This window comes from Ictidomys tridecemlineatus, chromosome 15, assembly GCF_052094955.1.
Source record: "Ictidomys tridecemlineatus isolate mIctTri1 chromosome 15, mIctTri1.hap1, whole genome shotgun sequence".
NCBI classification, from domain to species: Eukaryota; Metazoa; Chordata; class Mammalia; order Rodentia; family Sciuridae; genus Ictidomys; species Ictidomys tridecemlineatus.
In genome coordinates, this window is record NC_135491.1 from 3,030,721 (window position 1) to 3,087,726 (window position 57,006).

The window sequence follows — 57,006 nt, forward strand, 5'->3', positions numbered from 1 at the left end:
TACACAATTCTGGATCTCACTACCCCACTTTACCAAGCAAGTGATGATAACAACTCTGAGACATATCATGAGAGGAGTACGAGATCATACAAAGAGCCTCTAACCTCAAAAGAAAGAAAAAAGAACTGTATACAAATACAGAAGTCTAGCTAACAACATGCACAGTGGAGTGTTTAGGGTTAAGTGAACAGACACCTGAAATTTACTTTGAAACGCATCTAAAAAGTAAGAGAGATGAATGGAGGGTTAGAAATACAGACAGAGGAACAGATATAGGATAACACAAATCTAGCCAAGATGCCAATCGTTGACCCAAGTCCTGCACACATGAGCATTCACTACAAAACTTTTGACTTTCTCTTTGAGAAAAATTAAAATGTTGCACAGAAAATAAAGAGCTTTGTAAACTGTTAATTACTAAAATATCAGTGGTGGTTAAAAATACAGCTCTGGAGGCGACTGGCGTGCCTTTGATTCCCAGCTCTGCCTCTCACTACTTGTGTGGCCCTCAGCAAATGACTTCATTCCTCTGAGAGTTTGCTTCCCTATCTGTAAAATGGGGCTATTAATAGCACTCACCTCACAGGGTTGTTGTATCAGAACAGAGCAGGGCAGCTTATTAGCACCCAATACGCATCTGCTATGATTTGGCTCTCTAAGCAATACTGTGCAGTGGGCACGGTGCTAGCTTTGTTTCATGGAGAAGGAAAGTGGGGTTCAGAGGTTCTGCAACTCCTCCCAAGACGCACAGCAAGGAAATAGCTTTCTAAGTGGGAGAGGGGCCACTTGAAACAATTTCCCCAACTTACAAGTTCTTTCCTTCAGCTCACCTGACAGGATGAAGAAGATGCCAGAAACGAAGGCTAGGATGGTCCTCTGAGGGCGTATGTGACCGATGTTGCTGATGACGAAGGCCGTGAAAACGAGGAACAGACTGACCATGGGGAAGGGAGTGGCCGTGCGCACTGTCTCTGGGAGAGGCGGACAGTGAGAGGCAGGGTGAGGGGGACTCTCCAGTGGGACACCTCCCCACGCTCTCATCACCCTGGTCCCTCCGGCTCCTCCCCTTCCCCGTTGACTCCTCCCCTTCCTGATACTTCCCAGCTGACTCCACCCCTCTCCCTGTCACACCCCGGACTTGACCCCTCCCTGCCCAGGCCCCGCCCTTTCAACCTGCCCCTTCTCGCTCCACTGGGTTTTCCTCCAGCCTCTGCTCTTTCCCTTGGACCCCTCCCCTTCCCAACGTTGTCCCTCCTCCCGTGACCCCGCTAGTTTTCTGGGCACCTCCCCCCTCTTCCCCTCACTCAAAATATTCTCCGTGTTTTCCGTCACCAAGTTGATCTCTGGTTCAAGGAAGTATTCCGAGGCCACGCAGCGACCCTTCTCTCGACCTGGTGGGAAGACGAAGATGGCAGGATGACAGGGACGTTCCAGAGAGGTCCTTAGGGGCAGGACGGACAGTGCGTCCCCAGGACCCAGATGCCACACTTCCCCCGAGGGTTCTGGGCTGTTCTGTCATTAGGAGTGGGCATGGGGTAGGCGGGAAGATCAGGAGTTCTTGTGAGTTGCCCTGGGGACACCTGGTTGGAAGAGGGCAGGGCTGGACCTGGGGTCCTCAGAGAGTAGACTGTTCACCAAAGACTCCGGGACCCGATAGGAATAAGGACCGCAGGTCGGGATTCCTGAAAGGCCGGGGTCTCTGTGGTCAACCGGGAGGCTGGATTCTTTTATCCGGCCCATGTCACCCTGGAACTTTCCAGGGGACTCTGACTCTAGAATACTGAGTCTAGAGTTAAGAGGAGGGGGGGGGGCAGGGGTCTGAGACCTGAAGTCTGTCAGCATCAGGCTCCTGGTCTAGCGAATGAAGGGCTAGGCACGGGCTCCACATAGAAACCTGGGCTTCCAGAAGGGAAGCAGGGTCCGCTTCTGGATTTCGGGTACACGGGGACTATGGGGATAAGTACTCAGGGTCCTAGGCAAGGCTGGACGGGTGGGCAAAGAGCAGGTGAGCTGCTGCACCTGCAAAGAAGCAGACTCGCCAGAGGCCAGCGTGCAGCGCCATCTTGACCTCAGTGGTCTGGTTCTGCGGCAACACGGTGCCCTCCTCCATGTACAGCCAGTAGTCCGTGCTGACGGCGATGCCCACGAGGAGCAGGCCGCATGCACCGAACACGCTGCTCAACAGGGTCAGGGCGCGGCTGCTGCAGTGACTCATCCTCAGCGGCGGGGGGCGCCCTGCGGGGCCTGCGGAACCAAAATCTGAGGTGCAGAACCACGAGCGGATTCACCCAAGTCCCCAACCTGTGGGGCCAGTTGGTATACCGGGCCCTGGCCAGAAAGCTAACTCCACAACCAAACTCTCCAACACGAATTCTGTGTCCTGAGCCACCACCCGGCCCTGCATACTGACTGGAGCCACCAATGTTGACCCCCAACCTCAGGATGGGCCTTCTGGTGTCTGCTAACTGTGCCCTGGCTCTGACTCCAGGTTTCTAACCCCAGGTTTAGATTTCCAACCACAAGCCTCAAATCTACTCATCCCAGGCCCGAACCTGGTTCCAAATGTCATGGCTTTTATCATAAATTCTAATTCTAGATTTTCAATTCCATCACCAGACTCCCAGCCCTAACCTCCTGCCTTGAACTGAGAACCTGGTCTTAGAATCAGACCCCATCAGAGTCCCCAACCTTGAGCCTGCCTTGGTGACATAGAACTATTAGGCTGACTGGCAGCTTCAACCCTTATTCTGTCCTGACCTAAGCTCCCAGACCAGTACCCATCATCTCAACATTAAGCCAGGACTTGGGTGCCTGCACCTGGCGTAGTAGGCTTAGATTCTGGATGCTGTGTAACTTGACCCATTCAGGAACTAACCCATGCCCTGATCCAATGCCACGATATTTTTCCTTTGGACTCTGTCTCTGAACTGCAGACATCTCCTAAGTGGGTCACTAATCAAGAATTCCTAACCCCCATATCTTGGTTTCAGACCCTTGACTTCAGACTTACCTGAAACTTTGAGCAGAGGCCCCATCAAAGCTTAAACTCTCGGACTTGACCCTAACACCCCATTCTAACACCATGAACTTGACCCATGACCTTCTACAGCTGATCCTGTGCCTTGACCTCAATTTGGCACTCCAATCTAAGATCACTGTCACAATCCAGAGCCCAAATCCCAGAACCCTAATTTCACTCTCCCAGATCAGGCAGCCCCTGAACCTGGCATACTGGGTCTTGGTTACAGGCTTCTGGATCCCAGGACAGTGAGACCCAGAGACCTGGAACCATGATCTTGACTAGAGACTCCAGAATGCCTGAACAACAAGCTGGGATACTCTTGACCCAGCATCCCAACCAGAGCATCCCAGTAAAACTAGGATCCTCATCTGCTGGCTAGAAATCAGAAAACTAGGAATTTCAGGATCCCATCCCCCATCAAATGACCCAAAAATTCCTTACCAGAGATTCTGCCCCTGACTTCTCATGCTAGGACTTCTAATAACAGACACTCTTCAACATCAACCACGGAATGCAGATCCCAACACTGGACCCTCTGAACAGGAAATCCCCAGTTCATACCTGTGGTCTCCCAAAGTCCAACTGGCAACCCAGATATTCCAACCAGGAGGCCCCTAAACATGAAACGGAAGGATTTCCAGTTCCTCACCTGCAATCCTCATATCCCCCTTCCCCTAAACCACACAATGCCATGATATGGGGGCTCACCTGGGGATCCTCAGCCTATGGCAGCCAGAGACCTCAACATCCCCGAATACCAGCTCTATCCATCACCTTTTTGACAGAAAAGTTTGAGACCCCCTAAATACTCGCCAAACAATGTAACCAAGAAGTGAGAATCTACCTTCCTTAACTAGAATTCTTGAAACTTTGAAACTCTGTCCCACCCCAATAAGGACCCCGGGAGTCTAAGACCAGCCCCCACCCTCCTATTCACAGCATCAAGATCCCCCCAGGGATCGGGACTGGCAAAGCTCTAGCTAGCTTTTCTCCCAACCCCCATCGGCTGGCTCCAGGGCTTGACGGCCCGCTGCCTGCTCGGCTCCAGTCCTCTCAGTTGGAAAGCAAGCATCCTAAACCCCGTCGGTCGCCGACTCTTTTGTCCAGGTAGCTGACACTTTCTTCTGTCTGCCTCCACACCCAGCTGGGATCTTGCCGGTCTGCACCCCTCTGAACACGCGCCTCCCTTGCTCCAGTCTCCCCTCTACCTGGCCGGCCCAGAGCTCCTTATTCTGCAGCCCATCCTCCTATGGGACCCTCCCCCCAGGCCTGGAGCCTCCTTCTCGTCCTTTCCCCCAGGCATTTGAGTCCCTGGGATCCTACTCCTCAAACCCGCAGTCCGAACTCCTTCTCCCTTCAATCTCTTGGGGAGACGGTAACTCCCCCTTTCTGGGGACCCCTTTCCAGATTCATACCCTGCTTTTCCGGCCTGTGCCCTCCACCCTCACTCCAGGTACCGCCTCTCAAGGACTCTGCCTAGACCCTCCCCAGTGGCCACGGTCCGAGACACCGGCGCTAGGAGTATAGTTTCCCGGCTCCGGGACCCTCGGACCCGGTCCTTCGGGAATCGCCAGGCCCAATTTCTCCTACATCCCCCACAGCCTCCTGAATTCGGGCGTCCTGACCGCCGGAGTCCCACCCCAGCCGCCACTCAGGCCCCTTCGGTCCCAGCTGCGGCTTCCACTCTCCTCCAGGGGCGCCCCGGGCCTTCCAGGACCCTCCCCTCGCGCTCACCTCGCTCAGGACTGGGCGGACGCTCCGGGCCGCGGGCCCCGCAGCCGCATGACCGGCCTCGCGGCTTCCCCCGGCCGCCGCCGCCGCCACCGGGGTCGCCGGTGCCCGCGCCCCCCGCCCCCGCCCCGGAGCCCGGCGTCCCGGCCCCCTCCCGGCCTCCCACCCCCCACCCCCCGCGCCCGCGGCCTCACTCGGCGGACGGAGCCGGGAGCAGGGACCGGCGGCCGCTCATTGGCTACTGCGGAGGAGGGGAGGGGCGGGGAGGGAGGGGGAAAGATGCAGGGAGGGAGGGAGGGAGATGGGCCTTGAGGATGGGGGAGGCAGAGAGGGAGAGAGAATGGGAACAGAGGCAGAGCGCCCGGGAGGGACAGGCACAAAGAGAGACAGAGGAGAGAGAGAGAGAGAGACAGAGGAGAGAGAGAGAGAGAGAGAGAGAGAGAGAGAGAGAGAGAGAGAGAGAGAGAGAGAGAGACACGCAGAGACCTTGAGGCTGAGAAAGTCAGGGACCCACGGGTCCTAAGACCGTAGGAGACAGGGAAAGGGAGAGACAGAGGACTTTAAGACCCCTCACCCCCTCCACTACCGAGGCTCGGATTCTAAGGCCGAGGGAGTGGAGAGGTCAGAGACCCAGAGAGAAAGAAAGAGGCAGAGAGCGCTCAAAAGCCTGGGGCCGAGAGATGCTGAGATCCAGAGACCTTGAGCTTGCAGAAGAGAGAGACAGAGACAGAGAGAGGCAGAAGAGACAGAAAGAGACAGACCCTGAGAAGGAGAGAGAGCAGGGGCGAGCCGGGGGTGGTGGTGGGGTTCCCTGATAAAGACTGGAACTCTAGCCAGGCCAGGGGCTGCAGGAGGCGGGAGGGGGCGTCCCGGGCCGGGGTCCCCAGAGCAGCGGGCGGGCGCAGAGGAGCAGAGCCGGGTCCTGCAGCCGCCGCGGAGCTGGGAGCGGGGCCAACCCCCCCCCCCCGCCGTGATGTCAGCGGGGCCACTCTTAAAGGGGCAGGCCGCCCGCCGAGGGTCGAAGCGGGGGCTGGGGCCTGCGGGCATAGAATGGGGGGTACAGCGGCAATGATACGGGAGACAGAGGAAGCCTCAGCATCCAGTTGGACTGGGGCCCAGAAACCCAGGAACCTGCAGACCAGAAAGTATGCCAGGCCCTCAAGGGGGCCTGCGAAGCTCTGGGGCTCAATCCCCTCCAAATGCATAGACAGGCATACCACTCTGCCGGCCTGTCCCGTCCAGGGACTACATTCCCCATCAGCCCTGGCGGCCAGGGGCCGCACCTGAGGGAAGGGTCTGTCGCAGTGTCTGCTGGGAAGTGTAGTCCTTATGGATTGGCCCCTCTACTCCTCTCTTGCCCCCCAGTTACGAGTGGGTTGGGGGGGGGGACAGGCCAGAGGACACTTCTACCTTCCTTCTGACTTACTCGCCCACTGAGTTGCAGGGTTCTGGTTGTTTTGATTTCTCCATTGTGAGGTCTCTTCCTCTAATCAAGTCTTTAGGTCTCTGTTTAGGAGGCCAACCTTTCCTGTCTTTTCCCAGGACCTCCCAGGTTTGGATCTTGGTGTGTGGGTATGTGTGTGTGCGCAAGCATGTGTGTGCACGCACGCCCTTGCATGTTGCTCTGGATAGATATGTAGATGCCGTGTCTCCGTGCAAGGGATCTCTACTTTATACTTTGAATGGTCTAGGTATACATTTCTCATTGTGTTGAGTATCCACTTTGGTCCTCCCTAGAGCAGGCTCGCTCTCTTTCTGTGTATCCTATCTCTCGGGGATTTTTTCTCTTCCCTCTCTCATGCTGTGGGTATCTTCTCTTTTTGGCAGGGAGACTCTCTACTTTCCCTCTCTCTGTGTGCAACCCCCCTCCCTGCCTCTGTTTGTTTCTATGTACCGTCATTGTCCCACCTCCGCATTCCCTTCATTCTCCAAGCTTAAAAGAAAACATCCCAACACTTCAGCATCAGCATCCCAAATTTATTCTCCAGCAGCTGTGTCCGGGTGGGAGAGGCTAAGGGAAGAGGAGGGGGAGGTGGGGGAGGAGGGGAGAGAGTCCCAGAGAGTGGCAGGCACTGGGCAGGGGGTGAGAGGTTCCCAGTAAAACTGGAGCCATGCATGGGCAGGTGAGCAGTAGTGGGTTGGGGACAGGGGAGTCTAGAACAAAAGCTGAATCCTCCATAGATCCCAGGAATACCCGATGTGGTAGGGAGGTGGCCTGGAGAAGGGGAGCACAGCCTTCCTCTTAGTCTACAACTCAGGCCAAAGTGGGAGGGGCCTAGAGGATAGAGGTGGATCTAATCCGAGTCTGGACCAAGCAACCCCAAGAGACTACTGCCCCAGGGTGGGGTGAGAGAAAGAGGCATTGAACTACCAAGAGTTTAGAACCCCATGGAGTTGGGATGGTAGTGTGGTTCTGGAAGCCAGTGGAAGAGCATCCAGAACGCTGGGGGTGGGGGACAATATAGGGCTCAGCAGAATCTAGAACACAGGAAGGCTCTAGAGACTCCATGGAGTTTAGAATGTCAGGAATGCTTGAGAGGAGCATCTAGAACCCATGGGAGCAGAGGTCAGAATGCTGGGGGCAGGATCTAGAATGGGAAAGTGGGCAGAGAAGTGGGGGCTGCGACTGGCGAGCGGAGGGGGCATTGAGGACACCTAGCGGCAGCAGGTGAGATTACATGACGGGCACAGGCACCGGGCTGGTGGGGCTGCGGGCATCCGGGTGTACGAAGTCCGGGTTCACGTAGGTGAAGCCCTGGAAATCCGCCTGGTCGATGCTGGCCAGGACCAGGCGGTCCGGCGGGGTCAGTGCTGGCGCCGCCCGCGTGAAGAACTTATCGAAGTTCTCGCCACTGCGGCCACACTGAGGGAAAGTAGGAAGGGCAAGTCAAGCTCTGCCGGCTCCTGGAGGGCCTGTCCCGGAATGCCACTCCCGCCTCCTCCAGAGTCCGGACACTCCCTGCATCATCTCCGCACCCCCCTTCACGGTGTCTCGCAGAGGGGTCCACTCCCCGTAAAGGAAATGAAGCTCAGGAGTGCCCCTCCCCCACTCGGGAACCTAGGCTGGCGGTGAGGACGACTGACCGGGCGTGGCCTGAACGGAGGCGCAATCTCCAAGCGCTCCAGCCGCTCCCAGTCAATCCAGCGGAAAAAGCCGTGCGCCCGGATGGTGGGCTCCCCGTCCGGCCCGGAGCCTAGGCGCTTCCCTGGGTGCTTGGTCAGGAACTGTGGGAAGCAGAGAGAGACAGACAGACGGACAGATAGAGTCCAGGACAGGGAGACCACAGAGGAACAGACACAGGCACAGGATCCAGAGGGAGAAGAAGAGCAAGGGGAACGGAGATGGGGAGGAGGGGCAAGAAAGAAAGGGAGAGAGGAAGGGGAAGAGGGAAAACAAGTGGAATCCAGACCAGGAGACCAAAGGACAGTCCGAAAAACAGAAAAAAAAAAATCAAGGTGTGAGGGGCAGGGAACCCAAAAAGAGAGGAGTGGAGACATGGGGGGAATCCCAAAGGGGAAAGAGAACGGGGAGGGAGAGAAGTTTGGAGACCCAGAGAAAAGGAGGAATAGAGAGTCAGAGGGAGGGAGCATGGAGAGGCAGAGGGCAGAGACCCAGAGAAGGCAGAACAAGAGAGCTACAGTGTGCAGTTAAGAGTGGGGAAGAGGGCAGTGGAGACCCAGGGAGAGGGGGACAATGACAAAGTGTGGACAGAGATATAGGAGGAAACACCAAGAATCACCAGGGCCACACCCAGAAGGCCACCACATGCAGATGGAGGCAGAGGTATGAGACAGAGACCCAGTGCGAGTCAGAGGATGTGGAGACACCTGAGCAGGAGCGGCTGACACTTCTTGGAAACCCATGGTCAGAGAACCCTGTGGTTCTCCTGCATTAACTCCACGACCTTGGAGGAGAAGACTGAGGTCACGGTCTTGGTGACTCTTCTAAGAGTCCCCCTGAACACAAAAGCTGCAGGAGTTCAGTCTACCTGACTCACCAAGTTCTGGAGACACAAGCCCTGGCCTTTCAGTACTTCCTGCGGTGAGCCAGGGAGTGGGAGCCGAGGAGGGTAGGGTAAAGGAGGGCTGGGTGCAAGCAGAGCAGCACATGGTGATTCTAACAAAACCTGTGCATTCCACCAGTTTCCAAGAAGATGAGGGTAAAGACACTTGAGGAATGGGAACCTTTTTAAAGACAGACCACAAAGGGGCATGGATCATGAGTCTGAAGAAGCTGGGAGTGGGGATCCTCACCCCCTTGCAGATGGCCACAGCCTCCCGGGAAAGTGACTTGGGATAGGTGACTGTTTGCTCCATGATGGCCTGAAACAGCTCCTCCTCGTCTTCCCCATCAAAGGGTGGCTGTGGAAGTCGAGGAAATAAAGTCAGAGACCCTCCAAACTACTTTTTCCAAACCTTAATGCCCTCATCACCCACCATGAACACGACCAACGGAACCAACCACTGAACCCAACCACTCACTGCCACCAAACTCTCAAAGTTTAATTTCTCCGCAGTTTTTTTGTTTTTTGTTTTTTTGGGTTTTTTTTGTCTCACATGCCTCAGTTCAATGCAGCTCACTGTCTGGCTTTATTTATCTGATATGTCAATCAACAGGGTGTTAAATATGTAATATGTCATTTAAATAGAAGGGAGGAATGCTGCAGGACAGACCGTAAATGCACTCTCCGGCTGAATGCACAACTCTGGGACAGGAAAGGCAACACCAAGGTGAGGGGTCTTAGTTGAGAGTCTAGGTGGTCTGTGTAGACAACTGGGGGGAGCATGTTTTTGGGTAGGGAAAAAATGCCACTTTATCTTTTTAAGCTGCTAGGTCAGCATTAACATTTCCTCCAACTGTGAATGTAAGCAATAATCTCTGATAGCAGTACCTATATAACTTCATCACCAATAGAAACCACAATATCTTATCATGAGAGTTGCAGGTACTTCAGAATATCAGTTTTCAGTCATTCCTACCTCCAAATATGTAAGATCTTCCTAAAGCTGTGTATCACTGTTAGAGCTACTACTTAATGGATTGATTAAAAACAGCATATGTTCACATCCCAATTTTTAATATTTAGACAACTGTATATATTTAATTAAGTTAGATTCAATTAAATTATTAAAGTTTTGAAATCTATGTGATTGACTTTGTCATTCTATTATCTTATTTTGTGTACACGAGAACAATATTTTGAGAAGAAGCACACCGGCCTCCCCAGGCTAGTGGGGTCCCTGGCAACAAAAAAGGGAGGTGGTTACACAGTCCCGCCTACGGTGAGACAATATTTCAGGACCCTGGACAACGCTGCCTGGGCTCAACCTCTGCCTGGCTGGGCGCACCTCCTTAGACTTTTGACCTCCCTTCCACCTTGCTTTTCCTGAGACAAAGGCCACACAATGGGAGCACCCCACTGTGTTGCCTCTACAACGCCAGCATCTCCCCATCTTCCCCTTACCTGTCCCGCCAACATCTCATAGAGCAGAACTCCGAAGGACCACCAATCGACAGACTTCCCATACGGCTGGTAGGCAATGATCTGGAGGGAGGCCCAAAGGCAAGGAATCATGATTTTTCTTTAGGAAGCCCAGGATTCCCCTGGCCTCGCTCTCGGGATCCCTACCCACTTCAAGTGCTGAAAGCACTTGAATTCTTCCCACTCTGAATATTTTGGCGAGAGCTCCACCCTTTGGAAAATTCATGAAACAAATTCATCTATTTAAAACATTCCTTTGCTCTCAAACAGAAGGACCACCTAAGGGCCAAGGCACAAGTTCCAGCCATCTAGAACATTTGGGTAACTGAACCTTGCCTTTGAATATCAGGTATGGGGCTAAACCTTGGAGACTAGAGAACACAGTCATCTAAGGTATTATTTTAAAAATAGATGCTCCTGCCACTGAAGAATTCTGGCTTTGGTGAGACAGAGCGACCATCAGGAACATGTGTTTCTCTAATGTTCCACAGGTGATTCTGATACCAACCAGGTTTTGTAACCACTAATGTTATCTGGGCATTAGCATTCATCAGTTGAAAAGATCAAGGGACAACACCCCCAACACAAGCTTCTCCCCAGCCTAGAGAAGTTGGGGACACACAACGCCCATCTGCATGCACACCAGAAAACATGAACTCCAGCCCCTTCACAAAGCCGATTCTCTGCCCACTGAGAGGACTTGAGGAAGTGCAGCTGCTCTCCAGGACTCTTAGGGGTGTGACCCTTCCCTCTGAGAGTGGCAGAAGAGCAGCCCACTGAGATCAAAGAGCCACGGCCCCTAGGTTCAACCCCCAGCACCTCAGAAACAAAACAAAACAAATCCATGTGCAAAACGCACCCCAGAGCTTTCCTCCAATGAATACTCCAGCTGGAGTACACAGGAGAGGACAGCCTCAACGCATGCATAGTATTCTTAGGGGACAGGCCCCTGCCCACACAAAGTACCCTAGAAATAGTCTCCACTCCTTAGGATGATCCAGGCCCTACTCACTCAGCATTCCTACCAGCTGGTGCCACTGCCTTCCAACATCCACCCACCCGTGCGGCTCACGCTGCCTATTTAGAGACCCAGCTCCTCCACTTAGAGCTCAGCCAGCAGGCCTCCCCGTGCAGACCCTGGAGGGAGACCTCACCTGCTTCCAACACCCACAGGCCCCTGGGCACCACCCTCTGTGAATACTACACAGCCACACCCACCAAGGAGGTCTGAATGTGCCCAAAGCAGCACTTTAAACTCCAAGGTTACCTCAGGGGCTATGTAGTCCGGGGTCCCGCAGAAGGTGCGGGTTGTGGTCCCAGGGAAGACGTTCTCCTTACACATGCCAAAGTCAGTGATTTTGATGTGTCCTTCAGCATCCAGCATCACGTTGTCCAGCTTCAGGTCCCTGGAGGATGAGGGGAGGAGGAGGAATTGTGGGAAGGGCTCAGTTCAGCAGGCTGCAGCCCTAATCCCTTCCCCTCGAAGGCCAGACATCCCTCCAAGCAGAGTCCTGGGGCTGACCTGTAGATGATGCCCTGATTGTGAAGGAAGAAGAGGCCAATGGCGATTTCGGCGGCATAGAACCTGCAAAGTCAGCGTGAAGTTGGAAGGTCACTGGACCTAGCCCTACCACCCTCCCCTCCCTTCTTTCTTAGCTGAGACTCACGCTGCATGGGGCTCCTTAAACTTGCCCAACTGCTGAATGTGGTACATCAAGTCACCCCCGGTGACATACTCCATCACGAAATACAGGCGGTCCTGGGGAGGAGTGGGCAGGGCTTAGAGGCAGGGACACAAACATCTGGGATAGGAAAAGCCCTTTGCTCCCGACTCAGGGCAAACGTAGAGGGCTCTGGATCCACCCAGCCAGAAATCCAGAGCAAGTGGCCATCCCAACACGAAGGGCCCTAAATTTCTAATCCTGCCTCCTCATAATCTGCATGGCCCAGTCCTCCCTTCTTATACCTATCAGATGATCTGGTGCCAGCTGTCCCAGAATTGAATACTAAGGCTCACACACGGAACTGAAATTCAGGCACACCAAAACCTCTTTCCACATCCAGCCACCCACATGTGTAATTCTGGCTACCTATGACCAAAGGTGGTCAGGCTTCACCTGTACTTGTTTCTTAATCCAGGAAGCTGGTCACACCTCCCCAAACCCTGAAAGTCAAACCCCTTGCTCCATGCCGTAGTCTCAGGGAATTACCAGTTTCTGACCTATCCTTCATTTAGAACACACCTACTCCTGTGCTCAAAGATACAGAGAGCCGGCTACATGTGCTCAGAACCAAGCTTGCCAGGGGCACAGGCATCCTGGCTGCGCCCACTCTGGATCCTATCCCCTGGCCACCCTCCAAGCATGGCATCCATTCCAAGCATGCCCAGGAGTCCAGCGTCTGGCCGTGCCCACTCAAGAATGAGTAAGTTTCCTTTTCCTTGCCCTAAACTCAGAATCCCAAAGCAGACAGCAAATCCATCCAAAGGCGGGGAGAGGTAAGGTCTCTGGGCCAGACTCTGTCCCCTCCCTCCTCACCGGGGTCTGGAAGGTGGAGTGGAGCTGGGTGAGGAAGTGGGGCCGGCCGCCAGGACCTCGGCCCCCCAGTGCCAGCACGCGTTTCTCCACCAGAGTACAGTCCACGTCGTCGTCCTGCACGATCACGTCCTTTTTCAGGATCTTTATGGCATAGAGCTCGTCAGAGCCCCTGCGCTCGGCCAGCATCACCTACAGAAAGGGCAGTCCATCTGGGGAACTCAGGGGTGCGGGACCTTGCCCCATCTCCTAGCAGGGACACAGACAATGGGGTCCCAGGTACCTTCCCCTTTCCTAAGCCGTGGTCCCCTGACTTTGCTCCCATGCCCTTGAGGAAATGTCCACACCTTTGGATCTCTTCCCTCCAGGAACCCAGGCAACCCCACCAAAATCCATTTGGGAACATGGGAGCCCCATCTCTCCCCACCCCTGCTTCTCACCTAAGGATCAGAAATCCAGCCTCCCCACAGACATCCTCCCCTTCCCCCAGAACCCCAGAAATCCAACCTTCCCAAAACTGCCTTTTCCTAGGACCATGAGGAAGCTGAAGTCAGAGATGTGCAGACGTCCTTGGCCGGCCCCAAAGAAGCAGCGTTTGGGGTCTGTGGGACTAGGGGATGGGGATGGGATGGGAGAGGAAGAGGGGCCCATCCGCACTCTCTGCGAGAAAAGGGAGAATGAGGTCCGGAGGTGGTCAAACCCAGACAGAGAGGCCAGAATGAGAGGGTGGGGAGAGATAAAGACAGGAAAGGGGGCCACTCCTCCCACCCTGCGCTTGGCCCAGGAGCTTTCTCTGACTCCCCCACCTCCCGAGCGCTTGATTTATTGTTTAACGAACACCTGTGCCACCTCTGGGAAACCTTGCCGTCACCCCCATTTTACAGAAGAAGAAACCAGGGAGAAGAGGTTAAGCCATCTGCCCGGAGTCAGAGAGGGCAGGAACCTGCCAGCCAGCGGACCCACGCTGTTCATCTCCGTGGTCTTGCTGCTCTCAGCCTCTCAGCCTGAATCCCTTAGACCAGGGGCCCCACTCCTGAGAATCTGCATTTCTAACAGGTCCCAGGAGGCCCTGCATGCTGCTGGCCTGGAGACCACTGGGCTCTGAGCTGCCAGAGCTTCTGCACCTCCTCCTGCCCCTGCCTCCAGGAGGGTCCCCTGAGTGAATGGCTGCCTCGGCTTCTACACTGTCCCTGTCTGTCGTGCGGCTCTTTCTAATGCACTCTCTGCTCGGCAGGCAAAGGGACCAATTTAAAAATAAATAAACCAGGTCATGTCTCCCCTATGCTTCCAACCTTCTAACAGCTTCTCCCTGCATTAGGATTTCATTCCATGTGGCTTCACGGATCCCTCCTCCTTCATGTTCTGCCACCCCGGCCTCAGATGCACTGTCCTCCCTCCCGGCACAGGGAGGCCCCGCCCAGTCTTCCTTCCCCTTTCCTCCTAGCTCTCTCTCAAGCATCCTTTGGACCTTGGCTCAGGCCTTCGGAAGCTTCTGCAGATTGCTTTAACGGGGTCAGTCGCCTCTCATGGTCTCTGCTACTGTGGACAGCTCCTTCACAGCCCTGGTCATTTGCCTCTCTCTGCGTGCCTATCTGCTCACACCATGGGCCTACCCCCTGCGGCAGGGGTCTGTTTTGTTCTCCAAGACGCAGTGGCAGTTCCTGGGGCATAGCTGCAGCTGCACAAGGTGTAGTCTTGTGCAGAAGCGCTGTCTGACCTCCTGGATTCGGACTGTCACTGCTGAGAAATCTCCATAGCCTCCCTAGGATGCTGGGATAACAGGTGTGACCACCAGGGCGGCTACGAAGAGCAGGTGTATTCACATACGCAAAGCACCCAGAAAGTGCGTAAAGTGTGAGAAAGGCTGCTGTGTTTGCCATGGCCAGGATACCCACAGGACACCCCGCCTCGTTAGGGGCTGCCGCCTGTGGAAATGCATTGGTAATATTAATCCCTGCCCATCACTGAGTGGCAAAGGATACCACAGGCACATCTGCCTTATCAGTGATATTCATGGACTACAGAATTAATAAAACCCAAAGGTAGAATTCAAAGAAAATTGTACACACTATACCTGCATGCATTTTATTTTGTTTTGCTTCATGTCCCTAATCTCTAATTTTCCAAGGAAACTATTAACGCCCAAAAGGCTAAGAGAGCAAGATTAGATAACAGGTTCTAGACTTGGGTACTTCAGGACAAATCACCGCAAGCCACACCTCCCTCCACTGTCACTCATGACCTCTCTACTTCTGGCATATGCCATCTCCAACTTCCTGCCACCAGGCCTCTGCCCACTATCCACCAGGTATCTGCAGACCACACCTTCTCAGCTGAAGGCACAGGCAGGTGTTATGCATACCACCATGCAGCTGCTGAAGGACTCTGGGAAAAAGGCTCTGCCTCTCTGGGCATGGATTTCCTCCCTCTATCCTTCCTTCAATGCAGCCAGTGCTCAAATTTCACAACACAAAAGAGCCAGTGGAGGAATATGCTTAGTACACAGATAGTTTCACTTAGTGGGTCTGCAAAGAGGTGAGAAAAATGCTTTTTGAAGCAAATGCTCCTCTAATTCTGATGCAGGTGACCACAAACAACCAGAACCCTGGTGGGAGCTGCTCTAAGAGTCCGGGAAGGACTAGCTGTGTTGCTGCTGTTGAATCTCACCTGTCCTGCAGCTATCACCTAAGTGCCGCTTCTTCTGGGAAGCCCCTGGGCCAGGTGTTGGAGCTCCCACCACAGCCTGTGGCCACCCACTCCCACCCCCTGCTAACAACCCCTGACAGCCCCTCTGTCCTCGTGATTTGTGCAGCAGCGCGGGCAGTGCGAAGCTTCCCCAGCATTGCCCGTCCCCTTGCTTGGTTACAAGATCTGGCGAGAGGGTGCTGAGCGACGGAGGCCTTGGGAGCCAGAGGCCCAGTGCACTTCCTGATCCTCAGCTGCAGCCCAAGTCTAGCAGCCTTCTTCCTACTTCCACCTTGCCTTCTGCGGCCTGCATGCCAAACCAGGGCAGTCACCTGTTACAACCTCAGTGGGCTCAGCTCAGCCCTCTGCTGGGTGCTCCATGCCTTCCCCCTCACCCAGGGCCATCCTGGAGAGATGAGCAGGCATCCCTTCCCTCTCAGGTCCACCTCCTCCCCCCTTCCTCTGCTCAGGCTTCACTGTCCAGGCATCCTGACCTGCTCTGGCCTCAGGACCCTTACATGTGCCCATCCCTCAGCCTGGGAGACCCTTCTCCCTCACTTGCTCTTGGTCTTTGCCTGAGAGCCACTTTCCCGGGGAAGCCCTCTGCCTACTGAGAACCTCCCCAGCAGCATTCCCTGCCCTCCCTAACGCTCATATTCCTTCTTTTCACTTGTCACCTGTCACCTTTTACACATGACCATGTACTTGTTTATTTGGGTTCATGTCTTCCCCCCAGTGAAAGCCCCAGGAGGGGAGGACTGTTTCTGTCTTGTGCAGAACCAGGCTTTGCACACGGAGATGCTCCACAAAATGTTCTCTGGCAGAGGAGCTGGAGAGAGAGCCTGCCTGCCCCTCCAGGCTCTGGGGAGCTGCCCCCACTCTCCAGGCTGTGCCCCCTCCCCAGGGCCTGAGCCACCTCCATTTTCAAACACATATCCCCTTGTCCTGGCCAACTCAGGCTGCCTCCCTGTCAGAGAACCACCTGCTTCTAATTCAGGACAGGGCCTGGCGCATGCCATGCCTCAGGAACTACTGCTCTGGGACTGGGTGAGCAAAGGCAAAGGCGGAGGGCCCCAGCCACTGAAAGGTGGAAAACCCGAGGGCCAGGTCAGACCTCAGTGCCTCAGGAGAGCCCTCCTGGCCACCGACCCACAGGCTGGCTCATGGCCTCTTCCAGGCCTCTCCAGTACCCACAGCCATCTCTAATTTAGCACACCTTCCTTTATTTAAGTATCTGTGACAAGTCTCTGCCTGAGGACACTGGGATTATTCTGCAATCACTGCATGTACCTGGCACAAAGTATGTGCTCAACCCATGTGTGCAGAACTGAAGGTGGAGATCAGGGGAAGGAGGGGCAGGTAGAAAGAGGGAGAGGAAAAGCAGGTCTCATTCACAGCCCGGCTATACTCACCTCATACAACTCCAAGGGGTAGTTACAGGCCTAGGGGAGAAGAAAGCAGAGTCAGGGCCCCAAGAGAGCAGGTGATTGCCCAAGACTGGGGACCAGGGCCCCTGATACCCATAAGTTGTGGGGATGAAGAACTACAATTTCCATCAGGCCCTGGGGCTAGCGCCCCCAGAAGGGCAGAAGAAGGAGCCCCCAGTGTCTTCTGGGAATTGTAGTCCCAGGACCAGAGGGCAACCAGTGGGAAGAGGGCAAGGCCAGCTCTGAGCTGGGGGAGGCTGGGCTGTGCTCCCCTGGGGAAGCCGTCCAGGTACCTCGAACTTCTGGAGGAGGCTGCAGTTGTCAGCATCGGCCACCGGCACATTGTAATATTCGCCCTCCTCCTGGTTCAGTAACTTGTACCTGACATACAGACGGAGACCAGGGCCGGGCAGGGGTAGGGGAAGCAGGGCACCCATGGGAGAGGCAGAGACAACCAAAGGGAAGAAAGAGACACAGAGCGACAGACACAGAGATGGAGAGAAAGAGTGAGATAAGGAGGGGGGAGAGGGAGGGTAGGGGAGAGGGGAAAGAGAAGAGGAGGAGGAGGAAGGGGAGAGAGGAGGGAAAAGAGAGGAGGAGAAAAGAGAGGAGGAGGAGGAGGGAGAGTGCTTCGAGGTGGAGGGGATGAAGGTGGTCCGGAGGAGAGACCACACATGGATGGAGAAGGTGATCCTGAGTGTGCCCGGCCCTAGCCCTCCTCCTCACCAGCCATCCACGGGTGCCTTCAGCAGTTCGGAGACACCAAAGGACATGGCCCCCATGAAGTCGTTGCGGGAAGTCCGGTCCCAGTCCCACACTTCCACGCTGAGCCTGCGCTCCACATCCCCCGGCTTCAGGTTGCTGTGGCAGGAGAGGGGCAGGGTGAGGGGTGGCCATTTCCTACCCATGCAGCCACCTCCACCCTGGCTGGTGGGGCCCACATAAACCTCCAGGGCTCGAAGTGGCTGTCCCTCCCTGCTGAACCTCTAGGCCCTTTCCCATCCCTCTGTCTCCTGGTCTCTCCCTCTCTGAGTCTCTGTCCTGTCTTTATGGCTTCTCTGGGTGCCCTGCCACTCCCCCCACCCTCCCTCCCTGTCCTGTCTTTGGACTCACACCTCTTCTCCTGAGACCTCTTTGTCTCTCTGGGTCTGTGCCTCCCCTGGTCTTTTCTTCCTAGTGACCCCCTCTGACTGTTCCTCTCTCTCCTGAATCCTTTCCTCTTTGTCTCCTGTAGACTCTCTGGATCTCCTTTGTCTCTAGGTCTGCCTCTTTCTCTGGTCCCCTCCCCACCTGTCCCAACCACCTCTTGAGTATCTGTGAGTCTCTCTGTCTGTCCTCTAATCTGTCTCTTGATGGTGCTCTCTCTCCTCTGCTGGCTGTCTCCAAACTTGAGGGCTTTTCTCAGCTTCTGTATCTCCATTCCCCTCCCTCAATCATTCCATTCCTTTGTCCTACCACCTTCTTTTGCCCTTGCTTGGGAGAGTCTCTCTATCCTAATACTTCTCTCAGCTTCTCTCTGGGGTTTTCTGGCCACCAGTCATCATAGCCTCCCCAGCATCCCAGCTCACAATACAAAGGTCTCATTCCACACAGGGTTTAGCGTGGCTTTCACTGTCCGTGTCTTCTGTTTTGTCAGGTTCCGAGGGTCTGGGATGAGCTTCAGTTTCACATAAGGATCAGACAGACCGTTGGGGTCCATAGGAATGAGGTTACGGGCCTCACCGACTGAAGCACAAATGGGGGGAGGGGGTCACTTGAGTTAGAGGCCCGGGAAGAGGCTCCTAGCCCTCTTCAGTCCAATCAAGAACCCCAAGCTCCTGGGCTGTAGCCTAGCACACGTGAGACACTGGGTTCTATCCTCAGCACCACATAAAAACAAACAAATAAAATAAAGGCATGTTGTCCATCTACAACTACATTTAAAAAAAAGAACTCGGAGCCCCGACTTTTCTCACGTCCCTCACCTGCCAGAAGCCCAGGCAACCAGGCTCTTTCCTCAATCATGCATCCAGAATCGGACCCCAGGTCCTCCCACATCCAGCCCTTTCAAGGGTTCTGATCCCTAGAAGTTGCAAGAGCCAAGGCAGGAAGCAGGGGGCCAAGCTGGAAGGGAGTGGCTGAGCGGAGGCGCGCGGGTGGGCGTGGCCTCACGGTTGAGGGCGTGGCTTCAGTGCTGTGGACGAGGCCAGCCCGGTGGGGCTCGGTCACAGCCTCACAGCCTCACGTCTGGGAGGGAGTGGGGCCTCACCAGTCACGTGGATCTCGTCGGCTGTCGGGGCCCGGATTTCTAGCTGTAGGCGCCCACGGCGCTCAGTGTGGTCCACCCCACACAGCGAGGGCACGCTCCGCACACAGCGCCGGTGCACGTTCATCTCGCAGCCTGGCGGGATAAAACTGGGGGTAGCGCAAGCCCATCCCAGGTCCCACACCGCACCCGGCATTTCCCCGGCCCTGACCCTGGCTTTGAAGGGGCCTGGACGCGAGCAGTCAGCAGCGGGCACTCACAGGAGCACTTCATGCCCTGGTGCACCAGTCCGTAGAGCAGGGAGCCGCAGTGGTCGCAGAAGGTGGGACTGCTGTAGCTGTGCAGGCGGAACTTGTGCTTGTTCCGGGGGTCCTGGGCGGAGGAGAGTCGCTTAGGGGGGCTTAGGGGTGGGGAGGGCCCCCCAGCAAGAGGAGGATTTTTATCTCCTTTTGCCTTGCTCTCTGCCTGCCATCTACTCATTTCGGGCTACCGATATTCACCAGGCGCCTACTGTGCGCCAGGCACTGTTCTGGTTAACAGGACTCAGCATTGAAAGAAGGCAGAGTATAAACATGGTAAATAAAATACGTAGTGTGGTGGACAGTAATAGATGCTCTAGAAAAAACAAACAGCAGGGATGAAGACTGCCAGAATTTGGGGGGCCGAAACTTGAAGTGGAGTGGTCAAAATAACAAAATGGGCAGTTGGGTAGAACTTGAAGGTGGGGGCTTCTAACAATTTTGGAGAACTTGTGGGCTGCCCTGAACCCCAGCATCCTTTCCTGACAGCCTCAGTGTCTGCTCTCTGGGTGGTCTGTGTTCTCCCAGACTCAATGGTATAGGGGTGGTGACCCCTCAGTTATGGCAGGCATCCAGGAGACTGAATGAACTAGCATAGAACACCCAGCAGGACTCTGGATGTCAGGTGTGCTCAATGTCATGGATCTAGCCGTAGTTATCGGTGTGGTTATTACTAGTGACGTTGCTGCCAGTCCTGTGTAGTCCTGAGTTTAAATGAGAGCTTGTGACTGTGCAAAGCCATTCCCAGTCTTGAGCCTCAGCGTCCTCCTCTGTCTAAGGGAAATAAGCAATTCACAGCTTGAAGCAACGCTAACTTTTCAGAGTCATTTCCACAGGAATTTAGAACACCTACGCCACATCTCCTACCAGCCCCCCAAACTTCTACCCCTAGGACAATGTTTGGTTGTTAAATAACTTGATATTTTTCTTTTTCTAAGAATTCATTGAAAGAATTGTCATAGGGAAAAATTTACAACAGTCTTGGCCTTTATTTTAGCAAGGTTTCTATTTTGAATATATATATTTGGGTCGGGGGAGGGAGTTGGAAATGGCCATGATCTCCTTCAAGGTTCTGGGCCTCTAACTCCAAAGGTTCTAGCCACCCTAAATAAGATGCCTGTGCCAGGGTGCGTGCTGGGTGGGGTAGGGACAATTCTCAGCAGGGTGCCTGACACAAGCTATCCACTAACTAACGGAAGCTGTTAGTCTCACAGTGAAGGTCCTTGCTAAAAGAAGTCAGCACAGAGCCTCGGGTTAGGCAGATCCAGGTCTGAGTCTTGGTCTGAGTCATTACCTGGCCCTGGGCCTCCCCACGACCAGCCCTTTTAGGACCTTAGGTTCCCTACTGTAAAATGGGGGCCATGAGCCCTTCCTGAAAAGGATTCATGAGGACCAAGTGAAATCATGCTTCCAAGCCCTTGGCATTTCTAAAGCCTTGATCCGTTTACTTACAACAAGATCAAAAGCATTAAGAAGCAGAGAGAGAGAGAGAGAGAGAGAGAGAGAGAGAGAGAGAGAGGAGCAGAAGAAAGACTTCCTCCTCACTGTTCATCCTGTTTCCTCTCTGATGATAACACTTTCAGCAATGATAATAATAAATAATATTTTGGTTCTAAGTTCCAGATAGCATCCATGAGTATCTGACTTACTGAAACCTCAGAATTATTCCATAGGTATGGGCTGGGGATGTGGCTCAAGCGGTAGCGCGCTCGCCTGGCATGCGTGCGGCCCAGGTTCGATCCTCAGGACCACATACCAACAAAGATGTTGTGTCCACCGAGAACTAAAAAATAAATATTAAAAAAAATTCTCTCTTTCTCTCTCTCCTCTCTCACTCTCTTAAAAAAAAAAAGAAAAGAATTATTCCATAGGTGGACACAATTAATACCCCCACCTTACAGATCAGGAACTTGAGATCAAGTGGTAAGTTCTTTGAGGAACCAGAATGTGGCAGGGCTGTGATCCCCTGCTTGGACGGGGACACAACACTTCAGCTAACCTTACTGGCTGTGGAGATTCAGTTCTACTCCACGTCCAGAGACCAGGGTGTGTGCACAGGATGAGCACTGCACAGACCGAGCCAGGGCTGGTGGAGGTGGGCAGGTGGCCAGAACACACAGGCGTGTGGGCTGCGGCGTTCTATGAGGTCTCACCGCTATGTACTTCGACAGCCTGACCAGCTGGCTGACTGTCTCCCAGGCTTCTGTGGATCTTTCTCTCTTTGCCTATCGTCTAATCACAGAGCGGTCACCCACCTATGTCACACCCTGCACGTGTCAACCCACCGGCTTCAGGGAACTGTCAACACAAACCAGGGACATCTGTCTAGATTTGTGCTGTCCCACTCAGTAGCCACTAACCACATGTAGCTCTTTAAGTCAGTTGGAATGAGATGGAATGAAATGGAATGGAGACCCCTGCCCCTCAGTGGAAGCAGCCCTATTTTATGTGCTCACTAGTGCACCTGGCTGACGGCCACCTGATAGCAAACAGGACACTTCCGTCATTGAAGAGCTCTACTAGCCAAGGCTAGCTCATCAGCCCTGTTTTACAGAAGAGGAAACTGAGGCTCAGAGAGGAAGTGGAGGGGCTGGGAGGGGCATCCAGAGTTGACAGTTGTTGTCAGCCCTTGATAGGGAGAGGGGCAGGGTGGGAGGCTGTGTGCACGTGTGCAACTGCACTGGGCACGTGTGGGTGTGTGCCGCAGGGTCTCTGGGCCGCCCTCTCTCAGCATCACTAAAGGTCCAGGATCCACCATTTCCTATTTTAGCTTCTCTCAGTACCTTCGTGTCTGCCTCTGATTCTCGGCCTGTATCTCTGTGTCCAGAACTACCCAGCTCCCCTCTATTGCTTTCTCTGTTCCATTTCTCTTTCTCTTTCTGTATCAATCTCTTGTGTCTTTCTTTTCCTGTATCTCTGTCCCTTTTTCTATCTTATCTCAAGGTATCAAGGTCCAAATTGACCTCTCTGTTCCTCAGGCCTCATTTTCTTAAATCCCCCTACCTCTGGATTGTAGCCTACCCCCTCCAGTACTGGTCTTTGGTTCCTTCACCCCTGCCTCCTCTCTGTCCCCCACCTGTGTCCCTGGCCTGTCCCAGGCCCCCTCGCATTCCCCCTTTCCAGGCCAAGGGCAAAGAATCTGGGCCAGACTAGCTCCCCCTATCTCTTCAGCCCCCCTCCCCTACCAGCCTTAAAAATAGCAGGAGAAATTGGGACGGACGCCGAGGGGGTGAGGGCGGGGGTGCGGCTTGAGGAGGAAGAACCAGGTGTCCGGACACTCACATCCGTCTGGGGGCCCTTCCCAGCGCCTGGACACTCGAAGGTCACAAATTCGTGGCATCGTCGATGAACCACAAAGCTGCAGACTGAAGGTGAAAATCATAGAGACACAGAGGCAAGGAGAGATGGGAAGATCCAGAGAGACCCCCGACAGTCACAAAATTGGAAAGAGACTGAAAATTCTGACAGAGACAACCACACAGAGAAGATTCCAGCATACAGAGTCCAACAGATAGAAAATCAGAAGACAGACCCTGGGCCGGGGGAGGGGGAACCAAGAATGTTCTCAGAGATGCAGAGAATCAGACTCAGAGCACAGAGCCCCCAGTGTGCAACCACAGCCCAAGGGAGACAGGGAGAAAGAAAGCAGCCTTCCACGGACCAACAGACCCCAGCCCACAGATGGACACAAGAAAGCCAGGAGAGAGGCAGGCAGATTTAAGGAGAGAAAACACAGAAATATCCTCAGAAAACAGCAGAGTGGCAACTTGGGCAGAAGTGAGTCTGGGGGCGCTGCTCCGGCCCGCCCCCCACCCTGACTCACTCTGTTCTCAGCAGTGGCAGCTGGTGCTTTAGGACTCGCCCCCCTTTCCGCCCCCCAGAACTGCCGGCCGGCTGGGCCCCCACCCGCCCATCCTTGACCCCACCCGGCCTGCCCCTGCCTAGAATGGCGTTGTCATGGTGATGGCTGCCTGGGTGGGGGGGCTCTGACTTTGCATCTCCAGCCCCTTCCCCCTTCAGCTCCCCTTTTCCAAATCTCCCTGTTCCCATGGCAACAGATTCTCCAAATATCTGTCCCCACCTGGAGCCGGCCGAGGGAGGGGCCCCCAGCACCACCTCCGCGGTGGCCCTGCCATCAGAACTCCCTCCCCACCACAGGCTGTGTCTCTGCCACACCCCCCGCCCCGGGCTCCCCCGCGCCTCTCTGGGGACCAGAGAACACGTGTGTCAGCAGCCTCAGCTGAGAAACCCCAGCCTCCACCCTCGGGGGTCCCAGCAGTCCAGGTCCCGGCTCTTACCTTGGCACTGCAGGCCCTGTTTTCCAATTCCCCTGGAAGAGCAAGGACCTGAGGTCAGCGCAGGGAAGGGTGGACCCTCCCACCTCTGAGAGCCATTGGCAGTCTGAGGTCTTGGCCTCCGACCTGCAGTTCTGGGCCCAGGTAGCTAAGCCCCAGCCGCCTCCCCTTCTAGAAGCCAGAAATTCTGGTCCAGCCCCTCCTCCTTCAGACCCAGGATTCCAGCCCCCGCCCCTCCTCGCTCAGACCCAGGGGTCCGGACCCTAGGTTCCCACCCTCCTGGAACCCAGGAGTCGGGGCTGCAGCCCCTCTGTGCTCCTCCCTCGGAGGTCTGTGTGACACAAGTCTGCACCTCCAGTCCCCTCCTCTCGGCCCCCAGCCCCTTCCCTCACCAGATGAAGTCGGTACAGTGGCTGCAGAAGGTTGGCTGCTTGAAGAAGCGAGCGGTGAACTTGTGGCTCTTGACTTCGTGGACAACCTTCTGCCTCAGGGCCCCCTTTCTGCAAAACAGGGGTCGGGGTCCCCCCTCTGAATCGCCTCCGCCGGGGCCCAGACCCGCCATGGCCCCAGGAATGCAGCAGCGACCAGGACCCTGCCTTTCTGGGGAAACAGGTGTACTGGAGAGGAGCGGGGACTCGGGAGATCCCGAGGTGGGCAGGAGAGGGGCGAGGCACCGCCAGGTGCGCAGCGCGGGCAGGAGCGGCACCCCCGCCGGCCCCGCCTGGGGCAGCGGGCGGGTGCGGGAGAGCAGAGCCCCGGCGCCGAGGAGCCGGAGGCACGGGCGGCGGCGGGAGCTTGGGCTCGGCACCTGCTGAAATGTGGGAGCCCCGGGTGGGGGGAGGCGTTGCCATGGCGACCGAGGGGCGGGGTTTCTGCTTAAAGGCGCCCCCCTCCCTGAAACATGGGTCGAATGCCCTGCCTCTCCCCTACACGTGCACACACCCACTCCGAGAATTGGCTGCGGGGAGAGGGCATTCTCTAAGCCTTGTCCCCGACAATCTGTTACACTGATCGGCTCCCTTTTTCTTCCCCACCCAGTTGCCTTGGTGTGTCCCGTTCGCCCCCTGCATCTCCCCTCGGGTCTCCGTCTTTCTGACGGTGTCACTCTGTGTCAGTCAACAAACTTTCTGCTTAGTGCTGAGAATCCAATGGTGGACAGAGATTTGGTGTATTACTTTCCCTGATGCTACTGGAGTCTCTTTTCCCACGATCTGTGAATTTTTTTTCTATACGTCTCTCTCTGGAAGGTCTCTTCCTCTTGACTTTGTCTCTTTCCTTCTATTTGTGAAGATTCTTATTCTCAATTTTCTCTCACTTTCTCCCCCTCCCCCCCCCTCTCTCTCTCTCTCTCTCTCTCTCTCTCCCCCTTTCTCCCTAGATCTGTTTTCCTTTCCCTGTCCGAGAACGTCTGTTTCCATTTCTCTCTTTCTTGGGCTGTGTGTCTCCATCAATGCCTGTCACCTCTCTGGGTCTTAGTGTTAGGAGGATCAATCTCTGCCCCTCTCTCTGACTGTTCCTGCCTCTCTTCTCTCTCCCACATCCCTGTCTTTATACCTGCTTGTCTGTTTCTCTTTATGGCTAATCTGTTGGGCTTGCCTCTTTCTCCTCAATCTGTGGTTTAATGTTTCTCTTTGCCTGTCCTTCTCTGGTTCTGTCAATCTCTCTGTCGCTAGGGAAAAGCTCTGAATATTTGCCTCTGTCTCTCCTCCCTGTATCTCTTTGTGATTCAGCGTCTCTCCGTTTTCTCTTCTCTGTCCCTTTCCCTCTGATCCACTATTTGTCCCTCTGGCCCTGTGACTGTTCCTGGGGCTCACTCCTCTGTAGCTCCCTGGGAATCAATGTCCTGGAGGTTGCTTCTCCATGTCTCTGGCTCTGGTCATCTTGATCTCTGGGGTTGGTTCCTCTCCACCTGTGTCTCCCCGAGTGATTCCATCTCTGGGGTTCCCCCCGTTGTCTCCCTAGGACTATTCATCTCTGGGGGTCGCCCCCGGCCCCAGTACTCTGTCTCTGGGGGTCGGCCCGCCCACCACTCCCGAGCGTCCAGCCCCAGGACTCTCCGTCTCTGGGGTCGCTCCCCGAGTCTCCCTGGGAGTGCGTGCACCCCGGTTGCCGGCTGCGTGCATCCTCCCCGCTACCCGTCCGCTGGGCGGTGTCCTCCACTCGCGCGCGCTTCCGGGGTCGGGGCACGCGGAGGCCGCACTGTTGCCAGGACAACCAAGGCCCGCCCCGAGCTGCGGGCGCAGTGCACCCTGGGACCTGCAGTCCGCGTCGCGCTCAGGCAGAGCCCGGGCGCGGCCCGGACCTTCCTTTCCCGGCGAGCCGCGCGCGGTGGGCGGGGCCGCGCGGTGGGCGGGGCCGCGAGGTAGGCGGGGTCCCGCAGGCGCGGCCGCCGGGTGCTGAGCGCTCCCTCTGGAGGCGTGGGTCCTCTGCCCTCGCCCCAGCTCCAGGATTTCGGCTGGCAGACCCTGGAGACTGGACTAGGAGCCCCTCCGCCCTCTAGGCCAGCGGCCTCGGCCCTTTCCCGAGTGCCCAACGCTTTCTCCGCCCCCGTGGTGATGGTGATAGGTATTCTTTCTGGTGCCTTCCGGAGGCCGGGGCAGGGGAGGGGAAGGAGAAGCCCTCTGAGAAGGCGGCTGGGGTGCAGGTCGGACTCCCGCAGAGATGAAGCAGCTTTGCTTTACCCAAAAGGAATGTGCCCTACTTGGCCCTACCCCGCCTTCTTCCAAACTTTTCAGTATCTCTTCCTAATTGCTTTTGCAGGTGTAAGGGCACAAAGGAGGTTGCGTGATTTTGGAGTTTTCCTAGATATTGTCCTCAGTTTGGGGAACCAGGACCTGTGGGACAGAGGTTCACGGCAGGAGTACTACACTCAATCAGGGTGTGTGGTCAGGCGCACCCAGCAGATAAGACCATGGAGCTGATGATAGCAGGAATGTTGGCAGGCTCAGAACCTGAAGGCCTTGAATGCCACTGAGGGTTTTTGATAGCACCTGTAGGCACGTGGGGTGAGATGTGGAAGGATTTCAACAGGACAGGGCAGGATCAGCTATGGATGTTGGGAAATTCTCTGAGGCTAGGGAAGGCCAGAGGTAAGATGGTCAAGGAGGCTGGGGCAGTAGCTCAGGTGGGGAACAGATGTAAATGGTACTTAGAAGGAATAGAGAGTGTTTTAGACCAGGTGCTTGGGTTCTCAGCTCTGAGAGTCTGTGGCTGGGCAGGGAACCTGGGAGGAAGAGTTGATGTTGGAGAAAAGATGCTGCACTCAGTGGGACACTGTGTTTCTGAGGTGCTCAAGGGACACCAAGGAAGGGAAAATCTTGTTCATTTTTAATCCCATCCAGCCCTAATGGCTTGGGGAGGAATCCAGAAGACCCAGATTCTGCTATGTTAGCTTTGGTTTTTTTTTGGCAGGGGAGAGGGTGCTGGGGGTTGAACCCAGAAGTGCCTTACCACTGAGCCACATCCCCAGCCCTTTTTATTTTTTGAGACAGGGTCTCACTAACTTGCTTAGGGCCTTGCTAAGTTGCCCAGGCTGGCCTTGAACTTGTGATCCTCCTGCATTTAGTTGCTGGGATTAAAACACCCTGCACAGCTAGGTTTTTCGGATGTGGCCAGGATCATCTTGGTTCCAACCTCCTCCTCCATCAGACTGAGAAATCTGTCTGGACATCACCACTCTCCTGGAGTCCTCCCCAGAAATAAAGAAAGCACAAGTTCTCCTTTTATCTTTATATTGAGATTTTTATAAAGAACATTATGGATGTGGGAGTGGGGAAGGGACAAGGCTTTGATGACTGACAGCACAAGCTATTGGAACCAAAAGCTCCAGGGAATTAAAAAAAATAAAATATATATTTATACATTTATATATCACATTATGCATGTGAGTCCCAGAGAAGCAGGAAGCAGCAGCAAGAAGCATCTAGCACACAGAAACACACGTGCACATGCACCACACTCAAGCAATGCCATCCCTCTGGCTATGGCAGCAGCAATCCCCATTCCCCACCCACCCATAAAGAAAAGAAAGCTGAAAAGAAACTTTGCTCTGGAAGAATAGGGCTACCAGTAATTTCTGCCCTCATGACCAGGAAAAATTTAAAAAAAAAGAAAAGAAAAACCCAGGCATATGTTGCCTTTAAGGCTGGCAGTGGCCATTTTATTCCCATCCCTGCCAAGGCAGGACATGTTATTTTTAACACTGAGGACCACGTCACTGCCCCTCACAAATATGTCAGATGGTCATCTTCAAGACCATGTGGTTCTTGCCAGTTTTTTTCTTTTTAATAGTCCAGAATAATTAGGATAAAAGGCATCTGCACCTCTTGCTGCCTTTAAGACGGCCTTGGGGCAGTGGGATTTTAGTAAGCCTGGCAACAATTCTGCAGTCAACCTTGGCAAGACTGAGTGCCAGGCAGGGCCTAGGGACCCATGGTCTGTGCTTAAAGCCTCCCGCCCACTAGGAATTATTTACCTCCAGAGATTTCTTTTTTTTTTTTTTTACTTTAAAGGGGAGGTGCACTGTACACCCTCCTCCACTGGGAGAATGGGGGGCTGGTGCCTACCTACCTACCCTCACCCCCCCACCAACACACAAATACACAAGAACTAAGGCACAGCTAGGGCGGGCAGGCATGCTTTGGCAATGAGGCCCCTCAGGAGGCCAGGCATGAACAGCTGAAGTGAAGGGTGTGGGGTGTGTGGAGCTCAGCACCTTTGGGGGTGGGGTGGAGGGAGACAGAAAGGTCTCAGGGCTCCCGAAGGAGGAGGAAGAGGTAACTAGGAAACAGGCTACAGGAAAAACCAGAGGTGAGAAGAGGCAGAGGGGGACTGGGGAGAAACAGTTGGGCGCAAAACACAATGTGGGCAAGCAAACAAAACAGGAAGGAAAGGAAGGGAGACAGCAAGAGGAAAGGGAAGAAAAGTTGGAGAAGCATAAAGAAAAGAGAGAGGGAAGAAGGACTCAGAGGAAAAAGAACCAACTGCAGACGCTGATGGGAAGAATGAAGAGGTTGGAAGGAGACCGGGAGCCCTTTGTGAGTCTCAGACCTTGACAAACACCAGGCGGGCAGAGTACACCAGGTCAGCCACATACGCCAACAGGTTGATGGCTGTCAAGATGGCCACAGCCAGTCGGCGGTCCCAGTCACACACAAAGTGGGGGTGACGGACAGCACAGGCCCCATCCCTCGCCCGCTGGGAACGGCCACCATACCTCTCGTCGAACTGGTACAGAGGCCAGAGGACCAGGGCAGTGGCATACAGGATGACAGACAGCAGGGCCAGACCTGACAGGAAGCTGGGGAAGGGGATGGGCAGCATATTGGTACAGTCCCCCAGGTTCAGCAAGATGGCTATGGCTGCCAGGATGAAGCAGATGGCATATACTGCCACACACCACTCCAGGGCCGGCTTCTGCTGGTACAGGGAGGGGTTGCTGATGAAGGCGAAGATGATGCAGGCTACAAAGGTCTCTAGCACCTTGAGCAGCCCTGGCACAGTGGCCATGTATCCCGTGATCTCACCAGGCCTTGCCCGGGTCCAGGCTACTTCAGTGGCATAAGCCACACACGCGATGCAGGAGAAAGCGGTGGCTGCGATGGCGTGGTCCCGGGTACGACCGTGAGACAGGAACTGCACGTAGGTGGTGGGGTAGATGATGGAGGACGACAGGCAGAAGAGGGCTGCGTAGCAGGCGTAGGTGATCGGGAAGTTACGCCAAGACAGGGGGAAGCGGGCCTGAAGCCCACCTAACTCCACGATGAGGATGATGAGGGTCACGGAGAAGCAGAAGCACCAGGTGAACATGGACCAGTTACCCATGGGGCCCATCCAGGCACCCACACTGGCCACCAGTGAGAAGGCCACACAGGTGGACAACAGCTGCAACAGGCGCAGGAGGCCCAGGGGCTGGGTCAGTGCGCGAGGGGACCCCACAATCGTTGAAGACCCCAGGCCTGAGGACGTTGTTGTGGTTGTGATGGTCGTGCGGGTCACCGTCACCGCCATGGCTGCAAAAGGCAAAAGACAATGTCTCAGTGAAGTCCCACACAAAGAAATCCCGTGGCCCAGCCCTCATTTGTCCTAGGACAAATTATTCTAGGACATGGGGCTTTCAGTGTGCAAAACAGGACAGTCCCAGGCATATAAGAATGAATTGGTCACCCTGGTTCTTGGCTCAGACTACCTCACCCAAGTCAGATCCCAGAATTCTGGGTCTCTGTATTTCTCCTGCCCCCTCCAGACACTCAAAACTCCTTTCCTCCTTACAGATGGGACTCGGCGACCAGCAACCCAGCCACTTAACATTTTGAATTCTTCTAGATTCAAATAGGAAGACAAGAGGCCTATCTTGCAGGCTCCAAAATCCCCTCTGAAGTTCCTCCTTATGGAGACTGAAGGCTCTACACTCTAGCCCCTATAAACAAGCTTCCTTCTTTTATGAACTAATAGCCACTCAGACATTTCCGGGTCCTACTTATCCAAGAGTTCAACTTCCACGTGCTGTGTTCTCACATGTCTGATCAGAGCTCCAACCTCCCACCTTGATGGTCTTACAAGCTTCTGGAAGGGGCTGTAAACTGCTGCTCCCACCTCTCTCTGCAGAGGTCAGGAATCAGATTTAGATCTAGAGTACCAAAAACCAAGGAAGGCCAAGTTTTCTCCTTTGTCTGTTCCCTCACACTGAGTGTCCCCTCCCCCAGGAGCCCCCAAGTTCTGGGAAACTCAGCTGCTCCCATTCCCAACTCACCCCACCCCAGCTCCTCGCACTGGAGTCCCTGGCCTCCACCGGTCAATCACTCAGCCCTCAGTCTCAGGTGAGTCACATTCTAGAGACACCTTTCTCCCCACTTCCAAATTATACATCTCCCATGCCTCATCCTAAAGGCCCTCAGGTATCAGGACCAGAGGCTCAGACCCTTCCTCAGGATGCAAAAATGTCTAATCTCAGCTGACATCCCTAAAAATATCTGGACGTGGCTCTCAGCCAAAAACCTTTCCTCTCTCCAGTGTCAGGCTCACAGCAGAACAAGAGCCAGGCCTTACCTCTCCAGAGGCCTGTCCCAAACAGCTCCCAGAGGACACAGAACACCCTACTTCCCCCACGGATGCCTGAGGCCCATTCCTTGGGAGCCGAGCTTCAGGTCTCTCTTCCCTCAGGTGGAGGTCTGGACTCCAACCTTCCTCCCTCAGGCCCCAGGCTCTTCCCTCAGACCCAGGTGTTAGGACCTCAGGGCACTCACCTGCGGTCTTAGCTGAGCCGGCCAAAGAGAAAGATCGGGCAATGAAGGCGACTCAGTGGTACACCTGGAGAAGACTGGTCAGCGCCCCTGGAGCGGAGAGAGGCCCTGTGTCAGCTCACAGCTGGCTGACCTGGCTCCTCCCCCCAGGGCCCAAGCGGCCAGCGCCGGCCATGGACTCCTCAGCCTCCGCGCGCCTCCGGGTCGGGGCCAGGACTTGGCTCCAAGCCCAGACGCGAAGAGGAGTTGACCCTAGAGAAACACCGCCCCTTCTTCCTCCCCAGATACAAACTGCGGGCGGGAGTGAAGAGAAACAGGCGAAGGAGCACGGCCCGCGGCCAGCGAGGGGCGTGTGCGATCTTAACCCAGCCCTGGCCAGGGAAGTGCGCGGCGCGAGGCGGGAGGCACTGGGCGGTGGCTGCGGGGGCGGGCTGCCCAGCCGCGCGCGACGTCTCCGCGCCTTATAAGGGCTTCAAGTCGGTGCAGCCATCTGGAATGTGGCGCGGACCGAGAGGCGGTGCCGGGACCCCAGACCCGCACTGGCCAGCGCTTTGCCCACCCCTCGCCCGCTGTCAGGGGAGGGGCGCCCCGACCCCCAGGTCCTAGCAGGGATGGCAGGCCGAATTTCTGAGTTCCAAAAGTGTGAGCTCTGTAATTACGGGCCGGGGACCTAGACCTCCATGAAGGAGTACTAAGCTGGGATCCCAGACGCCCAGCTTCACCTTGCGGAGGCCCTCTGGCTCCAGGCCGGAAATCTGGCACAGGATGCCCGGAGATCAGTAGCCACACATTCATGAACGCAGGTCCCCGGCGAGGGCTCGCCTAGCGGGCACCTGGGAGGTGCCACGTGGATGGAGTCAGCCACCTCCAGCTCCCCAGACCCAGCCAGGACCTGTTAGCAGGAAGTCGGGACTAGCCGCACCCCCCTAGCTCCTGAAGGCGGGTACTGCCCAGCCGCCCACCGGAGGGGGAAGGAGGAGTGACTTCCACTCACTCCTAGTGGAAGGTGGGTCTGCAGGGCGGCGGGGAGGGGGATCCTGCGGAGAGGTGGGGGTCCACCCCGCCCAGAAGGCCTCCAGCAGCTGCCTGAGGTCAGAGCTCGGGAATGCAAAGCCGCAGACTCAAAGCTGGGAGAGGAAACGCCCCTTCGGGCTTCCACGCGGAGGACTCCCCAGCCACACCCAGCACCTCGGCGCCCTCCCCTCCATTCCAGGCGCCACACCCATCTCTCCCTAGACACCGAGGCCGCCCCGAACCCCGAATCGGCTTTCCTCCACACCATGAGCTAGACAGCCTGTGCTTTCCTGGCCTCCCTGGCCGGACGGCAGACCCCGCCTTGCAGGGAAGCACAAAGTTCCACCCCGGGAGGGAGAGGATCAGAAATTTTGAAGTACAGCCACTTTCCAAACCCAGGAGTCCCAGTCCCAAGTCCCTCCCCTCTTCCTCTCCAGAGCACCTCGCACACCAGATTCCAGCCCAGCCAGACACCTGGGAGGCCCATCTTGTGTCCACGCCCTCAGGCCCAGGGGTCCCGGCACCACTCCTCCTCCAGTCCACAGCCCTCCTCCCTCAGACCCAGGGTCCAGGCCCCAGCTCTGCTCTTTCAGTCCAGGTTCTCAACCCTCTACTCCGCAGAATCCTGGAATCTTGGTCCAGCCCTAGTCTTTCTAGGGACGTAGACATTGCGAATCACAGCCCACTCCTCCCTCTGGACCCAAGGACATTGAACCGCTGCTCCCGCCCTCTGGGGGGTCCGTCAGCCTCACCTCTTCGGTCAGCGGCGGTTGCGGCTGAAGCAAGCGCGACAGCTGCAGACCAGAAGGGTCTGCGAGCTGGGGAGGGTTGGCGGGCTGGGGAGGGAGCGCGGGCGGGGCGGGGGGCGGGCCGCGGGCAGCGGCCAGGCTAGCGGCCGGGGCAGTAGGAAGGGACTTCCCCAAGCTGGGGCTATCCCCTGCCCGCCCTGAGGGCGGGGCATGATTACACCACGCCCCTCCTGAGCTGAAGCTTGTAGCGGAGCCTGGGCTCCACCAGTAAGCCCGGTGGAGAACTGAGGTCACCGTTGCCATGGTGACAAAACAGGAAGACACAACAGCTGGCGGAGTGGGGGCTCCTGGGGGATGCCTTCCCGACACGGCCTAGAGAAGTCTCAGGATAGGCCGGGAAAGGCTGTTTCCATAGAAACCCACATGTTTGTGGTTTGTTTAGAACAGAGCCCCCCAACTCAGGTCCCCACTCCAGCCTCATCTCACTCAATTGGGCCTCTCCCTTCATGTCTCCCCCGCCCCCCGCCCTCCTTGTCTGCTCCAGTCCGCCGCTCGGCTAATACAGACGAAACCTTAGCTACCTGGGCTGCAACGGATTGGGGAACCAGACCCCGGGGTTGAATAGGATCTGCGTGCTAGGGTCTCTGTCTCCCCAAAAAGAAGATGGAGTTGAGGGTGCCAATCCTAGGCTCTACATGAAGTCCTGGCTGGCTAGAATCCCTGACTCTTGGGTTCCTATGAAGGAGTGGAGGCTAGATTCCTGTATTTAAGGATCTTGGGAAGAGGTCCCTTAAACCACATTTACACTGGTATCTGCGGTGTAAGGACAGGGTGGGAGGGGGGTCAGACTCCTGGGTCTCAGATATCACAGTCAATAGGGGTGGAAGGGTGTTGTAGCAAAATTCCTGGACCCCATGCAGTAGGAGTTTGGGGTACGGATTACTGGGTTCCACATGCTGCCTAAGCTGGCGGGCCAGGATTCTGAATTCAGACTCCCAGGGTTTTAGGAGCAGAAGGGGTTAAAAGCGAGCCTTCAGGGCCTGGAAAGATATTTTTGGCCTGCATTCCCGGCTCCTGGACAGGCAGGGACTCGAGTCTTAATGAGGACACGGCTGGGTCTGGGGGCTCTGGATTCCGGGTTCTGCCAGAGGAAGGGATGCAGTGGATCAATGTCCAAAGCAGAGAAGGGCTGCAGGGTTCATTTTTTTAGGGGCGGCTCTGCGGCCCTGAAACGGACTGAAGCCCAGAAAGAAAAGGGAGCTGAAGGTCGGGGTGCCCCGAGGAGGGGCTGGGCCCCCGGGGAGGGGCTGGGCGAGGACCCAGACGCCCGGTTCCCTCCCTCCTGGCCGCGCTCACTCACCGCGCTCTGCAGCGGTCCCGGGCGCGGCCCAGTTCGGCTGCAGCTGGGCGGGGCCTGATGGCGACTGCGGAGGCTTCCCGACGCTCAGTTAACCGCAGCTTCCTCCGCTGCTGCCGCTGGACCCCTTCCGGGGGACGACGCGCGCGTGGCGGAGGGAGGGGTCCAAAGGGCGTGGGAGCTAGGTGTACCCGCCTGCCTGCCCTACGGAGGAGGGAGGGGCTGGTGGGGGACCAGGCTGCTAGCTCTGCAGGGGTGGGGGCAGAGATGAGGAGGAAAGGAGAGCCTGTAAGCTCGGTTTTGTGCCCCCCGCAGAGTGAGGGGGGTACAGACCCTTCGTCATTCTGTGTCCTGCGTCGGGGAGGGGTTTGCTTGTTTGTTTGTTTGGCTGCACTGGGCATTGATACAGGGCTTCCCTGCTTGCTAAGTGCTCTGCCTCTGAGCTATATCTTCCACCTCTCTTCATTTTGAGACAGGGTCCTGCTAAATTGCCCTGGCATGGGCTACAGCAACCAGCAGGGGAAGGCTTTTACTTTGGGGGTGAGGTGACCGGGAGGGGTTTTTACCGCTCCCAGTATCTGGCCTTGTCTAAAAAGGGTGGGCCTGTGTATTGATAGAAGTCAGTCATTAGTGGAAAGCTCCCTGGAACCTCCCCAGGTTGTTGACATACCTCCTTGGCCCCACCTCTGCCCCCCTCCTGCCTAGTCACCCCCTTTGCCTGACCCCATTGTGGCAGACTTGAGGTTCAGAAGGACCTCTGCTTACAGGGGTACTATGCTGTGCCCTGTGGTGGAAGCATGTCCTCTCTAGGCACTCAAACCCCTCCATCGCAGGGTTCAGGGTAGCAGGAAAAGCACGCAAACATTTGGCTTTTTCTTTTTGTTTCCCCCTAGAGCTGGAGATGGAACGCAGGTCTCATGCTACACCCCCAGCCCAGGGTGCAAACATTTGAAGAGTGAGTCACTGGGTGTGATTTTCAGAAATGGCCCTCTTAGGTTCCCAAGTCTGTGTAATCTGGCATCACATATGTGTCCTTGGTTCAGTGTTTACCCGTCCTGTAGGACAGCACCCCAACCCCAAGAGGTTATCCCCAACCTGGAACTGCCACCACGTCTCCCACAGGCTGTGCCTCTGTTCCACAAGGCTAGCTGCATTGGGGTGATGGGGTACATGGACAGCACCCCCACACACACGCTGACCTCTTCGTAAATTGAGTTCCCTGATCAGAAGCAATATTGCGTGTGTGTTAACTTCGTGGTGAATAGAGCCATTCATTGCACACAGAAAGGCTGCTTTTGGCAGAAGTGCAAAGGGCAAGGAAAGCAAATAGCAAGGCCAGAGTTATTTATTCCAGGGAGGAAAAACTCATTGCCCAATCTTTGATGGAAGGGGTCCAGTGTAATCCTCCACTGACCAGGCCTTGACGACCTTGCTAGGAATCTGTGCCTTGGTGGGGGCTCAGCCGTGGCTGCTGCCAACAAGGTGGGCACTCCTCAGTGACAGAGCTGGCTAAGGTTGGTGGCCCACCCTGGCCATGGGCTCAGGAGTCTACTGAGCAAGCACTGGGGAGGCTAGTGGAAGTCTGACTGGGAGCCACAGAGCAGCCTGTGACCTACCAGATGACATAATAGCATTCCCTGTGACACTCTCTGTTTGGGGGAGAGTTCGCCTGGGATACAGATTTTACTCCACTTTTCACTTCTAGAGCTTCTAACACTAAACATGTGGGTTTTATTTCATACACCAAAAGTCAAGTTTCTGTTAAATTTTATACACCGGCAGGCACCAACTGGGCGACCAGTGTTGTAATTCCCTCCCAGCGCTGCCCTACGGCTGATATGGCCCTGTCCTACCAGGCTTCCCCCACTAGACGCACAAGTGGGGCCTGGGCCTCCCATGGCTCCCAACACTGCTGCATCAGGAACCCCAGGACCTCCTTCTTGGGTTTGATGATTTGCTAGAAGGGCACACAGAATTTGGGAAGGCACTGGTATATTTTAAAGGACATATTTAGTGTATCACAGTCTCATACAGATGTACCATACTTTGGGCCCTTTTGACATTTGTTCAGCCACCCATGAATATTTACGAGACTCTCCTGTGTTGGAACAAAGCAGGCTAAGAAGTGCCCACTGCCCTGGAGGACATCTTCCCTTTTCACCAGTGACACAGGGGTCAAGATGGAATCTCGTCTTTATCAGGAGAGAACGTTCTTACTGGCCTCCGGCTCTAGGGTTCCCAGTGTCTTCCCTGAGGTGCACACTGGCAGTCTCCTGGGACTGATCACCTCCCCTGTATCTGTTCCTTCCTGGTTTGGGGGTCTTATCAGCACAGTATCATCAGAGCAGCGGACCAGAAAGCTGTCCAGAAGGTCTTGAAATACCTGTTCTCCTGGGGAGTCCATTTGGAAGTGACTTGAAGAAAGAATTTCACCTTTAGAACTGCCATCCGTCCCAGTTAGCTTCCTAGGGCACCGGCACACATGATCACAATCTTTTCCTCTTCTTGTCTTCTTTTTTCATGCTACTGGGGATCGAATTCACACTTACTGACTAAACACTCAGGGTCACTCCAGGTGAACTGGGCTGCACAAAATAATCACTCTGAGACAAAGAAATACCTTTCTCTCTGGGTCCTGTGATGGCTCCTCTGATCTTAGGGGTCCATGGAACGAGAGAGAGGAGCACATGCTGAACCCTTTTACGGGAAAGAAGCCATTCAAATGAGGCAAGGGGTCAGGTTTCAGGGGGTTGAGTGTAGCTTCCTGATGTCTGCATCTAGGGAGGCCATGCCCATCTCAGGAGCTATGTGGGGATCCTGGTAGAGCGAGGCCCATCCAAACAGAGGGCAACGTGGATTCAGTCCACTTTGTGTGCTTAATGCCCATAGTTCACACACACACAGCCCAGGGCTGGCTTGCCCCATCTCCACATTCCCATCACTCAGGGCTAGGGGACGCTTGGTTCCTGCTATGTGGCAGCTCCCGACACTGGGCAAGCACTCTACCACTGAACTACAGTCCCAGCTCTCTTTTAAAATCTTACTTTGAACAAGGCAGGGGTGGCACACACCTATAATCCCAGCCACACAGGAGGCTGAAGCAGGAGGATTGTAAATTCAAAGCCATCCACAGCAACTTAAGACCCTCAGCAATTAGCAAGTTACTATCTCGGCTGGGTGTGGTGCACACGCCTGTGATCTCTGTCTCAAATAAAAAATAAAAAGGGCTGAGGATGTGGCTCGGTGGTTAATCACCCTTGTGTTCAATACACACACACACACACACAAATTTCTTTGACTTTGAGACAAGGTGATGCTAAGTTGACCAAGAGGACCTCCAACTTGAGACCCTCCTCCTTCAGCCTCCTGAGTAGCTGAGATTGCAGTTGTGTGCTACTGTACCTGGCAAATTATCAGAATCTGTGTAGTTTAAAACAATAGAAAACATTAATCTCTCCAAGTTCTGCCCGTGAACAAGGGCTCCCACCCTCTTCTGGCTTCTGCAGGCCTCCCTGCCTCCATCTCCACACTGCTCTCTCCTGGGTGTCTGATCAAATCTCCCTCTCTCTCCCATCATGATAGCTATCACTGTGTTATGCTTAGCTCTTCAGTGAGCCCTAAAGACCCTGTTGTTGAAGGCTTGGTCCTCAGCTGACGATGCTGTTGGGTGGTGGAACCTGTGGGACCCTGGGCCCGCCTCTCTTATCTTGCTCCCTGGCCTCCACCAGATGAGCATCTGTCCTCTATTGCATGCTCCCTGGTGTGATGTTCTGCCTCACCGTGGGCCCAAAGCCATGGAGTCAATGAGCCAAAATAAATGTTTCCTCCTTGTTAAACTGATTGCCTCGGCAAGATGGCAGCCAGCACAGGCTTGGACAATTTATGAAAACCAGATATATAGCCTTAAAATAGAACATGGACCTAAATACCTAGAAGCACCCCCTTTGTAAGAGTTGTAATGAAAATTAAAATGAATGGAGTAAAGAGTTCCAATGGATTGGAGGACCCAAGAGCCATATCAGTGCTAGCAAAATGGCAGCATTCACATAGCATCAAAGTTGTTCTGTAAGAGCTGTGGCACTTGATGATGTCATAAAAAGAAAGTATGGAACTCCCTCAGCCACTGGAAGGACAGTGTTACTTCAATTAATTTAAATAAATAAATAAATGGGGGCTGGGGATGTGGCTCAAGTGGTAGCGTGCTCGCCTAGCATGCATGAGGCACTGGGTTTGATTCTCAGCACCACATGAAAAATAAAATAAAAGATATTGTGTCCACTTAAAACTAAAAAATAAATATTTGGGCTGGGGAATGTGGCTCAAGCGGTAGTGCGCTCGCCTAGCATGCGCGGGGCGCTGGGTTCCATCCTCAGCACCACATACAAATAAAGATGTTGTGTCCACCGAAAACTAAAAAAATAAATAGTAAATTTTCTAGATTCGTCTTGTAGACCTCAAAGTACTGGAAAGGAAGCTCCCAGAGCCCAGGATGTGGACATATCTTTGGGGTCGCCATTCGGCTCCTTCATCCACCATCCTGCGGGCAGGCAAACTGCTCCTCAGTTTCCCGCGTGCTGTGGTAGAGCGGCCCTGTTAGATGCCAAGGGCTGAGTGGCTTCCATTCCATAAGGTGATCACGCCTGGAAGAGCAGCTACATTTGGAGCTGCCCTGATGGTGTCCTGGGCCCTGTGAAGGGGGACCCTCTCTGTCCACATTTCAGCTTTTCCCAGGGAGGCTGGGTTTCTCGGGATGGGGGAGCCTCTGCACCCAGAGCCAGGCAGAAGGAGGAAGACTCCTGCTAGAGCTGACCGTCAGTCTCCATCACCACCGGCTCCAATTCCTCTTGCTCTCTGGCCTCTGGACCTTTTCCAGGCAAACTCCCCTATGAGAGCGCCCCCCACCCCACCCGGTGCCATGGATGGAACCCAGCCTTGCAGGCACTTTCCATGAGCCCCACTCCTCCCCCACACTTGGGCTTTCGCTCCCTCCTCCCCTTGCCTTTATTGAGAGGTAGCCCCTAAGCTGTTTTCTGGCGATAATACCTTTCCGCCGTCTGTGGGCCTCCTGGCCACTTGGCGTCACGGGCTTCCCACTTGCTGTGCCCTGGATCCGTCCTGCAGGTGGCCATGAGGTTTGGAATCCCTCTGTCTTCCGAGTGGACTGCTGGCCTTGACCATGGCAGCCTCGTCTGTGGAGCCACGTGCTGTAGGAAGAGCTTCCTGTTTCTTTTTGCCCCACGATGTGAAAATATTTAAAGCCACTGACTCGAAGACCTGCAGCACTGACTGCACTCCCTGAGGCAGACACACCCCCCCCTCCGTTATCCACGGCTCTCCTGCCCACGGCTTCCCCTTCAGCTCGGAACTCCCACTAGGCCTTTCCTTCCCCAGGAGAAACCCAGTTCTCCAGCCTTTCTCCTTTCGTCCTTGTTTAGATGTGACTGCACATCCAATTTCAGTCGCACTGTGGCCACCTCAGGTACCCAACACTCCTGTGCCCCCTGTGTTGGTACTGCCCCAGTCCTGGAGAAGAAAAGGCAGTGCTGTGCTGACCTCAGCTGTTCATCATGGCTGCAGAAAGGCCCAAGGCGGAGGCAAGTCGTTCCGCCACACATCACCAAACGCTGTTCTCCCAACTCCTGGGCTCCAGTGATTCCCCACCTCCTCCCCCTACGTGCTGGGTCTATAGGCTTGGGACATCAAGACTGCCTTTGATGACCAAGTTCAAACAGGCCCTCATCACCACCCACAGCCGCATCGCAGTCCTCTTGAAGATCTCTCTACTCCTCCGCTTCCTGTATGGCAAGAACAGGTGGAGGCTGCAGGTATTTGTTTGTTTGCTTCGTGCTGGGGATGGAACCCAGGGCCTTGCTCACTCCAAGCAAGTGCCTCACCAGTAAGCCACGCCGCAGGCCAGCTGGAGCATCCTTGGCCCAAATCAGAAATCCCCTCCAAATACAAAAACTTTTCGAGTACTGAAATGACACCACGGGTAGAAAATTTCATACCGTGAAATTTTGTTTCATGCACAAAGTTATTGAAAGTGTTGTAGAAGGGCTGGGGCCGGGGCTCAGTGGTGGGGGGCTTACCTAGCACGTGTGAGGCACTGGGTGCGAGCCCCATAACCACATAAAAATAAATAAATAAATAAAGGCATCGTGTGCAGGTACAACTAAAAATATATTTTTAAACAGTATTATGTAAAATTACCTTCAGGCTCCGTGTACAAAAATTCCATGTTTAGCCTTGGGTCACGTCGTCAAGACAGTCTGGTGTACTTGACTATTCCAAAATCTGAAAAAAATCTGGTTCTCCAAACACATCTGGTCCCAAGCATTCTGGATAAGGGACACTCAGTTTGCACCCTATTTCCACTCTCCTCAACCTTTGGCACTCTCTTCCCCCTCTGCTCCCTCTAGGTCTTTAAATAGAAAATAGAAGCTCTTTCGGGGAAGCTCTTCACTTCCCCATTCTGAAACCACAGACCTCCGTGCCCAGCCAGGACTCTTCTCTAACAATAAAGAAACTCTTTGCATCTCATGCCAACCTTCTCTTCAACTTTTGACTCCTCCTTTTGAGGATGCTTAGTTTCAAACTCAGGGCTGCACCGCAGCCCCACCCCATTGTGTGTGTGTGTGAGTGTGTGTGTGAGTGTGTGTGTGTGAGTGTGTGTGTATGTGTGGGTGTGTGTGTGTGTGTGTGAGTGTGTGTGTGTGTGAGTGTGTGTGTGTGTGTGAACGTGTGTGTGGGTGTGTGAGAGTGTGTGTGTGAACGTGGGTGTGGGTGTGTGTGGGTGTGTGTGTGAGTGTGTGTGTATGTGTGTGTGTGTGTGGGTGTGGGTGTGTGTGGGTGTGGGTGTGTGTGAGTGTGTGTGTGTGAGTGTGTGTGAGTGTGTGTGTGGGTGTGTGGGGGTGTGAGTGTGTGTGTGGGTGTGTGTGTGAGTGTGTGTGTGGGGTGTGTGTGTGTGTGTGAGTGTGTGGGGGTGTGTGTGTGTGTGTGAGTGGGTGTGTGAGTGTGTGTGTGTGTGTGAGTGTGTGGGTGTGGGTGTGGGTGTGTGTAGGGGTGCTCTACCATTGAGCCACATCCCCAGCTCCGTATTTTTATTTTGAGCCTGGGTCTCCCTGAGCTGCTCAGGCTGGCGTCCGACTGGCGATCCTCCTGCCTCACCCCTCAGTCACTTGGGGTCACAGGCCTGGGCGCCCCCCCAGCAGACCCTACCTCATTCTTTTTATGGCCACATCCTGGTCCCTCTTAACACACTCCCTGCCTAGCAGAGAGCATCAATGATCTATTGCTCTGTAAACAACACAAGCCACACTAGTGGCTTAAAACCACACAGAATGCCTTGCCTCACCGTTTTCTTATCTCACCATTTCTGCATTTCACCGTTTTGGAGCTGGGCTCTCTGCAAGACAGGAATCAGGGCTTGGTCTGGGAGTGGGTTTCCATCCGGAGGCTGAACTGGGCCAGGATCTGCTTCCACACTTGCTCATGTGCTGGTAGGATTTACTTCCCTGTGGCTTTAGAGCTCAGGCGATGTTAGGTCGGTGGTGGCAACTTAGAACAAAGCAGCCTGAGCCGGGGAAAGGAACATCTATCAGGTGCCCAGCTGCCGGTGGAAATGCCTGTCAATCAGCGAGATCTCCTGACTCATGCCTGTCAATCAGCAGGACCCCCTGGCCAATCCTGGAGTTCAGCCAACTCCCCTGACCAACTCCAATGGGACTAGGGACCCTAAAAACACCTTTTCCTGTCCCCAAGCCCTTCCTTTCCTGCTGTAAGCCTCATAAAAGTCAGTCCAGTCGAGCTTCCACACGGTTTCTCCTCAGACCCTTCCCCTGTCCCCTCTGGGTCTGATGGAGTTCCACCCGGGAGTGATATCTCAATAAAGCCCCGTGTGGCAGCCTTTTAAAATCTGCCTCCTTTGGTGGCTGCCCGGCTCCCCTGATCTGACAGGAGACTTTCTCCTTCAGCCAGCAATGAGAGGCTGGGCGAGGGGCTAGTGAGGAATCCTAGGTAGTGCTCCCCCCTTTCTGGGGGAGGCTGAAGCTACAGACAATCAAACCCTGTGTGGTCTGTGTTTTCCCTATATACACACCTATGGTAAAGTTTATGTATAGATCAGGCCTAGTAAGAGATTAACAGTAATAAGTAATAATAAAATAAAACAATCCTGACAATGTACTGAGGCAAAAGGCACGTGACTGTGGTCTCTCGGTGCGTCTTCTGTGTATAGGTGCAGTGCTGAGGATTGAACCCAGGGTGCTCTGCCACTGAGCTACATCCCTCGGAACTTTCTATTTTTTATTTTGAAACAGGTCTGGCCAAGTTGCTGAGGCTGGCCTGTGACTGGTAATCCTCCTGCCTCAGCCTCTTGGGTAGCTGGGATGGCAGACGCGTGCCCCCACACCTGTCTCTCCCTCTCAGTATGTTTTACGTACGTCCTGGCCTTTGTTGTAATGATGTGAAGTGATAAAGGAAGCACTTTGAGGCTTCGCTTTGGTGTATCCAGACTGCCAGCAAGATGACTCTGGGACTTTAGTCCATTATTAAGCAAAATAATTGTGTTCAAAATACTTGAACACAATCCCTCTGATACCTTGACAGTCAATCTGATTGCTATCAGCGACTAAGACGAGGGTAGTGTAGACAGCACGGACAACCTGGACAAAGGGATGGTTCACTTCTCAGGCTGGGAAGACTGAAACAGTGGGATCTCACCATGCTTCCCAGAATTAAACCTATCAATCACTTATTTCTAGAATTTTCCATTTAATATTTTCAGACTGCAGCTGGGGACCATGGTGCACACTATAAACCCAATGACTTGGGAGGCTCAGGCAGGAGGATCACATGTTTGGGACCAGCCTCAGTAACTTAGTAAGACCCCGTCTCGAAATAAAAAATAAAAAGGCTGGGGATGTAACTGAGTGGTGGATGCCCCTTGCTTCAACCCTCATTTCCTCAGGGTGCGTGCAGATATATAGATATTTATAGTTTATTTGCTTCAGGAAACTGAAGCCTCAGAAACCTCAGGGTAAGGGACCACTGTGTTCATTTGTCTTGGCAAGGCCCCTTCTCTGGCTGCATGTTTTGAGGTGGTATGTGTTTACGGGTGAAAATAAAGTCCCTCATCTATCCCTGTTCTCAAGGTGCCCAGTTCCTCTCCCCTTCTGCTTTGACTGATTTATTTTGCATCTATCCAGAAATATCCATTGCATAATATCATGCTTTTGTATCTCTCCAGAAATATCCATGCACATCTATGCATACCTACACAATGTGTACACTCATGTCAGCTAATACTCATAAGATATAAGGCAGTGCTTACTGAGCCATGTAACAAACACTCAGATATTATTTTAAACAAATAATACAGCAGTAAGTTTAAGATACAAAAATGCATGCATACGCACAAGGAAGTCCCATCCCCCACTAAACAATGATCTCAATCTTGCTCTCAGACCTAACCCCTCCCATTAGCTTCTCCTATGTTCTTCCAGTGTTTATATGAACATAATGAAATAGAAATATACACTTATTTTTATACACACACACACACACACACACACACACACACAACATCCTGACTCCCTGTCCTGCATCCTGCCCTGTTCTAGGACTGTATCCTGAAGGTCTCTCGGTTGCATGGACGCTGTCCCCTAATCCTCTCTCAACATGGCTGCACTAGCTGAACATACTGTCATTCATCCCGTTTGCTCTAGATGGAGGCTTTTGGTTTATTTCCAATCTGATAAGTACATTCAACAGGAGTTTTAGAAATCAAATAGATTTCCTTCCTCATCCCCCGAAGTGCAGCCTACGTCTTCAAAACAGAAGCCTTCAGAAGCCTATTCTGCTTAGGAACAGCAGAGACACCATCTGTGAATCCAATCTGCAGCTGAGGCCAAGGAACTTCAATTCATAGATGCAAAAGCCCCTCGGCGCTGCAGAAAGGGGGATTCCTGAGGGCCCCCTGCAGGGCTGCCATAAAAGCTTTTGCCTATCAAGGTTCTTGTCTGCAGGCCACAGATGTTGCCTCTGGTCCTGTGAAGCAGAGGAGCAGCATGTGGAAGGACATTGAGGTCCCAGGAGACTTGGGACGCTTACAGAATCAGGCTCAGGAATTTGGCAAAAAGCCAAGGCTAGATAACAGAGGGAATGTTCCTAAAGTCACAAGCAGCCACAGCCAGGCTGGGAGCTGCCCTGCCGTCTGCAGCTCTGTACACACCATGCCTCTCCGGACCTGCAACACCATCACACCTCCTGACATGGCCGCCTCTTTCCTGTCTAATTGCTATGTCTGAGTGCGTCACCCACACTCACATCACAGGGTGCCGTGCAGGACTCTTGGTCTCCAGTGTAGCAGTGTGGGGAGGTGGTGCCACATTTAAGAAGTGGGGCCTAGGGCTGGGTGCAGCAGCTCACACCTGTAATCCCAGAGACTCGAGAGGCTGAGGCAGGAGGATCACAAGTTGGAGGCCAGCCCCCAAAATAGGGATTGGATATGGCTCAGTGTTCAAGTGCCCCTGAGTTCAATCCCAGATACTATCTCCCCCAAAACAGAAGTGGGGCCCAGTGGGCCATGATAAGGAGAACTGCCCTCAGAAGGAATGAATACAGTCTTGTAGAACACTAGTTAATTATCAAAAATGAAAGCCCAAGCTCCAAATCTCTCTGGCAGCATAAACTCTTCCTTTCTTGTGGATTCCCACCAGGTTGTCATATTGTGATGTAGTTTGAAGGCTCTTGTCAGACCTGAGCTGAGCTATTTCCATGCATCTCCAGAACTGTGAACTACATAAATTTCTTTATAAAGTACTCAGCCTCAGGGATTTTGTTATAGCCACAGAAAGCGGGCTGACACTAGTCCAAATCTTCCCAAGAAGAAGCAGCCAATTGTCTACACCAGGGAGCTGGGGAGAAGGTTTCAGCATTTTAATAAGCCAGACATCAACTCCCATGAGTATGTCTACAGTGAGGAATCACCTACCCACTCAAATAAGTCAGGATTTACATGCTGGGAAGTCCCCCAAATATCAAACAAGGTGTATAGATTTCACATACGCTGAGGACCCACAAGAGTGTTCTGAGAAGCAGGGACTTTAGACACCCTGACAGTAGAGACCAGAGAACCCATTCACAGCCCAGGAGCCCAGGAGCCCAGGAGGGCCATAGGTACCAATGACTGTGGAACTACAAACTCCTATTTATTCAGTGTTTAAAAAATATCTTTAGATACCAAATTTGGTCAAGCCCCCTTTTAGGAAGTGTGGGAGGATCACAGGGACTGTCCCACCTAGCTCTGTTATGACAGATCTCACAATGGTTTTTGATATCAGCCATCCTTGCATTCCTAAGAGAATCCTCACTTGACTACTGTGTACCTAGCTCTGTTATGATAGATCTCACAATGGTTTTTGATATCAGCCATCCTTGCATTCCTAAGAGAATCCTCACTTGACTACCGTGTACTGTTTGTTAAAACACTGCTAGAATCTGAGCACTGATGCAGACTGACGCACTCCCAAAAAGAGTTCCATTCTGCTTCTACAGCGGTCACTTCCCTTATCACCATCACCATCACCACCATCACTTTGAGATGAAGGTCTTGCATATTGCCCACACCAGCCCCAAACTCCAGACTCCAGCTGGGACTAGAGGGGCGTGCCAGCCACCACCCCTGGCTTCAAGTCAATATTATTTTAAACTGACAAAGCATGATCCTTTACCATTACAGAGAACAATGTGGTATTTCAATATGCGTATACAGTGTAGAATGATTCAATGAAACTAAAGAGCATATCCCTCCAGCCCCTCACTTACCATTTGTGGTGGTGAGACATTTGCAATTTGTTCTTTTTTTAAAAATTATTTTTTTAGGTGGATACAATATCTTTGTTTTATTTTTATGTGGTGCTGAGGATCGAACCCAGTGCCTCACAGGTGCTAGGCGAGCGCTCTACCACTGAGCCACACCCCCAGCTCTGGCATTTGTTCTTATTGTACTGTATTTTATGTATGTATGTATGTATGTATTTTAGTGCTAGGGATTGAACCCAGGATGCTATTCCACTGAGCGATACCCCAGTCCTTTTTATTTTTTATTTTGAGACAGGGTTTTGCTAGGTTGTGCAGGCTGGCCTTGAATTTGTTGTCCCGCCTCAGCCCCCCAGGTGGCTGGATTACGGGTATGTGCTACTACCACATCTGGCTTCCAAGTAGCTGGGACTCCACCTTTGACCCTGTTGGTGTGGGGGTTTCTCTTTGTGGTTGTCTTTCTGTGGTGCTGGGGATGGGAAGGCCCAGGGCCTTGGGCATGCTAGGCAGGTGCTCCGCCGCTGGGCCACCTTCTGCCTGGCCACTGGGCTTTCCGGACTGTTGAAGGCTCCTGGGCTGAGGTCTCCCTCTAAGGGGCTGTGGTGGGGAAGCCACATTCATCCTGTGTGATGATGAAGACGATTAGATTCTTCCAATCTTTCTGTTTATGACTATGCCCTGTTCTAGGGAGAGAGGCAGACAACCAAATAAGAAGAGCCATGAATAAGAGGCTTTCCAGTATGGAAAGTTCAAGAAGTGAAAGACTCAGGCACCTGCTGTGAGCCATGCAGGGGAGGGTGGGTTGAGGTGGTGACTTTGTTTATTTGTTTGAGATAGTAAGTCTTGCCTACCAAATCAGAAGTGATTTATTCTATTTTATTTTATTTATTTATTTATTTATTTTTTTGGTACTAGGGGATTGAACTCAGGGGCTCTGTACCTCTGAGCGACATCCTCAGCCCTTTTCATTTTTTATTTTGAGACAAGATCTTGCTAAATTGTTGAGGCTCGCCTCGAACTTTCCATCCTCCTGCCTCAGCCCCCTAATGGCTGGGATGATAGGCATGGGCCACTGTGGCTGACAAGCAGTGATTTTGTTTTTCATGGACAAATCAAAACTGTGTATATTTATGGAGTGACACATGGTGGATACATACATACACTGTGGAATGGCTAAATCGAGCTTCTTAACATGCACACTGCCCACATACTTATCATTTTTGGTGATCTGTATGCTTAGAATTTCCTGGGAGGTTTTTAATACTGTGATACATTGTTATCAATTATAGCTGCCATGTTGTACCATCAGCTCCCTGAGCTTCTTCCTCCTTCTAACAGAAACTCCTGGTCCTCTGGGCAGGATACTAGAATCCTGGTCCTCCTGGACTCAGCAGGTGGTGACCATCCTCTCTGCTTCCACAGGGTCCACAGTTTTCTAGTCCACGTGGGTGAGAGGATGAGCCTTTTTCTCTCTGTTGCCCGGTCTCTTTCATTTGGTGTAAGTCTTCAGGTTTGTCCACGTTGTGGCAAATGACAGGGCTCGTTCCTTATTCCTTTTTCTTTATTTTGTAATACTGGGGATGGAACTCAGGGCACATGATAGGCAGGTGCTCTACCCCTAGGTTATTTTGAGACAGGATCTAGCTAAGTGGCTGGGGCTGGCCTTGAACTTGTGATCCTCCTGCCCCAGGCTTCTGAATAGCTGGGATTACAGGCATGTGCCTCTGCACCCAACTCTTTCTTTCTTTTTTATGGTGCTGAGGAATGAACCCAGGGCTTTGCACAGGCTAGGCAAGCACTCTGCCACTGAGCTACATCCTCTGCCCGTTTTTTTTTTTTTTTTTTAAGGCTGAATGATATTTCACCGTGAATGTATGCCACATTTTCCTGATGTGTGCTTAGGTTGCTTCCCTACCTTGGTGACTGAGAATTCTGCCACAAACAAGGTGCAGACGTCTCTTCCACATCCTGACTTCCTTTCCTTGGGATCCAAGAGAACGATCCTGGGTCATCTGGTCATTCTATTTTTAATTTTTCAAGGATCCTGAGATGGCAACATTGAAGCTGAGAGCTGAAGGATGAGGAAGAGCCGTCACCCAAAGATCCCAACCAAGGCTGGACGTCTCAAGCACGGGCGGAGCTAGCATAAGTGCCTACAGAAGGGAATCTATTTAGTGCATGACAAGGCCCAACTGCTAATGTAGTTGGGGAGAGAGAGGGAGGGAAATGACGGATGATGTAATGGGAGGTAAGAAACGCAGCAGCGGAGCTGGATCGTGAAGGCATTTTAGGACATGGTAGAGGATCTGGCTTTTGTTCTAAGTGGAAAGGAAAGCAATTAGAGGCCTTTAAGCTGGAAATGACATAATCTGATTTTGAAAGGATCTTGCTGGATGGATAGAGGAAAGAGCAAAGAAGTAAGATAAAGACAGGAAGTGTGAGCCCCGCTCAGGGCTGCACACCTGTAATCCCAGCTACTTGGCAGGCTCAGGAAGAAGGATGCCAAATTCAAGTCCAGCCTGGGCAATTTAGTGAGACCCGGTAAAGAATAAAAAATAAATCAGGCGTGGTAGTGCACATCTGTATGCCCAGCAGCTCAGCATGCTGAGGAAGGAGGATCACAAATTCCAGACCAGCCTCAGCAACTTAGCAAGGCCCTCAGCAACTTTGAGAGAACTCGTCTCAAAATAAAAATGAAAAGGGGTCCGGGATATAGCTCAGTTGGTAGAGCGCTTGTCTAGCATGCACAAGGCCCTGGGTTCAATCCCCAGCAACACAAAAATATAAAATAAAAAGGGCTGGGGATGTGGCTCAGTGGTTCAGCACCCTGGGTTCCATCCCCAGTGCACTACTACTAATAAAAATAATCTACAGGCACTTTGTGTCCTTTTGCAGGTGCTGCAGAGAGGGGCCTGCTAGGCTGTGAGGACAGATTGACGATGCCCGTGCTGTGTGGCATAATGTCAGACGTGGTGTGAGCAATGAGGAAGGAGGTCAGGCGGGAGAACCAGAGCGTCCGATGCACTTCCAGGTAAGGTGGGTGGGAGAGGCCCCTCTGAGGACGAGGCTTGACCTGGGGCCTCAGTGCCTCCAAGGACCGCCGTCCTGGCAGAGGGAAGGGCGGATTCCGATGCCTGCAGGTGAAGTGTGTGCGGCTCATTCTAGAAGCAGAACAGTGGACACGGCGACTAGAGGAGCGTGAACAGGGAAGAGGAGGAAGGGGCGAGACCTGAGAGCCAGTAGGGTTTGGGGAGTAGGGAAGATACCCTTGGAGAACAGATCCCAAAGGGTTGGATCACGGATCCTGGCAGGACTGTCCATGTGCAATTGTGTGGCCTGCTGCAAGTTACTGAGGTTACCAATAGCAAGGTCCCCTCACTCACGGCCTTCCTAATGTGGGGTTTTATTGTTCTTTTTTTTTCTCTCTCTCATTTTTTTTTAAGAAATACAAGTATACACAAGTATTCTCTCTCTCTCTCTCTCTCTCTCTCTCTCTCTGATTAAAGGAGATTAAAGGAGATTAGTATTACTATTGGCAGTGCTATGCGGATTAGTATTATCTGATATCACCATAACATTCATATGCTGGACCCTAATCTGCAATGTGATAGTGTTAAGAAGTAGGGCCCTTGGTGGGGGTGGTGAGTAAGTCGCAGTGCCACATACGTCCCTCCAGGGTCTCCGGGTCGAGGTCATGTGAAGGGCCCATGAGCTCCAACACACGGCTGGGAGAGGCAGCCCTATGCACTGCCACTGGACAGGCCAGGGACACAGGTTCCACCTCTCCACACCTGGCTGATTCTCAGGGTGGAGTCTGCCATCAGCAAGCCGGAAGGATGGACAAGGAAGTCTCCCCCTGGGACACAGTGGGTGGGTTCTCCAGACTGTTCTGCTGTGATGCAAACCCTGCTGGCTGGCTGGGCCCCTCTGTGTTGGACAAGTGAGACTTGGGGACAGGGAAACAGACCCCAACACAATACCCATGCTGCCCACTCGGCTGTGAGCTACGATGTCCCTGTGTGGTCTGCCAGGATCCAGGCAACACCAACAGGAGGCTTCTTAGTACACACAGTACCGTAAAGTCCCAGACCTGAAGAACACGCCCTGGAGGAAGCGGCTGCTCATCCCTCCGAGGTCTCTCTCCCTCTAAATCCCAGACGTGGAGGATTAGGGCCATGGTTCTCCTTCCGGCTCAAGAGCTTGGTGTCTCAAAGGATTTGGAAGGACGTGTGAAGCATAGTAAAATGTTAAGAGAAAGGAACTCTTCTGAGAATCCTTTTATTGCTGTAATGGGACTTGCAGATGCATCTTGTAAGAGGAAGAAGCACTCATCTGGAATATTCTGTGAGGCCAATGGGCACATCCAGAGGATTAAGGCCAAGGTGCTCTGGGAGGTAGATGAATTTCTTTGGGGGTTTGGCTGCCCACATTCGGAGGGGCTGCTTAGCTGGAAGTCATGGCTAAGAGGATGCTGATATCTATCTACCTCCACTAAACGTGGGGTCCCAGGAGAAGGGACGGAAGACACGTTGTCTTTGTCCTCGGAGCCACACAGAGTTTGGGACATGCTGGAGTGAGTGGATGCTGTGTGGGTGAGGAGACGGTTGAGAGCAGGGACTGGGGAAAACGAGGGGAAGGAGAGCGTGCCGGAGGAAGAGGGAAAACAGAGGTGCATGTGAAGGGCATAAAGGGAAAATGTGATATCTCACTTTCTCATTATTTCATTTATTTAATAATTTTTGTCTTGGAAATCATGAGTCAGCCCTATACCTGTTGGTAGAGTTACCCTAAGGAGACAGAAAAATGATCCCTGCTGATGTGGAACTCAGAGTCTGTTGGGGAAAGCAGACATTAATAAAAATTAGGCATATAAGTATAGAAGCCTTGTGTGGGACAGAGACAATAGAGGGCTGATCTGCAGAGTGAGAAGGGTTGGTTGAAGAACCTGGAGGGAGGAAGGAGGAAGAGGATCCCGGTACAGTCCAGGTCCCAGGCCCTGCATACCTGGGACCCCCACGTGCTCTACTGGGGGTACCAACACAAGTGCTTAGAGAAAAGAAGCATTTCTAATAATTTGGGGGACAGTCTGGGATTTGATGGGTCTCTGCACCCCAGACCCTTTGTGTGTAGGATGGTTCTTCAAGCAAAATGCAATGTATAGTTTCCAAAATCTGTGACACACAATTTCCCTGTCACCTCTACATAATGGTGTAGAATCACAGCTTGGGGGGTGCTGACATTGCTGACATCCTGGCTCAAACTCACCCCTAAGAAGTGGGGTTGGGCCAACCTAGCCCCCCCACCCCCACCCCCACCTCTGCAGGACACTCACGGTGAGATTTCCTGGAATTGGGAGGCCCCTCAGCCCTCTGCACAAGGCTGTCTGGCAGGTAGTGTTGGTCATGGAGTGGGCGGGGCCAGCCATGAGGAAGGGGGATGAAATGACCCGAGGATGAAATGGAACCGGAGAGCAGGGTGTTGGTCAGGGGCGGAACACTTGCCTAGCCCTTGGGAGGCCCTGGGCTCCACCTCCAGCACCACACAAAAAAAAGGAAGCAGATTGTGTCTCACTGCCTCTGATTGTTTTAAAATGCGTGGGCTGCTCGGTGACCAAGTCACTCAATGCACCAGAGTCCTTGGGTCACTGCCCAGCCTGGGGTCGCTCTGGAGACACTGCAGCCATGTGGTCAGACAGGCCTGGAGACCCTGAAACCCGCCTGCCCCCAGTCTCATCTCCAACGCCACATGCTGCCATCTAGGGGCTCCGGGCTGCCTGAAAAATGGGACGGAAGGACAAGAGGCCTGTCTTTAACCCAATTGTCACTGAGACCGGTGGTATCTGGCTTCAACATGCACTGAAGAGGGGGAAACCTAGGGCGAGCATTGTTAAGGAAATAATTACTGAAATGTCCTTTTGGTATAAATGCCATGAAAACCACACTTAGGCCTGTCACCGTCAAGCTGCCGGTGGCCAACAATCAAGAGAAAACTTTGAAAGCTGGCAGAGCTGGACAAGGCCGCCCCTCTGGGAGCAGTGATCGGAAGTACCCCTTATCTGTGTGTGAGTGTGAATGTGTGTGTTCCCCCCACCCCCCAGTGCTGGGGATCCAACCCAGGGCTTCAGGCGGGCTGGGTGAGTGCTCTGCCACTGAGCTACGTCCCCAGCCCATTTTATTTTATTTTGAGACAGAAACCTTGCTCAATTACCCAGACTGGTCTCAAAATTGTGGTTCTCCTGCCTCCGTCTCACAAGTCCCTGGGATCATAGGCGTGTGTCCCGTGCACAGCCCAGAGGACATTTTTAATCTGTTGAAAGGTAAAACAAAAATTCAGCCAGGTGAAGTGGCCCGTGTCTGTAATCTCAGCCACTCAGGAGGCTGAGAGGCAGGAGGGTTGCCAATGTGAGGCCAGCACAGTCATTTAGCAAGACCCTATCTCAAAGCTTAAAAAAAGTGGGCGCTGTGGATGTGGCTCAGTGATTAAACAACAACAACAAACGGTTTCCATCCCTGGAGAGAGAGAGAGAGAGAGAGAGAGAGAGAGAGAGAGAGAGAAGGGGGGGGTAATTTGTGACTCACAGAGCCCAAGGAAGGGGTGGGCATGCTCTGCAGGGTTTGTCAGGAGGCAGAAGGAGGTGGAGGAAATCATGCAGGCGGTGGTTTTCATGGGAAGAAATGTGACTGGCAGGGCCAGTAGCTTTAGGATCAGCTGGTTGGTGACTTCAGCAGGCTGTGGGACGCGGGGTAGCCAGGAGTTGTCCTGCGCCTGCCCTGGGGGACGGGGCAGTGAACAACTCTAGGTGGCCCAGAGCATGAGAACCTGGTGGAGGAGGTGTCTGGGCGTGCGCTCTGGATTGGCTGGCGCTTGTAGGAGAGGCTCCTTCTGCGAGATGTGCCACCTCTGGGAACCGATCGTCGCTGGAGGGACGCTCCCTCCAGCAAGAGCAAGGTCTCCGAGGTCAAAGCACCCAGCCTGCAGGATAGAAAGAGTGACTAGTCCCCGATCCCATGGGACCCCCGCCAAGCCCCCAGACACTGTGTTGTCCCTGCTGGGGGAACCATCTAGGCAGGGATCTAGCGAGCAGAGCAGCATCACCCAGGACGGCTCCCCACCAGTTACCTGATCCCAGGGGCGACTGTGCCGAGGCCGAGAAGCCCTCATGTAGAACCAAACTCAAAACCTCATTTCTTTTCTTGATTTACTAGTTTCCTGGTTCGGTAGACTTCTTCCTGTGCTGGAACACGGTGGCAAGCTCATTGGGTGCACCTGGGCCCCTCCACCTCTGACATATTTAACTGATGGCTCAAGACCCTTCCTCCCTCTTTTTTTTTTCCTCTTCCTGTCTGTTTATTTATTGATGCTGGGAGCTGAACCCAGGGTGCTCTACCACTGTGCTCCAACCCTCTTTATTTTATTTTGAGACAGGGTCTTGCTAAGTTGCTGAGGCTGGCCTCAAACTTATTGGGTTCCTCCTCTGTCAACCTCCTGAGTCCCTGGGATTACGGGTGGGTGCCACCATGCCCAGTTCCTCCTCCTCCTCCTCCTTTTGGTACCAGGGATTGGACCCAGGGGTGCTTACCCTTGAGCCACCTCCCCAACCCCTTTTTATTTTTATTTTGAGACAGGGTCTCACTAAGTTGCTTATTGACTCACCAAGTTGCAGAAATTGGCTTTGAACTTGCCTCAGCCTCCCCAGCCGCTGGGGTTACAGGCACGTGCCACCGTGCCTGGCTCCTTTTCTTTTTGATCGTGTTGATGGTCGTGGTGGTGTTGGTGATGATGATTATGGTACTGGAGATTAAACCCAGAAGCAGTTTACCTCTGAGTTACTTCCCCAACCCCTTTATAAAATTTTATTTTGAGTCAGAGTCTCACTAAATTACTAGAGCCTCAAACTTGCCATCCTCCTGCCTCAGCCTCCCCAGTAACTGGGATTGCAGGTATGCACTGACCTGCTTGACTCTATCCTTATTTCTTACATAAAGAAGTGAGTGAGGGCTGGGGTGTGGAGCTCAGTGGTAGAGTGCTTGTTAGCGTGCTTGAGGGCCTGGGTTCTGTTCCCAGCACTGAAAAACAAAAAACAAAACAAACAAGCAAAAACAGATGGCTGTCCTGTCCTGAGTGCCAATTTTATCTGGTGGCACTGCAAACATTCCAGCTACCTTCACGGGGCTGAACCACCCCGGCAAATACAGTTTGCTGAATGCAGTTGCTGAAGTATTTGTCATAGAGTCACCCCTAAGGATCTTATGGTGGAAGAGTCCCTACCTAGCATGTGTGAGGCTCGGTTCAGTCCCCACCACCATTGAAAGGAACAAAGGGATCTTAATACCTGAGACCATACCAGTTTCCAGGGCTGCCAAGACCTTCCTGTGACCCGGCTTGGCCCTGTGCTGGTCACCACTGAAATTTGCATTTTGGGTGCTCTGTTGGTTATCTGAGCTCCTCTGCCTGAGCACCTCTGTGTTTCTGGGGCCCTGCTCGCTCAGGGGCCTCCTGCTTGCCCTCCTCCCCCCGCAAGGTGAGTCATTTCATTTTAGGGCTTAAGGCTTCTCAACTTCATTTCCTTCCCCTTTTCAGTTCTGGTCTCCAGCTCCCTCTGTGGACGCTTGAAATCCTCTGCGGTCAGCCAGTCGCCGGCCAGCCCTGGCTTGGCCCTCCAAGACAGACATCAGCAGCCAGTCTAGAAAACTCACACAGGGACACTCCTCCTTGTCCTCCAAGAACATAATTCCGATTTGGACGATCACCATCCACAAAAGGCCCAGTGGAAGAACAATGTGTTTTTCTCTAATTGACTACTGGGTATTTAGCCTGCAGATTACAAGTGCTCATGATTTTCAGTGGCTGTGAGGGAGGAGGCCGAGGGAAGTCCCTGGCCCAGCCAGAGCCCTGTAACTGGAGCCACAGTTTGCTCATATGCAAAATCACCCCCTGCCCTCTGCGGTGCGCTCACTAACTTTTCCAAGTATATGTGTATGTGGGGCTAGGACGGTGCTGCCAGCTCTGGCCCCCGAGAGTGTTGTGTCCCAGCCTGGACCCCTACACCAGCTGATTGGCTCTCCCCGCAGGGTGGCTGGGGCTCTGTCCCTGTGAATCCTGGACAAAGAACAAGCCACAGGCTGGGGATCCAGCTCAGAGGTAGAGGGTCTGCCTAGCACGTGTGAGGCCACGGGTTACCTCCTCAGAACTGAAAAACAAAACCCACACTCCCGTTTAGACAAGAGGGTCTGACACTCAAGAAAGTCTAGAAGCCAAGCACACGGGTGCCCACCTGTAATCCCACTGACCCAGGAGGGTGAGGTAGGAGGATGGCAAGTGTGAGGCCAGCCTCAGCCATTTAGTGAGGCCCTAAGAACCTTAGTGAGACCCTGTCTCAGAATAAAAAGTAAAAACGGCTGGTGATGTAGCTCAACATTAAAGACCTCTGGGTTCAACTCCCAGTACCAGAAAAAAAAAAAGTCTGGAATATATATTTATAGCAATTAACGATTGTTTTTGTTTATATTGGGTTCCAATAATATGAACTTTTATTTATGTATTTATTTTTGTTTAGCCACTTTTCCTATCTATAGAAACCACAAAAATTCTGATTAATTTAGAGAGGAAGGTGGAGTATGAATCCTAGGTCAGGGAAAATAGTAACATAGCATGAGTCCATAGCCCAGGGTTTGCTATTTTACATGAATTAAGTCTTTCATGAAGTTATATCATCTTTTCTGTTTCTTTCTTTTTTTTTTTTTTTTTGGTACTGGAGATTTAACCAAGGGATCCTTAACCACTTAGCCACATTTCCATCCCCTTTTAAAAACATTTTATTTACAAGGGCTGGGGTTGTGGCTCAGTTGTAGAGAGCTCGCCTAGCACGTGCAAGGCCCGGGGTTCGATCCTCAGCACCACATAAAAATAAAAAAATAAGAGTATTGTCTACAACTAAAAATATTTTATTTACAGGCAAGTTTTCACTAAGTTGCTTAAGGACTCCCTAAATTGCTGAGGCTGACTTTGAACTTGCAATCTTCCTTCCTCAGCCTCCTGAACCACAGGGATTACAGGCCTGCACACCATGCCCAGAATTTTTTATTGTCTTTGAAACGAGTTGTCTTGTGATTGATGGCATGTTGTGTTGGTGTCAGCCAGGGCTGGCCACACTGCCTCTGTCTCACTGCCTCATGCCTGAGTGAACTTGCTCAGAGCTGCTCATTATCTTGCATTGGAGACATGACACCTAATTGAATACTTTAAAAAATATTTTAAATTTTTAATTGATTACAATAATTTTACATATTCATGGGGTACAGTGTGACATTTCAATACACAACATGTAATGATCAGATCAGGGTAATATGTATATTCACCCCCTCAACCATTACCATTTCCTTATGCTGGGAACATTCCAAATCCTCTCTACTAAACTATTCTGAAATGTTTCAATTAAGTATTGTCAACCACAGTTACCCTACTGTGCTATAGATGTTTAGAAGTCATTCCTCCTGGGCTGAGGTGTAGCTCAGTGGAAGAGCATGCATTTAGCAAAGCCCTATGTTCAATCCCCAGCACTGCAAAACACAACAGGAAGTTATTCCTTTTATCCAACTGCACTCCCATACTTGTTAACCACCCTCTCCATCCCCCATAACCAACCCCACCTAAGGAAATTTAATTGCTGTATAACAATGTTTTCCAACAGGCTATAAATGTACACTACATGTATAATTTTAAAAGTTCTGGGAATCATCAAGTAGAAAGAAACCGATGAAAATAATTTTAATAATGTATTTTATTTTTTTTTATTTTTATTTTTTTAAAGAGAGAGTGAGAGAGAGAGGGGGACAGAGAGAGAGAATTTTAACATTTATTTTATTTTTTCTTAGTTCTCAGCGGACACAACATCTTTGTTGGTATGTGGTGCTGAGGATCGAACCCGGGCCAAACGCATGCCAGGCGAGCGCGCTACCGCTTGAGCCACATCCTCAGCCCCAATAATGTATTTTATTTAAAATCCAAAATATCATCTTTTTTTTTTCCTTGGTGGAACTGGAATTGAACCCAGGGTTTCTTGTATGCTAGGCAACTGCTCTTCCATTGAACTACACCTCTAGCC

The 57,006-nt window shown here is 53.2% G+C and overlaps 3 protein-coding genes and 1 pseudogene across 9 annotated transcripts in view; 1 reads left to right on the top strand and 3 right to left on the bottom strand.

Moving 5' to 3' along the window:
- Cacng7 (calcium voltage-gated channel auxiliary subunit gamma 7) overlaps window positions 1-4,886 on the bottom strand; it is an 18,369-nt gene extending 13,483 nt beyond the window's left edge. Inside the window, exons 1-6 of one of the 3 annotated variants that reach the window (XM_078031487.1) lie at window positions 4,757-4,886; window positions 3,731-3,796; window positions 3,584-3,636; window positions 2,020-2,244; window positions 1,305-1,391; window positions 831-971 (exon numbers count right to left, since the gene is read on the bottom strand). In XM_078031487.1, coding sequence (XP_077887613.1) covers window positions 831-971; window positions 1,305-1,391; window positions 2,020-2,215 — 424 coding nt within the window. In that variant the 5' untranslated portion in view covers window positions 2,216-2,244; window positions 3,584-3,636; window positions 3,731-3,796; window positions 4,757-4,886. The remainder of the gene's footprint in view (window positions 1-830; window positions 972-1,304; window positions 1,392-2,019; window positions 2,245-3,583; window positions 3,637-3,730; window positions 3,797-4,756) is intronic. The other 2 variants (XM_078031488.1, XM_078031489.1) reach the window with 2 other exon arrangements.
- Window positions 4,887-6,709: 1,823 nt separating this feature from the next.
- Window positions 6,710-25,029, bottom strand: Prkcg (protein kinase C gamma). Of its 2 annotated transcripts, none has more exons than XM_005342258.4 (18): window positions 24,114-25,029; window positions 23,725-23,756; window positions 22,709-22,791; window positions 19,388-19,499; window positions 19,131-19,262; window positions 18,451-18,607; window positions 17,609-17,743; window positions 17,176-17,263; window positions 16,868-16,897; window positions 13,278-13,430; window positions 12,774-12,962; window positions 11,904-11,995; window positions 11,759-11,821; window positions 11,504-11,642; window positions 10,219-10,299; window positions 9,008-9,115; window positions 7,838-7,978; window positions 6,710-7,616 (listed from the first exon to the last, which is right to left on the bottom strand). In XM_005342258.4, the coding sequence occupies exons 1-18, from the start codon at window positions 24,281-24,283 to the stop codon at window positions 7,428-7,430; spliced, it is 2,094 nt and encodes a 697-aa protein (XP_005342315.1). In that variant the 5' UTR covers window positions 24,284-25,029; the 3' UTR covers window positions 6,710-7,427. The 2 variants fall into 2 exon arrangements, with proteins under 2 accessions (XP_005342315.1, XP_077887612.1); XM_078031486.1 differs by lacking the exon at window positions 24,114-25,029 and adding an exon at window positions 21,076-21,209.
- Window positions 25,030-27,435: 2,406 nt separating this feature from the next.
- Window positions 27,436-34,273, bottom strand: Myadm (myeloid associated differentiation marker). Of its 4 annotated transcripts, none has more exons than XM_078031490.1 (3): window positions 34,086-34,273; window positions 30,966-31,052; window positions 27,436-29,732 (listed from the first exon to the last, which is right to left on the bottom strand). In XM_078031490.1, exon 3 carries the CDS (start codon window positions 29,728-29,730, stop codon window positions 28,765-28,767), a length of 966 nt encoding a protein of 321 aa, XP_077887616.1. In that variant the 5' UTR covers window positions 29,731-29,732; window positions 30,966-31,052; window positions 34,086-34,273; the 3' UTR covers window positions 27,436-28,764. The 4 variants fall into 4 exon arrangements, with proteins under 4 accessions (XP_077887616.1, XP_005342312.1, XP_005342313.1 ...); XM_005342255.3 differs by lacking the exon at window positions 34,086-34,273 and adding an exon at window positions 32,729-32,878; XM_005342256.5 differs by lacking the exon at window positions 34,086-34,273 and adding an exon at window positions 31,685-31,843.
- A 1,198-nt stretch (window positions 34,274-35,471) lies between these two features.
- Window positions 35,472-38,232, top strand: LOC106145495 (ubiquitin-conjugating enzyme E2 variant 1 pseudogene; annotated as a pseudogene).
- Window positions 38,233-57,006: the final 18,774 nt, after the last annotated feature.

Coding starts and splice junctions, on each gene's coding strand:
- Prkcg (XM_005342258.4), bottom strand. CDS start 24,283: ATGGCGGGTCTGGGCCCCGGCGGAGGCGATTCAGAGGGGGGACCCCGA. Junction 22,792..23,724: donor ACAGGGCCTGCAGTGCCAAG/GTAAGAGCCGGG, acceptor TTTCACCTTCAG/TCTGCAGCTTTGTGGTTCAT. Junction 10,300..11,503: donor CGGACTACATAGCCCCTGAG/GTAACCTTGGAG, acceptor GCCTCCCTCCAG/ATCATTGCCTACCAGCCGTA.
- Myadm (XM_078031490.1), bottom strand. CDS start 29,730: ATGGCGGTGACGGTGACCCGCACGACCATCACAACCACAACAACGTCC.